We start from the raw sequence: 70,497 nt of genomic DNA on the forward strand, positions 1-70,497 counted from the left end.
ATGACTCAATGACTGAATGTCTGGATGACTCAATGTCTGGATGACTCAATGTCTGGATGACTCAATGTCTGAATGACTCAATGTCTGAATGACTCAATGACTGAATGACTGAATGACTCAATGTCTGAATGACTCAATGTCTGAATGACTCAATGACTGAATGACTCAATGTCTGAATGACTGAATGACTGAATGACTCAATGTCTGAATGACTGAATGACTCAATGTCTGAATGACTCAATGTCTGAATGACTCAATGACTGAATGACTCAATGTCTGGATGACTCAATGACTGAATGATTCAATGTCTGAATGACTGAATGACTCAATGTCTGAATGACTCAATGTCTGAATGACTCAATGTCTGGATGACTCAATGACTGAATGATTCAATGTCTGAATGACTGAATGACTCAATGACTGAATGACTCAATGTCTGGATGACTCAATGACTGAATGACTGAATGATTCAATGTCTGAATGACTCAATGACTGAATGACTCAATGACTGAATGACTCAATGACTGAATAACTCAATGACTGCATGACTGAATGACTCAATGTCTGGATGACTCAATGACTCAATGTCTGGATGACTCAATGTCTGGATGACTCAATGACTGAATGACTCAATGACTGAATGACTCAATGACTGAATGAGTCATGACTGAATGACTCAATGTCTGAATGACTCAATGACTGAATGACTCAATGAGTGAATGACTGAATGACTCAATGACTGAATGACTCGATGACTGAATGACTCAATGACTGAATGAATGATTGACTAAATGACTGAATGACTCAATGACTCAATGACTGAATGACTGAATGACTCAATGACTCAATGACTGAATGACTCAATGACTGAATGACTCAATGACTCAATGAATGAATGACTCAATGACTGAATGAATGATTCCAACAACCAGTCGTCTCAGTTCCTCATCGCCGACATGGATCAGTAATGTAAAACCGTGAGATATTAAAACCTTAGTGTAAATAAATTATTCTCTGTGGATCCAGCCCTAGTTTAAAAGGGGGGGGGGGGTTAGCATGTTAGCATGTTAGCGTGTAAACCTGGTGTTTTTATTGATCGGGTCTGACCAGGTTTCTATTGATCAGGTCTGACCAGGTTCTTTTGATCAGGTTTGACCAGGTCTGACCATGTTCTATTGATCAGGTCTGACCAGGTTTCTATTGAACAGGTTTGACCCGGTCTGACCAGGTTTCTATTGATCAGGTCTGACCAGGTTTCTATTGAACTGGTTTGACCAGGTTTCTATTGATCAGGTCTGACCAGGTTCTATTGATCAGGTCTGACCAGGTTTCTATTGAACAGGTTTGACCAGGTCTGACCAGGTTTCTATTGATCAGGTCTGACCAGGTTTCTATTGAACAGGTTTGACAAGGTCTGACCAGGTTTCTATTGATCAGGTCTGACCAGGTTTCTATTGAATAGGTTTGACAAGGTCTGACCAGGTTTCTATTGATCAGGTCTGACCATGTTTCTATTGATCAGGTCTGACCAGGTTTCTATTGAACAGGTTTGACCAGGTCTGACCAGGTTTCTATTGATCAGGTCTGATCAGGTTTCTATTGATCAGGTCTGACCAGATGAGACATGGAGGCTGTTTATTCTCATGAAGTTATTATGCTGAAATATTTAATGTCCATTAGATCATGGAAATGTACAGAATGAAAAATGAAGGTTAAACCTGAATCCTTGGTTTATATGTTTGTGTCCAAAGTCTTTTTTATTTGAGTGCTTTTACTCTTTTATAATGCGTTTACAGAGCTGGAGTGTGTACTGTATAAACTGTAAAGTTGTGATTTATTCTCTGTTATAAATCAGCTGGATCAAACTATGATGTCTTTATTTCCCCGTACACTTTCACTAAATAATATATTCTTAAAATTCACATGTTTTTCTTACTTTGGATAATGTATGTATTTTGATTTTATGACATTTTAAAATCTTTAATTGAGTTCAGAAAAAGGATTTAACACTAGTACACAAATAGTCATAATTACATTAAAATAGCCGATGTGCTTTTTATATTTATTGAAGGGTATTTTTAGCAACGTCTGAAAGCTTTATTTATTTCACAGGATGATAAGGGTCATTTTATAGTTTCAGTTCTATATCTCTAAAAGAAACACGTTTCCTGACCTCATCACAACGCACAGAGTAACCGGCCCATATCTGCTCTCTGCAGCTCTGTGGGGGGTCTAACCCGGGCGTAGTGATACGTGCAGCAACCACACAATGGGTAGGGTTTATCATTTACTCAAAAGTCTGTCCGAGTATCAAGTCAGAGGTGGACAGAAATCATTACAGAGCAATTAGACTCACTCATCACCGCAGAATCAGGAGAACCAATGAAACGAGGAGAGATTAGTTATGTCTCACCGATTGGATAAGAGTTCAGGGAGAAGATATCAAGAGAGAGTTACTAATAATCCCTCACTCTATTTAGTTACTCCTGCTGAAAGTAACTAGTTACTCTGCTAGTTACTTTAGAGAAAGGTGATCCCTCTCTGCTCTGAGTTCCTCCTGCTGAAAGTAACTAGTTACTCTGCTAGTTACTTTCGAGAAAGGTGATCCCTCTCTGCGCTGAGTTCCTCCTGCTGAAAGTAACTAGTTACTCTGCTAGTTACTTTAGAGAAAGGTGATCCCTCTCTGCTCTGAGTTCCTCCTGCTGAAAGTAACTAGTTACTCTGCTAGTTACTTTAGAGAAAGGTGATCCCTCACTGCGCTGAGTTCCTCCTGCTGAAAGTAACTAGTTACTCTGCTAGTTACTTTAGAGAAAGGTGATCCCTCTCTGCGCTGAGTTCCTCCTGCTGAAAGTAACTAGTTACTCTGCTAGTTACTCTAGAGAAAGGTGATCCCTCTCTGCGCTGAGTTCCTCCTGCTGAAAGTAACTAGTTACTCTGCTAGTTACTTTAGAGAAAGGTGATCCCTCTCTGCTCTGAGTTCCTCCTGCTGAAAGTAACTAGTTACTCTGCTAGTTACTTTAGAGAAAGGTGATCCCTCTCTGCTCTGAGTTCCTCCTGCTGAAAGTAACTAGTTACTCTGTTAGTTACTTTAGAGAAAGGTGATCCCTCACTGCTCTGAGTTCCTCCTGCTGAAAAGTAACTAGTTACTCTGCTAGTTACTTAGAGAAAGGTGATCCCTCACCTGCTCTGAGTTCCTCCTGCTGAAAGTAACTAGTTACTCTGCTAGTTACTTAGGATGTGAGGTCTAGGCATCCTGCTGAACAGGCTCTGATAGGACGTAGAAGAAGAAGAAGAAGAAGAAGAAGAAGAAGAAGAAGAAGAAGAAGAAGAAGAAGAAGAAGAAGAAGAAGAAGAAGAAGAAGAAGAAGAAGAAGAAGGGTCCAGGGAGGGAATATATATATATATTTCCTTTATTTAACCAGGTAAAAAACTCATTGAGATTAAAATCTCTTTTCCAAGAGTGACCTGGCCAAGAAGGGCAGTATGTACAAAGTTACAACATATAAAACACAGACATGAAAGGCAGACAAATACAGCTGTAAAACACAAATAAAATGGCACATTAGCCAGTCAATATGCGAAGTAAAACAAACTGGAGGTCATTCCAGATGAAGGGTTCTGGCCGCGCGCACAGCAGAGCCGCGTATGGACCCCTGCACGCTCCTCCAATGCAACAGATCATAGGAAATGAGATCAACAACGGCAGGTGCAAAGGGCTTGATTTCATATCGCTTTTATTTGATTTTGAATGTGAGGAAATATCAGTCGTGATGTGACACACTCCATCTCAGTAGGGGGCAGCATGCACCCTACTCCTACCAATATAAGAAGAAAAAGAAGAAGAATAAGTCATACATCAGAAGAAGACGAAGGAGAAGGAGACGTGTTCTGGAGCTGTTTGAGGAGAGGGACCAGAACCAGAACCAGAACCAGAACAGAACCAGAACCAGGAGTACCACACACCCAGAGCTGTCTCACCCTCACCCTGTTTGTAGAGCTGCTGCTAACGGCTAGCTGCTGCTAACGGCTAGCTGCTGTCAGGAGGATCAGCTGTTTCTCCTTCAGACTCAGACAGGTGAGTCTCTCAGGTACACTCAGAAAGTGTAACTGTGTGATACACTGCTACACACTGCTACACACAGCTACACACTGCTCCCTCACTCTGTCTGCTGATGCTAACAGGCTGAACCGGGGCGGTGTCCACTGTTAGCATCAGGAGCTAACCGGATAATGACAACAACACTGAGGAAAAATAAACACAGCAGTAAAGTAACGAAGTACATGTACTTTTGTAGTACATGTACTTAAAGACAATACTAAAGTAGCCTACATGTAAAGCACATTTAGTACATACATATATTACGTTTTATTGACTAAATCTAGGTTATGTAATTCTATTTGTTTAAAAAGGGTAGCAGTGGTTTCTTAAACATAATAATTATATTTGTATTCCCATTTAAACGTTTTTGAGACGTTAAACTTGAGAGTTTATTTCTGTCGCTGGCCTCCTTATAACAACAACAACAAAAACAACAATACTATTTCAGTTCATTTTAATAATTTAACTGATCACGTAATTCAATTTGATTAATGACACCACAAACATACACTGAACAAAAATATAAATGCAACACTTTTGTTTTTGTTCCCATTTGTCATGAGATGAACTCAAAGATCTGAAACATTTTCTATTTGCCATTATTATATTGATGATGCACGGGAGGGCTACTCCCCATACGCTATGCTTCATCCCTCCCGCTTCTACTAATTTTGTTCATTTGTGTGTATGAATTATACGTTTTTGTTTTTGTATGATTTTAGCAGAATAAATAAAATAAAAAATATATATACACAAAACAACCATTTCGCTCAAATATTGTTCACAAATTTGAAAGAAATGTGTGATAGTGAGCACTTCTCCTTTGCCGAGATAGAACGAGTGGACCAACATTCCACAGGCCACAATCACCAACCTGATCAACTCTATGCCACGGAGATGTGTTGCACTGCGTGAGGCAAATGGTGGTCACACCAGATACTGACTGGTTTCCAGACCCCCCCAGACCCCCCAATAAAGCAAAACTGCACGTTTCAGAGTGGCCTTTTATTGTGGCCAGCCTAAGGCACACCTGTGCAATAACCATGCTGTCTAATCAGCATCTTGATATGCCACACCTGGGAGGTGGGATGGATTGTCTCGGCAAAGGAGAAGTGCTCACTGTCACAGATTGTTTCAGATTTGTGAACAATATTTGAGAGAAATGGTTATTTTGTGTTTTTAGAAAATGTTTTAGATCTTTGAGTTCATCTCATGAAAGATGGGAGCAAAAACAAAAGTGTTGCGTTTATATTTTTGTTCAGTGTATATAGAGATAAGATAAGAAGTACTTTATTGATCTCAATGTGGGAAATGATTGCGTTGCACCACACAAATTAAAATAAATAAAGGTATATATGACAGATGGAATATTAAATATAGAACCGATGATATGAATGTAAAATGTACAGTGTGGTTTTATTCCAAGCTGGGGGGCAGAGAGTCTGCTGAACAGAGTCATTGCAGCAGGGCAGAAATGACTTCCTGTATCGATGTGTATTGTATGTATTGGGGCGGTGGTGGCGAAGTCGATAGGGACTTGGCTTGGCAATTGGAAGGTCACCAGTTCAAGTCCCGGCAAGACCAAGTGCTACCGAGGTGTCCCTGAGCAAGGCACCGTTCCCTACACTGCTCCCCGGGCGCTGTTCAAAATGGCTGCCCACTGCTCCTAACACTAGGATGGGTCAAATGCAGAGAAACAATTTCCCCACGGGGATTAATAAAGTATATCAAAATATATACATATTTGTGTGTGTATATTGTCATGGTGGTGTTCACTGCTCCCGCAGTAGAAGAAGAAGAAGATGACGAGTGGAGGACTGAACAGCATCGAGGCCGTGAAGAAGAAGATCAAAGTCCTGCAGGAGCAGGCAGAGGAGGCGGACGATCGAGCAGCTAAACTACAGAAAGAGGGGGAGAGAGAGAGGAGGAGCAGGGAGGAGGTACACACACACACACACACACACACACACACACCAGGGTTGCCCCTAGGATTTTTTCTTACCGGACAAATGTGAAACTTAGCGGTCATGTTTCAATAATAATAATGGTGCAGCAGAGTTCCGTCAGCAGCTCATCAGCGACTCTGAGCGGCTGATGTTTGAAACTCAGACAGAAGGGTTCCAGATGAACTGTCAGGGTCCAGGTCTGACAGAAGGGTTCCAGATGAACTGTCAGGGTCCAGGTCTGACAGAAGGGTTCCAGATGAACTGTCAGGGCCCAGGTCTGACAGAAGGGTTCCAGATGAACTGTCAGGGCCCAGGTCAGACAGAAGGGTTCCAGATGAACTGTCAGGGCCCCAGGTCTGACAGAAGGGTTCCAGATGAACTGTCAGGGTCCCAGGTCTGACAGAAGGGTTCCAGATGAACTGTCGGGCCCAGGTCTGACAGAAGGGTTCCAGATGAACTGTCAGGGGCCCAGGTCTGACAGAAGGGTTCCAGATGAACTGTCAGGGGCCCAGGTCTGACAGAAGGGTTCCAGATGAACTGTCAGGGCCCAGGTCTGACAGAAGGGTTCCAGATGAACTGTCAGGGGCCCAGGTCTGACAGAAGGGTTCCAGATGAACTGTCAGGGGCCCAGGTCTGACAGAAGGGTTCCAGATGAACTGTCAGGGCCCAGGTCTGACAGAAGGGTTCCAGATGAACTGTCGGGCCCAGGTCTGACAGAAGGGTTCCAGATGAACTGTCAGGGGCCCAGGTCTGACAGAAGGGTTCCAGATGAACTGTCAGGGCCCAGGTCTGACAGAAGGGTTCCAGATGAACTGTCAGGGCCCAGGTCTGACAGAAGGGTTCCAGATGAACTGTCAGGGCCCAGGTCTGACAGAAGGGTTCCAGATGAACTGTCAGGGCCCAGGTCTGACAGAAGGGTTCCAGATGAACTGTCAGGGGCCCAGGTCTGACAGAAGGGTTCCAGATGAACTGTCAGGGTCCCAGGTCTGACAGAAGGGTTCCAGATGAACTGTCAGGGCCCAGGTCTGACAGAAGGGTTCCAGATGAACTGTCAGGGTCCAGGTCTGACAGAAGGGTTCCAGATGAACTGTCAGGGCCCAGGTCTGACAGAAGGGTTCCAGATGAACTGTCAGGGCCCAGGTCTGACAGAAGGGTTCCAGATGAACTGTCAGGGTCCAGGTCTGACAGAAGGGTTCCAGATGAACTGTCAGGGCCCAGGTCTGACAGAAGGGTTCCAGATGAACTGTCAGGGCCCAGGTCTGACAGAAGGGTTCCAGATGAACTGTCAGGGCCCAGGTCTGACAGAAGGGTTCCAGATGAACTGTCAGGGGCCCAGGTCTGACAGAAGGGTTCCAGATGAACTGTCAGGGCCCAGGTCTGACAGAAGGGTTCCAGATGAACTGTCAGGGCCCAGGTCTGACAGAAGGGTTCCAGATGAACTGTCAGGGCCCAGGTCTGACAGAAGGGTTCCAGATGAACTGTCGGGGCCCAGGTCTGACAGAAGGGTTCCAGATGAACTGTCAGGGCCCAGGTCTGACAGAAGGGTTCCAGATGAACTGTCCGGGGCCCAGGTCTGACAGAAGGGTTCCAGATGAACTGTCCGGGCCCAGGTCTGACAGAAGGGTTCCAGATGAACTGTCAGGGCCCAGGTCTGACAGAAGGGTTCCAGATGAACTGTCAGGGCCCAGGTCTGACAGAAGGGTTCCAGATGAACTGTCAGGGCCCAGGTCTGACAGAAGGGTTCCAGATGAACTGTCAGGGGCCCAGGTCTGACAGAAGGGTTCCAGATGAACTGTCAGGGCCCAGGTCTGACAGAAGGGTTCCAGATGAAGCTGTCAGGGCCAGGTCTGACAGGATGGGTTCCAGATGAACTGTCAGGGCCCAGGTCTGACAGAAGGGTTCCAGATGAACTGTCGGGGCCCAGGTCTGACAGAAGGGTTCCAGATGAACTGTCGGGGCCCAGGTCTGACAGAAGGGTTCCAGATGAACTGTCAGGGCCCAGGTCTGACAGAAGGGTTCCAGATGAACTGTCAGGGCCCAGGTCTGACAGAAGGGTTCCAGATGAACTGTCAGGGCCCAGGTCTGACAGAAGGGTTCCAGATGAACTGTCAGGGCCCAGGTCTGACAGAAGGGTTCCAGATGAACTGTCCGGGCCCAGGTCTGACAGAAGGGTTCCAGATGAACTGTCAGGGCCCAGGTCTGACAGAAGGGTTCCAGATGAACTGTCCGGGCCCAGGTCTGACAGAAGGGTTCCAGATGAACTGTCAGGGCCCAGGTCTGACAGAAGGGTTCCAGATGAACTGTCAGGGCCCAGGTCTGACAGAAGGGTTCCAGATGAACTGTCAGGGCCCAGGTCTGACAGAAGGGTTCCAGATGAACTGTCAGGGCCCAGGTCTGACAGAAGGGTTCCAGATGAACTGTCGGGGCCCAGGTCTGACAGAAGGGTTCCAGATGAACTGTCGGGGCCCAGGTCTGACTTAACAGTTTCAGACGATTATAGAACAATATATGTATCTCTCTCTCCTCTCTTCTTCTGTGTTTCTCTCTCTGTATCTCTCTCTCCTCTCTTCTTCTGTGTTTCTCTCTCTGTATCTCTCTCTCCTCTCTTCTTCTGTGTTTCTCTCTCTATCTCTCTCTCCTCTCTTCTTCTGTGTTTCTCTCTCTGTATCTCTCTCTCTCCTCTCTTCTTCTGTGTTTCTCTCTCTCGCCTCTCTTCTTCTGTGTTTCTCTCCCTGTATCTCTCTCTCCTCTCTTCTTCTGTGTTTCTCTCTCTCCTCTCTTCTTCTGTGTTTCTCTCTCTGTATCTCTCTCTCCTCTCTTCTTCTGTGTTTCTCTCTCTGTATCTCTCTCTCCTCTCTTCTTCTGTGTTTCTCTCTCTCTATCTCTCTCTCCTCTCTTCTTCTGTGTTTCTCTATCTCTCTCGCCTCTCTTCTTCTGTGTTTCTCTCCTTGTATTGCTCACTCCTCTCTTCTTCTGTGTTTCTCTCTCTCCTCTCTTCTTCTGTGTTTCTCTCTCTGTTTCTCTCTCTCCTCTCTTCTTCTGTGTTTCTCTCTCTGTATCTCTCTCTCCTCTCTTCTTCTGTGTTTCTCTCTCTGTATTGCTCACTCCTCTCTTCTTCTGTGTTTCTCTCCCTGTATCTCTCTCTCCTCTCTTCTTCTGTGTTTCTCTCCCTGTTATTGCTCACTCCTCTCTTTCGCCCCCTGTCGGCGGCGGTTAAAATAGAATCGCCCCGTCAAAATTGAAATCCCCTATTAATGTATAGATTATAGACCGCGGTCCGCCTGTTGCCGACCCCTGGTCTAAAGGTTCTGGTTGTCTTTAACGACTGATTCTAGATTGTGTAGTTTGTTGAAGAGATCATTCTGGGCTGAATTCAGTGTCAGGCACTGTTCAGGGTTTCAAAGTGTGTTTTCCAAAAGTCCCCATTTTGAATAGCCAGTTCTTCCTTGTGTGGTTTGCTGAAAGAGGGCCATTTGTTCCAGGGTGCAGCTCCCAACACACACACACACTCACACTCACACTCACACTCTCACACACTAAAGTCGAGCAGCTCAGGTAACGTATGTGTGTGTGTAGTTCCAGGAGGAGGTGTCCTCCCTCAGCAGGAAGCTGGTTCTGGGAGAGGAGGACCTGGAGAGAGTTCAGGAGAGACTGGAGACGACTCTGAGGAAACTTGAGGAGACGGAGAAGACCGCTGACGAGAGCGAGAGGTGAGACACCTGTCTGTCTCTCTGTACCTGTCTGTCTCTCTGTAGCTGTCTGTCTCTCTCACCTGTCTGTCCCTCACCTATCTGTCTCTCTGTACCTGTCTGTCTCTCACCTGTCTCTCTCTCTGTACCTGTCTGTCCCTCACATGTCTGTCTCTCTGTATCTGTCTGTCTCTCTCTCTCTGTACCTGTCTGTCTCTCACCTGTCTCTCTCTCTCTGTACCTGTCCGTCTCTCACCTGTCTCTCTCTCACCTGTCTCTCTCTGTACCTGTCCGTCTCTCACCTGTCCGTCTCTCACCTGTCCCTCACCTGTCTGTCTCTCTGTACCTGTCTGTCTCTCACCTGTCCCTCACCTGTCTGTCTCTCTGTACCTGTCTGTCTCTCACCTGTCCCTCACCTGTCTCTCTCTCTGTACCTGTCTGTCCCTCACATATCTGTCTCTCTGTACCTGTCTGTCTCTCTCTCTGTACCTGTCTGTCTCTCACCTGTCTCTCTCTCTGTACCTGTCCGTCTCTCACCTGTCTCTCTCTCACCTGTCTGTCTCTGAACCTGTCCGTCTCTCACCTGTCCGTCTCTCTGTACCTGTCTGTCTCTCACCTGTCCCTCACCTGTCTGTCTCTCTATACCTGTCTGTCTCTCTTCAGAGGGATGAAGGTGATAGAGAACCGGGCTCTGAAGGATGAGGAGAAGATGGAGTTTCTGGAGGTTCAGCTGAGAGAAGCTAAACAGATCGCTGAGGAGGCGGACCGCAAGTACGAGGAGGTACTAATACACACACATACTAATGCACACCAGAAATACAAGTACGAGGAGGTACTAATACACACCAGAAATACAAGTACGAGGAGGTACTAATACACACCAGAAATACAAGTACGAGGAGGTACTAATACACACCAGAAATACAAGTACGAGGAAGTACTAATACACACATATATATATATATATATACAAGTACGAGGAGGTACTAATACACACATACTAATTTACATTACATCACATTTAGCTGAGGCTTTTATCCAGAGCGACTCACAATAAGTGCGTTCCACCAGGAAGACACAGCCTTGAAGAAAACAGAATCATAAAGTACATCAGGTTTCATAGAGCCAAATATTTCAAGTGCTGCTCAGCTGGCTTTAGAGGAGCCAGTCCTTTGTTAGTATATAAGTGCTTTGTTAGTAGTTCTATCCTCGAGGTGGAGTCGAGAGAGATGAGTTTCAGTCTGGAAGGTGTGTGAGCTTTCTGCTGTCCTGATGTCAATGGGAGCTCGTTCCACCATCTTGGAGCCAGGACAGCAAACCCACGTGTTCCTGCTGATGGAACTTGGGTCCCCCTCGCAGCGAGGGTGCAGCGAGTCGTCTGGCTGATGCAGAGCGGAGTGCACGTGCTGGGGTGCACGGTTTAACCATGTCCTGGATGTAGGAAGGGCCAGATCCATTCGCAGCATGGTACGCAAGCACCAGGGTCTTGAAGTGGATTCTAGCAGTTACCGGAAGCCAGTGGAGGGAGCGGAGGAGCGGCGTGGTGTGGGAACATTCAGGAAGGTTGAAGACCAGACGAGCCGCTGCATTCTGGGTGAGAGAGGTCGGATGGCACATGCAGGCAGACCAGCCAGGAGGGGGTGCAGTAGTCTAGTGAGGTGACGAGAGCCTGGACCAGAACCTGCGTGGCTCTCTGGGTCAGCTGGGGACGCGTCCTCCTGATGGTGGAGAGCGTGTATCTGCAGCAGCGGGTTGGAGCAGCGATGTTTGCAGTGAAGGACAGGTTGTTATCTAGGATCACACCCAAGCGGCAAACTCTGGGCCACTTCCGGGGTGCGAATCAGGAAGTGCCTCAAACTGCAGTTCATCTAGTGGCCAGTAGGAGCAGTCTGCAGAAGGGAGACATTTCCATAGACCCCAATGTTAAAATGCCCAAATTTACAGTAGAAATAAACATGTTTACATCGTGGTTTCAAAACATTTTATTCTCAGTATAGTTAGATTCCCCCTTCCTGTCTATGGATCCTGGAGTGAATTTTTTCTCAACTCATCTGTTTAATTAATATTCAGTCTTAAAGTTATGCATAAATTAGGGCGTGGTCACTTTGAGTGACAGGTACGAACCTCACTGTCGGCTAACAGCAATTTGTCAGCTCTGTAGGCTTTGCTAGTTGTATTTACCGAACCTGACCCAACGGACGTGTCCGTGGATTCCGTTAAGTATAAGACAATTAAAATGTCTTGTGCGGTTGATTGTACTAACCGACATTCCAAGAAGTCTCTTTTGCACTTTTTTCGGTGAGTATAATTGTAATATTTTATATATATATATGTAACACTCCTATGTACTAGGTTGCTTTCAATGAGGAGTAGAAGATTATATAAATAGAAAAAACTATTTCAAATTAATATAGCCGACATTTTATTAAACATTCATACAACACTTTCACAAACCCCTCATCCACCCCAGTGAAACCCAATCTGTCTGCTATCATGGACACAACAACAATAATCGAACCCGGGTAGTCTGTAGTTTCTCTCTCTCTCTCTCTGGTAATCCAATGACCATCAGTCCTTTTTTCTGGTGAGTAGAATCCTTTTTCTGGTGAGTAGAATCCTTTAGAATCCTTTTTCTGGTGAGTAGAATCCTTTAGAATCCTTTTTCTGGTGAGTAGAATCCTTTAGAATCCTTTTTCTGGTGAGTAGAATCCTTTAGAATCCTTTTTCTGGTGAGTAGAATCCTTTAGAATCCTTTTTCTGGTGAGTAGAATCCTTTTTCTGGTGAGTAGAATCCTTTAGAATCCTTTTTCTGGTGAGTAGAATCCTTTAGAATCCTTTTTCTGGTGAGTAGAATCCTTTAGAATCCTTTTTCTGGTGAGTAGAATCCTTTTAGAATCCTTTTTCTGGTGAGTAGAATCCTTTAGAATCCTTTTTCTGGTGAGTATAGTCCTTTAGAATCCTTTTTCTGGTGAGTATAGTCCTTTTTCTGGTGAGTATAGTCCTTTAAAATCCTTTTTCTGGTGAGTAGAATCCTTTAGAATCATTTTTCTGGTGAGTAGAATCCTTTAGAATCATTTTTCTGGTGAGTAGAATCCTTTAGAATCCTTTTTCTGGTGAGTAGAATCCTTTAGAATCCTTTTTCTGGTGAGTAGAATCCTTTAGAATCCTTTTTCTGGTGAGTAGAATCCTTTTTCTGGTGAGTAGAATCCTTTAGAATCCTTTTTCTGGTGAGTAGAATCCTTTAGAATCCTTTTTCTGGTGAGTAGAATCCTTTAGAATCCTTTTTCTGGTGAGTAGAATCCTTTTTCTGGTGAGTAGAATCCTTTAGAATCCTTTTTCTGGTGAGTAGAATCCTTTAGAATCCTTTTTCTGGTGAGTATAGTCCTTTAAAATCCTTTTTCTGGTGAGGAAAAGACAAAAACTGCAGCTCCAAAAACTTCCGTCAGTTCTGCTAGTTCCTGGTTCCCCGCAGCATCAAAAAAGCACATCATCAAACAATTTGAACACTGCCCACACTCTTACACACTCAGCTGCCACTCTTTGAGCCTCATTAACAACCACACCTGGCCTGCTCTTCCTCTCCTCCCTCATATGCAGACTCTGCTGCCCCAGCACTGCCCAAGTGGGAGCTGCTGTTTATTACAGGGTCTAAAACTCACTGCATTATTTGAGTGGGTTACATATATATATGTCCAACCCGTTAGCATTGATTAGCAGCTGTATTTGTCTATCTTGGCTCGTTAAACAGCGAATTAGCCGCGGTCGGTAGAGCTATGGCTCCGGCAGTCGGTAGAGCTATGGCTTCGGTGGCCGTTATAGCTCCGGCAGTCGGTAGGTCTACTGACTGCCGGAGCCATAGCTCTACCAACCGCGGCTAATTCGCTGTTTAACAAGCTAAGCTAAAACATGCACCTGCTAATCATGCTAACGGGTTGGACAGAGCTCCGGCCGGGAGAGCTATAGGTCTTCGGAGCTATAACTGCGGCGGGCTGTTCGCAGGGAGGTAATGTGGTAGTGGCAGCCAAAGGAATTATGTACGCCACAATTGTTCTTATATGTTTGTGTACCAATTAGATGTTATTTACGGGTGCAAACCATATACTGTATAACCTGTTCATATGTTAAGTAGGGGATAGTGTGCAGCAAGTCATTATTGAAGAAAGCCCGACACTGGCTTCAGAATATGCCTGGAACGAGTAGCAGTGACTGCAAGCTGGGTTGTTAGCTTAATACTGGGAGCATATTAGCTTAGCTTCTTGCCTGAGCTAGGTCTGGAATTTCATGTCCGTTGTCAGCAAGTCCTGCCCTGTCCTGCCTCAGCTCCGCCTCTTTGCCCTTATTTGGAGCAGGCTGGAGTTAAAATCGGCGTCACTGTCGAGCTGTTAGTGGCCGACTCCGCCTACTAAGGGCTTCTCGGCAACTCTGCAGAATCCTATGGGTGACGTCACGGACCCTACATCCATTTATATATACAGTCTATGGTCACACCCAGATTCCTTGCAGTCTGAGTCGGGGAAACAACAGAGGTGCCGATGTTGATTGTTAGGTCAAGAGAGGGACAATCTTTTCCCGGAAGGAAAAGCACTTCAGTCTTGTCAAGGTTGAGCTTGAGGGGATGTCAGCTAGACGAGCAGAGATGCGTGCGACGACCTGGGTCTCTGAGCGGGGGAAGGACAGGATTCGTTGGGTGTCGTCAGCGTAGCAGTGGTATGAAAAACCATGCGGGCTAATGACAGATCCGAGCGAGTTTGTGTACAGGGAGAAGAGGAGGGGACCAAGAACAGAGCCCTGAGGGACCCCTGTAGTTAATTGACAAGGGTCGGACTCGGACCCTCTCCAAGTGACCCTGTAGGTGCGGTCTTTGAGGTATGAGGTGAGGAGGGAAAGTGCAGAGCCTGAAACTCCAAGTTCTTGGAGAGCGAAGGAGGATCTGATGGTTCACCGTGTCGAATGCAGCAGACAGGTCCAACAGGATGAGGACAGAGGAGAGGGAGGCTGCTTTAGCCGTGTGCAGTTCCTCAGAGACGGCAAGGAGGGCAGTTTCTGTGGAGTGACCTGCCTTGAAACCAGACTGGTGCGGATCCAGAAGGTTGTTCTGATGGAGAGAGCAGGAGAGGTGTCTAAAGACAGGAACGGGAGGAGAGAGACAGGCCTGTAGTTTATAACATCAGACGATACAGGAGGTACTAATACACACATACTAATACACACATATATACAAGTACCAGGAGGTACTAATGCACACATACTAATACACACATATATACAAGTACCAGGAGGTACTAATGCACACATACTAATACACACATATATACAAGTACCAGGAGGTACTAATACACACATACTAATACACACATATATATATATACAAGTACCAGGAGGTACTAATACACACATACTAATACACACACCAGATATACAAGTACCAGGAGGTACTAATACACATATACTAATACACACCATATATACAAGTACAAGAAGGTACTAATACACACATACTAATACACACCAGATATACAAGTACAAGAAGGTACTAATACACACATACTAATACACACCATATATACAAGTACAAGAAGGTACTAATACACACACTGTAGTGTGTGACATTGGGTGTGTCTCACTGTCGAGTAAAGCTGCTCCAGAGCCACTATTTCAAGCATGCTACGTCATCGAGTGCCGCCGAAGGACTGTTCCAATGTCCATCATACTTGGAATTCTACCGAGCCCGGCGTACTTCGTTTGGAGAAATTTCGAGGCTGCACATGTGTAGACTCTGCGGTCTTAAAATTCCCACAATGCTTTGCGCACGGACCATTTTCCCCAAATCTGTGGCGGAAGATGTAAGAGGGGCCTCTCAGGTGACGCACACCTGCACACTTGCTCGCCTGTTCCACTCTTCGTTTCCGAATACCAGGAAGGATTCTTGCCTCGCTTCTGAAGCAAGACGCTCGGAAGACATGTGCTACCAAGCAAGCGTACTCCACATTGAGAAACTCCCATTGTGTTTGATTGACAGGTGTATACTGTAGTGTGTGTGACGTTGTGTTTGATTGACAGGTGTATACTGTAGTGTGTGACGTTGTGTTTGATTGACAGGTGTATACTGTAGTGTGTGACGTTGTTTGATTGACAGGTGTATACTGTAGTGTGTGACGTTGTGTTTGATTGACAGGTGTATACGGTAGTGTGTGTGACGTTGTGTTTGATTGACAGGTGTATACTGTAGTGTGTGACGTTGTTTGATTGACAGGTGTATACTGTAGTGTGTGACGTTGTGTTTGATTGACAGGTGTATACTGTAGTGTGTGACGTTGTGTTTGATTGACAGGTGTATACTGTAGTGTGTGACGTTGTGTTTGATTGATAGGTGTATACTGTAGTGTGTGACGTTGTGTTTGATTGACAGGTGTATACTGTAGTGTGTGACGTTGTGTTTGATTGACAGGTGTATACTGTAGTGTGTGACGTTGTGTTTGATTGACAGGTGTATACTGTAGTGTGTGTGACGTTGTGTTTGATTGACAGGTGTATACTGTAGTGTGTGACGTTGTGTTTGATTGACAGGTGTATACTGTAGTGTGTGACGTTGTGTTTGATTGACAGGTGTATACTGTAGTGTGTGACGTTGTGTTTGATTGACAGGTGTATACTGTAGTGTGTGACGTTGTGTTTGATTGACAGGTGTATACTGTAGTGTGTGACGTTGTGTTTGATTGACAGGTGTATACTGTAGTGTGTGTGACGTTGTGTTTGATTGACAGGTGTATACTGTAGTGTGTGACGTTGTGTTTGATTGACAGGTGTATACTGTAGTGTGTGACGTTGTGTTTGATTGACAGGTGTATACTGTAGTGTGTGTGACGTTGTGTTTGATTGACAGGTGTATACTGTAGTGTGTGTGACGTTGTGTTTGATTGACAGGTGTATACTGTAGTGTGTGACGTTGTGTTTGATTGACAGGTGTATACTGTAGTGTGTGTGATGTTGTGTTTGATTGACAGGTGTATACTGTAGTGTGTGACGTTGTGTTTGATTGACAGGTGTATACTGTAGTGTGTGACGTTGTGTTTGATTGACAGGTGTATACTGTAGTGTGTGTGATGTTGTGTTTGATTGACAGGTGTATACTGTAGTGTGTGACGTTGTGTTTGATTGACAGGTGTATACTGTAGTGTGTGTGACGTTGTGTTTGATTGACAGGTGTATACTGTAGTGTGTGACGTTGTGTTTGATTAACAGGTGTATACTGTAGTGTGTGTGACGTTGTGTTTGATTGACAGGTGTATACTGTAGTGTGTGACGTTGTGTTTGATTGACAGGTGTATACTGTAGTGTGTGCCGTTGTGTTTGATTGACAGGTGTATACTGTAGTGTGTGCCGTTGTGTTTGATTGACAGGTGTTCCGTAAACTGGGGATGGTGGAAGGAGATCTGGAGCGAGCTGAGTACCGAGCTGAGCAGGGAGAGAGGTAAAAGTACACAATATATATATACACACACATATATATATATATACACCTGTGTGTTTGTGTGTATATATATATATATATATATATATATACACACACAGTGGGGCAAAAAAGTATTTAGTCAGCCACCAGTTGTGCAAGTTCTCCCACTTAAAAAGACGAGAGAGGCCTGTAATGTTCATCCATGTACACTTCAACTCTGAGACAGGATGGGGGAAAAGAATCCAGGAAGTCACTTTGTAGGATTTGTAATGAATGAATTGGTAAAATAAGTATTTGGTCTCCTCCAAACAAACAAGATGTCTGGCTCTCACAGACCTGTACCTTCTCCTCTCAGAGCCTCCTCTGTCCTCCACTCGTTAACTGTACTAATGGCACCTGTTTGAACTCGTTATCAGTAGAAAAGACACCTGTCCACGACCTCAAACAGTCACACTCCAAACTCCACTATGGCCGAGACCAGAGAGCTGTCAAAGGACACCAGAAACAACACGGTAGACCTGCACCAGGCTGGGAAGACTGCATCTGCAATAGGTAAGCAGCTCGGTGTGAAGAAATCAACTGTGGGAGCAATTATTAGAAAATGGAAGACATTCAAGACCCCTGATAATCTCCCTCGATCTGGGGCTCCACGCAAGATCTCACCCCGTGGGGTCAAAGTGATCACAAGACCGGTGAGCAGAGATCCAGAACCACACGGGGGACCGAGTCCATGACCTGCAGAGAGCTGGGACCAAAGTAACAAAGGCTACCATCAGTAACACACTACGCCGCCAGGGACTCAAACCCTGCAGTGCCAGACGTGTCCCCTGCTTCAGCCAGTACATGTCCAGGCCCGTCTGAAGTCTGCTAGAGCATTTAGAGGATCCAGAAGAGGATTGGGAGAAGGTCAGATGAAACCACAATAGAACCTTTTGGTAAAAACTCAACGAGACGTGTTTGGAGGAGAAAGAATGCTGAGTCCAAAGAACACCTGCTGTGAAACATGGGGGTGGGACCATCATGCTGTGGGGCTTTCTGCAAAGGGACCAGGACGACTGATTCGTGTGAAGGAAAGGATGAATGGGGCCATGGATCGAGAGATTGAGTGACAACCTCCTTCCATCAGCAAGGGCATTGAAGATGAAACGTGGCTTCTGATTTCCTGGATTCTTTCCCCGTCCTGTCTCTCATAGTTGAAGTGAACCTAGGATGAAAATTACAGGCCTCATCTTTTTAAGTGGGAGAACTTGCACAATTGGTGGCTGACTAAATACTTTTTTGCCCCACTATATATATAATTATATGTGTGTGTATATATATATATATATATATATATATACATAATTATATGTGTGTGTATATATTTATGTGTGTGTGTGTGTGTATATATTTATGTGCATGTGTGTGTGCCCTGCAGTAAGAGTCGGCACCTGGAGGAGGAGCTGAAGACCGTCTGCAGCTCCTCAAAGTCTCTGGAGGCCCAGGCTGAGAAGGTAGAGTCTGAACTGTCCTCTGATTGGCTAAAGCCAAACGGGTATGAACTGTCTTCTGATTGGCTCTCTCTCCTTCAGTATTCTCTGAAGGAGGACCGGTACGAGGAGGAGATCAGAAACCTGAGCAACAAACTCAAGGAGGTGAGACCTCGGCTGCGTCTCAGGTCGGTTATTTTCATTTCCTCGCTCCTCGGTCTCACCGGAAGTTGATTTGTCTGCGCCATCTTGAGTAGCGTCCCATGGCGCTTATTTCTGCCGGAGGACCGAGGAGCTATAATCGAGGAACCACCAGACCATCCTCCGATGAAATCCTCAGACACTCGCCCCGCCCCCTTACTGTGTATCGCTCACTGATTGGACGAGGCAGTGCATGATCTCATGCTTCTTGCCATGAGAGCAGTTTCCCAGCGGAGTGAAGAAAACACATGAACCTCACGGGACTCGCTCCTCAGTTCATACCGTGTTCTGTTTCAATTAAAGTTTCATTTAGTTTCAAACATGAGATTTATCTGAACAACAACGAGGACACAATCATTTTATTCATTTGAAACATTTTCATGATCGCTTTTTTCGTTTATACATTTTAAGAATGGCGTTTATCTTTTTTGAGAATGAGTTCTTATTTTATTTATTTGGGTCTACAACAGACGATACAAATGTTAGTGTCAGTAAATGTGTGCTAACAGAGGGGGTGTTTGTGGAAACAACGGGGACAGAGCTGCTGTCAGACGATCAGCTGTGCGGCGTCATCACAAACGGACGTCGCTTCACGTGACGCTCCGGAGGAAAGTCGTCCCATTGCTCTTAGAACTCATTTCCTGCTTCTCGTGGTTTCCTTGCGTCTCTCCTTGCTTCCCTGGTGGGAGGGACGCAAGTGAGGGATGCAAGGAATCCATTTAACCAAAGTGAGACGCAGCCCTCAACACACTTCCTTCTCACCTGACTTCCTGTTCACCTGACCTCCTGTTTACCTGACTTCCTGTTCACCTGACTTCCTGTTTACCTGACTTCCTGTTTACCTGACTTCCTGTTTACCTGACTTCCTGTTTACCTGACTTCCTGTTTACCTTTGACCTCCTGTTTACCTGACTTCCTGTTTACCTTTGACCTCCTGTTCACCTGACTTCCTGTTTACCTTTGACCTCCTGCAGGCAGAGAGCAGAGCGGAGGCTGGAGAGCGAACGGTTTCCAGACTGGAACGAACCATCGACAGCCAGGAGGGTGAGACAGTTTCTCCTGGGTCGTGTGTGTGTGTGTGTGTGTGTGTGTGTGTGTGTGTGTGTGTGTGTGTGTGTGTGTGTGTGTGTGTGTGTGTGTGTGTGTGTGTGTGGTGTGTGTGTGTGTGTGTGTGTGTGTGTGTGTGTGTGTGTGTGTGTGTGTGTGTGTGTGTGTGTGTGTGTGTGTGTGTGTGTGTGTGTGTGTGTGTGTGTGTCACACTCACTCACACTGGTGTGAGAGTGTGTTATGTATTAATACTGGTGTGTGTGGTTTTGTTTCAGGCTCTTTGACTGCAGCCAGGAACGCCAACATGGAGCTGCAGGCGACACTGGACCAGACCATGGAGGAGCTCAACTCATGCTGAACCCTAACCCCCCCCCCTCGTAATGATGCCTGCTTCCTCACATTCCTGAAGCCCCCCTCCCCTCGTAATGATTCATGCTTGCTCACATTCCTGAAGCCCCCCCCCTCGTAATGATTCCTGCTTCCTCACATTCCTGAAGCCCCCCCTCCCCTCGTAATGATTCCTGCTTCCTCACATTCCTGAAGCCCCCCCTCCCCTCGTAATGATTCCTGCTTCCTTACATTCCTGAAGCCCCCCCTCCCCACGTAATGATTCCTGCTTCCTCACATTCCTGAAGCCCCCCCCCCCCTCTCGTAATGATTCCTGCTTCCTCACATTCCTGAAGCCCCCCCCCCCACTAACAGAGCCCCCCCCAGACGAGGAGGAGCTTTGTGTCTATAAGGGAGTTGATTAACAGTGACCTCGTTAAGAATGAATTAATTGTTATTTTATTTTGCCACACTAACGAATGAATGCTTGTTGTTTGAGCTGCCTTCCTGTCAGCCGATGGTTTATTATTTTGTGTCAGGTAGCCAATCACTGCCATGATCGGTAGTCCGGGGGCCAATCAGAGACCTGATGAACAAAGGGCAGGAAGTGATGTCACAGCTCATTGTAATAAATCACGACAGGATTTTCTAAAATAAAAGCACTGGTCTGTCAAAGAGCCTCGATTTTATTACGTCTTTGTTACACCATCAGGAAGGTTCCCTACAGAACCCATAAACATCTGTTACACCATCAGGAAGGTTCCCTACAGAACCCATAAACATCTGTCACACCATCAGGAAGGTTCCCTACAGAACCCATACACATCTGTTACACCATCAGGAAGGTTCCCTACAGACCCCATAAACATCTGTTACACCATCAGGAAGGTTCCCTACAGACCCCATAAACATCTGTTACACCATCAGGAAGGTTCCCTACAGACCCCATAAACATCTGTTACACCATCAGGAAGGTTCCCTACAGACCCCATAAACATCTGTTACACCATCAGGAAGGTTCCCTACAGACCCCATAAACATCTGTCACACCATCAGGAAGGTTCCCTACAGACCCCATAAACATCTGTTACACCATCAGGAAGGTTCCCTACAGAACCCATAAACATCTGTTACACCATCAGGAAGGTTCCCTACAGAACCCATAAACATCTGTCACACCATCAGGAAGGTTCCCTACAGAACCCATAAACATCTGTCACACCATCAGGAAGGTTCCCTACAGACCCCATAAACATCTGTTACACCATCAGGAAGGTTCCCTACAGAACCCATAAACATCTGTCACACCATCAGGAAGGTTCCCTACAGACCCCATAAACATCTGTTACACCATCAGGAAGGTTCCCTACAGAACCCATAAACATCTGTCACACCATCAGGAAGGTTCCCTACAGAACCCATAAACATCTGTCACACCATCAGGAAGGTTCCCTACAGAACCCATAAACATCTGTTACACCATCAGGAAGGTTCCCTACAGAACCCATAAACATCTGTTACACCATCAGGAAGGTTCCCTACAGAACCCATAAACATCTGTTACACCATCAGGAAGGTTCCCTACAGAACCCATAAACATCTGTTACACCATCAGGAAGGTTCCCTACAGAACACATAAACATCTGTTACACCATCAGGAAGGTTCCCTACAGAACCATAAACATCTGTTACACCATCAGGAAGGTTCCCTACAGAACCCATAAACATCTGTTACACCATCAGGAAGGTTGCCTACAGAACCCATAAACATCTGTCACACCATCAGGAAGGTTGCCTACAGAACCCATACACATCTGTTACACCATCAGGAAGGTTCCCTACAGAACCCATAAACATCTGTCACACCATCAGGAAGGTTGCCTACAGACCCCATAAACATCTGTCACACCATCAGGAAGGTTCCCTACAGACCCCATAAACATCTGTTACACCATCAGGAAGGTTCCCTACAGACCCCATAAACATCTGTTACACCATCAGGAAGGTTCCCTACAGACCCCATAAACATCTGTTACACCATCAGGAAGGTTCCCTACAGACCCCATAAACATCTGTTACACCATCAGGAAGGTTCCCTACAGACCCCATAAACATCTGTTACACCATCAGGAAGGTTCCCTACAGACCCCATAAACATCTGTCACACCATCAGGAAGGTTCCCTACAGAACCCATAAACATCTGTCACACCATCAGGAAGGTTCCCTACAGAACCCATAAACATCTGTTACACCATCAGGAAGGTTCCCTACAGACCCCATAAACATCTGTCACACCATCAGGAAGGTTCCCTACAGAACCCATAAACATCTGTTACACCATCAGGAAGGTTCCCTACAGAACCCATACACATCTGTCACACCATCAGGAAGGTTCCCTACAGACCCCATAAACATCTGTCACACCATCAGGAAGGTTCCCTACAGACCCCATAAACATCTGTTACACCATCAGGAAGGTTCCCTACAGAACCCATAAACATCTGTTACACCATCAGGAAGGTTCCCTACAGACCCCATAAACATCTGTTACACCATCAGGAAGGTTCCCTACAGAACCCATACACATCTGTTACACCATCAGGAAGGTTCCCTACAGAACCCATAAACATCTGTCACACCATCAGGAAGGTTCCCTACAGAACCCATAAACATCTGTTACACCATCAGGAAGGTTCCCTACAGACCCCATAAACATCTGTCACACCATCAGGAAGGTTCCCTACAGACCCCATAAACATCTGTCACACCATCAGGAAGGTTCCCTACAGAACCCATAAACATCTGTTACACCATCAGGAAGGTTCCCTACAGACCCTATAAACATCTGTTACACCATCAGGAAGGTTCCCTACAGACCCCATAAACATCTGTTACACCATCAGGAAGGTTCCCTACAGACCCCATAAACATCTGTCACACCATCAGGAAGGTTCCCTACAGACCCCATAAACATCTGTTACACCATCAGGAAGGTTCCCTACAGAACCCATAAACATCTGTACACCATCAGGAAGGTTCCCTACAGAACCCATAAACATCTGTCACACCATCAGGAAGGTTCCCTACAGAACCCATAAACATCTGTTACCACATCAGGAAGGTTCCCTACAGACCCCATAAACATCTGTACAACCATCAGGAAGGTTCCCTACAGAACCCATAAACATCTGTCACCACCATCAGGAAGGTTCCCCTACAGACCCCATAAACATCGTTACACCATCAGGAAGGTTCCCTACAGAACCCATAAACATCTGTTACACCATCAGGAAGGTTCCCTACAGAACCCATAAACATCTGTTACACCATCAGGAAGGTTCCCTACAGACCCCATAAACATCTGTCACACCATCAGGAAGGTTCCCTACAGAACCCATACACATCTGTTACACCATCAGGAAGGTTCCCTACAGAACCCATAAACATCTGTTACACCATCAGGAAGGTTCCCTACAGAACCCATAAACATCTGTTACACCATCAGGAAGGTTCCCTACAGAACCCATAAACATCTGTTACACCATCAGGAAGGTTCCCTACAGAACCCATAAACATCTGTTACACCATCAGGAAGGTTCCCTACAGAACCCATAAACATCTGTTACACCATCAGGAAGGTTCCCTACAGAACCCATAAACATCTGTTACACCATCAGGAAGGTTCCCTACAGAACCCATAAACATCTGTTACACCATCAGGAAGGTTCCCTACAGAACCCATAAACATCTGTTACACCATCAGGAAGGTTCCCTACAGACCCCATAAACATCTGTCACACCATCAGGAAGGTTCCCTACAGAACCCATAAACATCTGTTACACCATCAGGAAGGTTCCCTACAGAACCCATAACATCTGTTACACCATCAGGAAGGTTCCCTACAGAACCCATAAACATCTGTCACACCATCAGGAAGGTTCCCTACAGAACCCATAAACATCTGTTACACCATCAGGAAGGTTCCCTACAGAACCCATAAACATCTGTTACACCATCAGGAAGGTTCCCTACAGGAACCCATAAACATCTGTTACACATCAGGAAGGTTCCCTACAGAACCCATAAAATCTGTCACACCACAGGAAGGTTCCCTACAGACCCCATAAACATCTGTCACACCATCAGGAAGGTTCCCTACAGAACCCATAAACATCTGTCACACCATCAGGAAGGTTCCCTACAGACCCCATAAACATCTGTCACACCATCAGGAAGGTTCCCTACAGCAGTGGTTCCCTAACTGTTTGTGCCCAAGGCGCCAAAGGACAAGTAAAAATCTCAAGGCACACCTATTGTGCAAAATAGCCCTTATAACACGTGTTATCACTGATATCATGTAAAATATCTGTACATGTGCATAATTATTACTAATGCCAAATAAAATGTGACAAAGACAACTATATTACTCATGAAATATTTATTAACGAAATATTCAGAAATTAATTGAAACGTTATCAAATTAGGCTTCATCAAAGCAGCAACACACTCATTTAAACCAGACAGGTCACAACATTAAACATGAGACAAAGGAAATTCAGCACAGAGAACTGTCAATGCAAGGAAGCTGCACGGTCCATGGTCCTGAACTACAAATTATAAATGTAACATTTCAGCAGAGATGGGGTCGTTACTAAAAAAAAAGTAATATATTACATATTACTTTAAAAAAAAAAGTAATATATTACACTACTTCGTTACACTCTACATAAAGTAACTCGTTACTTTACTCGTTACTTTACTCGCAGGGCCGGCCCGCCCCTCCCTGCAGGCAGATCACGCAGACTGCTAAAGTTTCAAATGTTCTCTTTAGTTCAGTTTCCATTGTCGCATAAGACTGATCCAGATCCTGAATGTTTTCCTATCTGACCGTGGCTGTCCTCTGTCTCCTGCTATCTGACCGTGGCTGTCCTCTGTCTCCTGCTATCTGACCGTGGCTGTCCTCTGTCTCCTGCTATCTGACCATGGCTGTTCTCTGTCTCCTGCTATCTGTATATTTTGCGCAGTCTATCTCTGCTCACGCTATTGCGTCGGCGTGTTCTCCTGCGTGTTGGCCATGTGTTGCACTGGAGCCAGACACCGCAAAGACTTCAGCCGAGCACGTACAATAACTCTCCTTACCAGCAGGCGGCGGGAGTGTGTATTCGTCATTCAAAACAGGCAACAACCGGAAGACACAGAAGAAGAACAGACCACTACGTGATATAAACAAACAACAAATGGCGTGTGCGGTAGCTCCACCTTAGCATGTGTTCTTTGCAGGTGTGTGTTGAGGTGTGACGTGGTGTTTCCAGCAGTGGATAACAGCTTCTGGCCCGGACACAGTTTGCACCTCACCGTCACATTCCTGTCTATTCTTCGGATGAACTCAAAATAATGGGCAGACCTCCACCCCTCGAGAGTTATCGCTGACTCAGCCATGTGTATGCAGCACTGCACGCGGAGATGTGGACCCGCAAGTCGCGCAGATTACGTACATATAAACCTACAAAGTACTGATATAGTAAATTAAAAAATAATTATTTTTGTGTAGTTGTATATTGCAATAATAACGTATGGTTGTCACAAAATCCCACGGCACACCCGGACTTGCCTCACGGCACACCAGTGTGCCGCGGCACGCCGTTTGGGAACCACTGCCCTACAGAACCAGTACAGGGTCATCTGGAGGTCTGCTACGGGATGATGTCACCGCCTCCTCAGCCAGCTTCAGGATTGGCTGCAGCTGCTCATCTAACGAGGGGGCGTCGGCCTCGTTAGTGATGATCCAATCAAATTCAACTCCACTGTCCAACCCGCATTCTGACTCTGCATCATCCACACCTGAGAGACAGACAGATACACACAGACAGTTAGACACACAGACAGACAGACAGGTAAGCAGACAGAGAGATGCACGGTCAGGTGGTCTTACCTGTGCTGAAGCTCCACCCCCTCTGTTTCCGTGTTTTTTCTGAACTTTGAACTCGGACACTTTGAGTCTGCCGAGGAAACTCCGAGCAGAAAAACTGAAGATCAGTCTGACGGCGGGCATCACTCACCACCTGACCAATCAGAGAGCAGAGAGGGTCAACTGACCAATCAGAGAGCAGAGAGGGTCAACTGACCAATCAGAGAGCAGAGAGGATCAACTGACCAACCAGAGAGCAGAGAGGGTCAACTGACCAACCAGAGAGCAGAGAGGGTCAACTGACCAGAGCGTTAACACAACAAATAATTGAGTGACATCACAGGGACGTACCCAGACAGGTTGGCAAGCTTCTCTGGTTGCTAGGCGACAGAAGAACCCGGGGTCGTCATGGCGCCGAGTTTCTCCCCAGCGAATCATATCGGCCCGATACTGCTCCTTGTAAGGACCCGGGCCCAGCAGCTGCTGCAGGTCCAGACCATGTTCCTGCAGAACCATCAGAACCATCAGAACCAGCCTGACTCAGCAGAACCATCAGAACCAGCCTGACTCAGAACCAGTCTGACTCAGCAGAACCATCAGAACCAGCCTGACTCAGCAGAACCATCAGAACCAGCCTGACTCAGCAGAACCAGCCTGACTCAGCAGAACCATCAGAACCAGTCTGACTTAGCAGAACCATCAGAACCAGCCTGACTCAGAAGGTTATCAGCTGTCTCACCTCAGCGTACTGCTGCTTGAGCGGTCCAGAGAGACGCAGGATGCAGCAAACATCGGATCCTAAACTAAAGGAAGAACGGGACAGATTAGAATCCAGACAATACATTGGGAAGTACTGCAGTAATGTAGGTGTGTGTGTGTTGTACAGTGTGTGTAGTTGTGTGTGTGGTACAGTGTGTGTGTGTGTAGCCGGTTATTGTCTCATTATAACCAGTGTTTCCTCTTGAGACATTGCCACTGTACGTACTGGCAGGGCCGATTTTTGGCATAGGCGCCAGATCTGGGGGGCTGGCAGCTCTGGGAGGGGAAAAACATTTTGACCGTTGGCGCTCATCCTAATTTTCGGCCTTGATGTAACAACATTCATAATTGAGTAAATGTAACACCCTTTTCACCCCGGTTACACTTTCCATCTGCCCTGTACGATGGGCGCTGCAAGTGATGAAATGGGGGATGTTGGCTTATCAGGCGCCCGCAGCTCACAGCCAGCGTGGGAGCGAGAGAGAGGGCGCACCTGTACCGGCGCTGTTGTTATTAGCATCTAGTGCTAGCTGCGCTAACGGATATAAGAAGTAGATGTTTCTACAACCAGGGTGGAGGAGAGCTCTCCTGTCAGACTGAGAGGCTCAGTGAGGATAAGGACTCTGAGTGTTTAGATAGTAGGGGTGTAATGGTATACGTAACCGTACCGAATCATTTCGGTACGGGCCCTTCACTTCGGTACACGTGTGTAGGGTTAACCCAGCATTTCGATGAACTGAAATAATCTGTATTTGAACTGTACTGTACCTGAGCAGCCAGTTTGACATCAGGACTTGCTTGTCATTGTATTTTCATGTTTTTTTAAAGAAAGATGAACTTGTCCACATTGCTTGCTGAAAGGGCAGATCAGCTGACACTAGCAACGTCTCCTGCTGTGGAGAACACCCTCTCTAGGGACAGAGGTAGCAGACACAGCCAGGTAGCGCTTTGCTAACATGGCAACCTAAGGATACTTGGCGTTTGTAAAAGCTTTGGCTCGGTCTGAACTCTCTGCGAGTGGTGGAGGCTTACATGCTAGCGGGAGTTGGGTTTGCACTTCAGTCTTTTGGTACCGGTGATATTCACGTTCGGGTGATGCCTTTTCAAGAGTGTGCAAGTTTGATGTATGGCCAGCCGCGTAACCAATGTTAGTTGAACAATGCCGACAAACAGCTTTGGGTCGGTCCACCTGTCTTTGTCCGTCATCCTTGTTCGTAACTGCGAAATCAAAATGTTCCCAAACTGGAGACTTCAATGATGCTGGAGGATTTTCTAGCTCAATTTGATCTGCGTTCGCCATTTCGACAGTTCCTCAAATTACTGACTACATTTGAACGCATCCCTCTGACCAGCTCGTCCAATGAAATGACTTGCTCGCTCCATGATGCGTTGAACACAATGGGAGCAAATTACTCTGAATGCTGCGACGCAGCACCTGAGATTACTTCCAAGAAGTTGTTCACGTTCTCAATTTTTTACGTTTAACGTTATATTCGTTCGGTACACTTCGGTACACACGTGTACCGAACCGAAGGGCCACGGGTACGTGTACCGTTACACCCCTATAGAATAATGATGATGATGAATGCATTTTTTTACCACTGAAATACAGCAACACATCTTTGATTCATGTCGTTTATAACTGGAATATGACAATTATTATTAACTCTGTCTGTACAAAATAGCCTGTCCAGGAAATATGCCCAAATCAACAAAAACTGCGAGCCGGCAGGCAAGACGCTTCGCTTCTGAAACGCGCCCGGTAGGGAATGACGCTGGAGGAGGCCAGACCAAAACCGCAGCGCAGCGGTGACGCGACGCAGACGGACCCGGTGGAATCGAGGGGTAAAGGACCTGACACAGGGCCGTTTCTAGCTGTTTGGGGGCCCTAGTTTTTACAGTTTTTTTAACTACAATGGGGGGATTCCCGAAGCCTTTAAGTTGATCAGGCTAATTTCACGAAAACCAAGCAATTGCAACTTACAACAAATGATATTAAAAAGGTAAACAATGAGGCTCCTCTACGTCAATAAATGCAAGAGATGCAGAAAAAACGATGTATAATTTACATGTTTCATCTTCCTCAGACGTCGCTCATTGGCTGACAGCCCAACGATGATTTGGACTTTATTTCCCCACAAACAGAAGCCTCAGCTTTGCAGTTTAGTTGTGTTTATATCCTACATTAGATTTAAGCATATAATGCTTCACCGAACACAGGAGGGGGCTTGGCTGTCTACAAATAAAGACGGATAATTTTAATTCTCCCCAAATATATTGAGGCTGAACCTGAACTTTCAGCTTGGGGGCCCCCTAGTGGCTGCGGGGGCCCTATGCATCGGCATAGTCCGCCCATAGGAAGAAATGGCCCTGCCCTGACACACCAATCTGACACCAAAGAACACGTCCCGACGGACCCGACTGTTGTGTCGCCTCACGTCTCTGCGTCTTGGCCATGTGTCGCACTGGAACACACCACAAAGACTTCAGCCGACGGCCAAGTAGCACGTACGAACTGCGCATGCGTGAGTGGCAATAACTCTCCTTACCAGCAGGCGGCGGTAGTGTGTATTCGTCATACAAAAGAGGCAACAACCGGAAGACAGACTGCGTGATAACCGAGAGAAGAAGAACAGACTGCGTGATAACCGAGAGAAGAAGAACAGACTGCGTGATAACTAAGAGAAGAAGAACAGACTGCGTGATATAAACAAACAACAAATAGCGTGTGTTCCATTTTCACTCTCGTCCATCACAGACGGTTTCACATAACGACTTATCGAAAACATGTTTAGTGCGGTACTGGAAAATGAAAATAATAGCCGTCTGTGTGTGCCTTCTTCACTTCCATTTCGCTTCTCATGCACTGATTCGCTAAGCTGAACAGCCAATCAGAGTGATTTATTTGGCAGACAGCCTCGGGAGCGAAAGGTGTCGGCACGGCCGAAAAGACACACCGATCTGAGTAGGGCGACAGGACGCTCATCGACGGCCAGACATCAATCGACGGACGAACTTGGCTCGGTGTGTCCGGGCCTTAAGACGCAAGGATATGATTCGAGGATAGGAGTCGAGGATAGGAGTCGAGGAGGGGAAATTAGAGAATTTGGAAACCTTCACAGTCACAAGTTACCGGTCTTGGATCAGGTCCGTCACGTAATCCTTCCCGGACTTCCGTTTCCCGCTGAAGACCAGAACCAGTCTGGGCTCAGAGACCTCCATCCGTCTGCTGGAAGGATATACATCATCATCTTCTTCATCATCATCATCATCATCATCATCATCATCATCATCATCATCATCATCATCATCATCATCATCATCATCATCATCGATAATAATAACCTGAAATATGAGGTCAACTGTGAAACTAAACAGCAACAAACACAGAGCAGTTATTAAGAGCAGAAATGATTGATGACGTCAGAGGAGATGGATGAGAGGAATAACCCTGATCTGATCTCTCTCTCTCTCTCTCTCTCTCTCTCTCTCTCTCTCTCGGCTGTGGGACCTCCGGTTAGTGTCAGGAGAGCGTTAATATAAAGTAATAACAGATCAACTCATGGCCGTATCCACCATTGAGGTCACCGAGGTCCGGACCTCGGTAATATTTTCCGAGCTGTGTATAACAAAACTTGTGAAATAATTGCACTAAACGGGGTTCTTTGTTGTACTTCCATTTACTGACCATGGGGGTAACCCTAACCCTAACCCGAAAATCTGCCACTTCCTTATAGAGCCCCTCCTCCAACACACACGAACGCGCACATGACCAATGAGGGCACGAGATCAGTTTGTGCCCCGATGGCAGGCTGACAGGCAGGTAGGCCAGGTTGTACTTTTTACAGTATTACGGCTTCTACAGATGACATTTTTTATGGATTTTTTGTCAAAGCACTTCAGATATTCATTGCTATCGGGATGTTAAGAGCATTCCATGGAATATAACAAAAAGTGTATCTCGAGCCGGTTTCTGAAACTTACCTACCCCACCTTTAAGAGTAACAATCAACTGATTCTTATATCACACTTTACAAATAATTGATGCTGACATTGTCAGCCCACTGACATGGTTTGAAATCGATATATTATCCATTTTGTGACCCCCCACAGGACTTAAAAAGCACCTAACTAGATAATGTAAATCCCAAAAATCTCGGGGGTATCCCGCGAACCCCCCTAACATGTGTGGACCTCGGTATTTAGGAAATCCTGGATACGGCCCTGACTCCGGTTCGTGTCAGGAGAGCGTTAAAATAAAGTAAAAACAGATACACTCACTCCCTCTCGGCTGCGGGACCTCCGGTTCGTGTCAGGAGAGCGTTAATATAAAGTAAACACAGATCAACTCCTCCGGTTCGTGTCAGGAGAGCGTTAATATAAAGTAAAAACAGATACACTCACTCCCTCTCGGCTGCGGGACCTCCGGTTCGTGTCAGGAGAGCGTTAATATAAAGAATAACAGATAAACTCCTCCGGTTAGTGTCAGGAGAGCGTTAATATAAAGAATAACAGATACACTCCTCCGGTTCGTGTCAGGAGAGCGTTAATATAAAGAATAACAGATCAACTCTCTCTCGGCTGTCGGACCACCGGTCGGTACCGTAATGTCGGGATAAACAGGAAGACTTCACAGTGAGTCTGACGGTTCATGGAGAAACACGGTAAAGTCTCCTACTTTTTACCGTCATTACGGTAACACGTGATCCTAGGCACATTCTGGACTGAACCACTGCAGCTCAGAGGAAGGGGAGAAACCTGTTTCAGTGCAGAGGATCACGTGTTACCGTCATTACCCCCCCCCCCTCTTCTCCCTGTTATTATGATCCGGGACAAAGGTCGCGCACTCAGAAACAACATGGCGGCCTCGACGTTTCTGAGGGGGAAACTTTTCAGATCCTTCAAAACTCAGAGGGTAAATATATCTTTATCTTTAATAATGTATAATATAACAACGAGAGGATGAATATATCTTTATCTTTAATGTATAATATAACAATATAAACCATAAAATATGTATTAAATCTAATAAACATGAATAAATTACCCTGACCCTAGAAGGCTGTGATGGTGGGCTGTATGGATAAAGTTTGGTTGAAGTGTGACGTCATCGTGGTGGGCTGGATGGATAAAGTTTGATTGAAGTGTGATGTCATCGTGGTGGGCTGTATGGATAAAGTTTGATTGAAGTGTGACGTCATCGTGGTGGGCTGGATGGATAAAGTTTGATTGAAGTGTGATGTCATCGTGGTGGGCTGTATGGATAAAGTTTGGTTGAAGTGTGACGTCATCGTGGTGGGCTGTATGGATAAAGTTTGATTGAAGTGTGACGTCATCGTGGTGGGCTGTATGGATAAAGTTTGATTGAAGTGTGATGTCATCGTGGTGGGCTGTATGGATAAAGTTTGATTGAAGTGTGACGTCATCGTGGTGGGCTGTATGGATAAAGTTTGATTTGAAGTGTGATGTCATCGTGGTGGGCTGTATGGATAAAGTTTGATTGAAGTGTGACGTCATCGTGGTGGGCTGTATGGATAAAGTTTGATTGAAGTGTGATGTCATCGTGGTGCACAGAGAGAAGTCTCATGTATTTGGCCTCATCTGATTGGCTCTCCTGATCGGCCTTTATAGAGAGCACCAATCAAACTATTAAGAGTGAATATCGGGCGATAATGATCGGCGGCTGATCGATCGGAACATCCCTAATTATTACCGGACATTTTGACCGGCAGGTTTTGAAATTACCGGTCTTTAATACATTTTACAAGCTAAAAACCGGTAATTACCGGCTAACGGGAACCCTGCTGTTCAGGTGTATTTCTGACCTCCTGTGTTCTTCTGGTTTCTTCCAGTCATGGATCCACAGCTCGGGGGTCCTTCCCCAGGCCGCCCCCCCCCCCCAGGCTCGGTTCTTTCCTCCGGCTGAAGGCCCCATGCTGCCCACAGGAAGTTTCACCAACCGGGTGGCCTTCATCACGGGGGGGGGGCACAGGGCTGGGCCGCGCCATGACTACAACGCTGTCCCAGCTGGGGGCGACGTGCATCATCGCCAGCAGGTTCTACTCATCTCTATTAGGGTTTTAACTAGGGATGGGAACAATTAATCGAATATTCGAAATTATTCAGGTATTCGAATATGAGTTATTAATTTTTTTATTAATTTTTTTTTTTGGGAGTGATGCCTAAGTTGATTACATATTATCAAATTGAATAATTCAATGTATATATATACGACTCTGCCATAGCTAAATGTGTTAGGTGACGTCTAAAGGTGTGTTTTGCTCCGCTCACCGGCCCCTCACAGCGGGCAGAGCGGCAGGTGCTGATCTCTCTCTCTCTCTCTCGTGTCCGGTTATACTTCACTCGCGTTTATGTCTAAATCCATCAGATCTAGCTAGTTCTAGCCAATGATACGGCTGCTGCCCCTCCCTACACGCAGATCACGCAGACTCAAACCTCATCTTAGGCCCAAATGTGGCGCAAATGCGCTCCGCAGCCGTTGCGAGGTTCCGGCGCTAACAGTTGAGCGTGCTCCCCCGCCCCCTGTCAACACTCGCGACACATGAGTGGCCAGCCTAAACAACAATAAGCGCTGCTTGGCAACCGTGTGTGGCGGCAAAGTACATGGACATTTTGACTGGAGAGATTTAGTTTTGCCGGTATTCAACATATTGTACCAGTCATAGTCCGGTAATTATTTACACTCCAAGAAGAGTCCTACACAACAGACATGGAGGAAAAGGAGTAGTGTGTGGAAATATTTCGACCAGGTTAGTGAGTGCGGTGTAGAGGTCAAACTATGCCAAATTAAACTTATATACATGCTATACCTTGCTATACCCGCAACCTCCGTTCCAGCTGAGAGGGTCTTCTCTACAGCTGGCCTGATTGTGAATCGCCTCCGCACATGAAAGCTGTAGGCCTATAGCTGTCAAACTGTTCAATACATTTGACAAATTCGACTTGTTTCTACACTTATTTGAACATGTATGTATTTCTAAAAAATTATTGAAAAACAATTGGGTAAAAAAAATAATTCTGAAACATTTTTTGAAAAAATATTTTTTACCCAATTTTTTTTTTATAGGATATGTACATTTCGGTTAACCGGTTAACCGTTTTTTGGGGGGTCGAATATTCGAATATACTATTGCTTTCAAATTCCCATCCCTAGTTTTAACTAGGGCTGTCAAGTTAATTAACGCGTTAATAACGCGTTAACGCAAAAAAAATTAACGCCACTAATTATTTTAACGCGATTAACGCATGTGTATATTTTTTCCTCGGCCGCCCCGTAGTTTCAGAGCGCATCGACTTTAAAATACCGTCTACAAGCTGATGCTGACAGCCCCGCTCCTGCCGCCCGCTTGTGGCAGACCACACTTCCACGCTCACCGGCAGGCACCGCCTGGCCATCGGGAGGACCGGGAGGGTGTGTGTGTGTGTGTGTGTGTATGTGTGGCATGAGCGAGAGAGAGAGAGACCTTACGTGCATTGTTGTTGTTGTTTGCATCTGGTGCTAGCTAGCTGCGCTAACGGATATAAGGAGCTGTTTAAATGAAAACAGAGGAGCGACATTTCGCCACAACTGCGCCGAGCTCTTGACTTGATGCAGGAAGCAGACAGCGGGACGTTGGAGGAGAAGTCAGCACACTCAGCTCGGAGAGTGCAACATGACTGCAGCGTCCAGGCAGCTCCCGTTCGAGCATATGCCTTGAGTTGCACATAGCTCCAACGATCCATCACACACATACACACACACACACACACACACACACACACCATTTGTATTGTATTATTGTACGAGAGGTTCCAGGTTGTTGTGTTTAATATTCATGAGAATATTTGTAATGTTCAAACGATAATAAACATCAGCATAAAGCATATGTGTCCACTCATGTGTTGATAAGAGTATTACAAACTTGAAAATATTCCTCTAAGGTTCATTTAGAACAGATAAAAAATGTGCGATTAATCGCGATTAACTATTTTAATCGACTGACAGCCCTAGTTTTAACCTGTTAAGCCCCATTCCCTTGCGGGCGGGGGAGAAACCACAACATCTGCAAGCAACAGTGTCTGAGGGCTTCTTAATATTTAATAAGTTATGAGTGTTTCATATCCATGTAACGGGAAGAAACTCAGCTAACTGATGATATGAACCTCTTTTAGCAAACAAAAACACAATACTAACGCTGAGCCTATGAATTAGCCCTGAACGAAAAAATGCTAATGCCGTTAGCACAGAACTCACGGTATAAAACCCTTATTACTTATTGTAAATGCACATCCAACCCATCCATTAGCATCGTGAGAGGGTTAGGGTTAGGTATCTGTATCATCACTCCATGATCAAAACTCGCGACATGAGAAACAAAAACAGGCATCACAACACGTGGCATTAACTAACTAACTAACTAACCTAACCAAGGCAAATTTCTTACCTTAGGTGTTATTCTGATCAAAAGTTGTTTTCAATGGCATTAAAACGGTTCAAAAGAGATGTCAATCATCAAAATCGACCAATGGGTTCCAGAGAAACAGCAAAAATGCCCATTTCCACCCAAATGACCCCAGAGGTGGTTTTTTTTCTTCTAAACCTCTCTAAAAAGGTCAAATGTCTTTTGTTTTGCATCGATCTTGATACAGGGTACTTATTATATGTTGTACTTTGGATTCCTAAAGCTTTTAGTCTACTAACCCATCATCCAAGGGTGGTTTTCACTATAAGTAATGTTCTTTTTCTTTACTATGTTCAATCTGAATTTTCTTTAAAATAAAAAACATCTATAGTGCTTCTGATTCTTCTACATCCAACTCACAGGTTTATCATTACTTTGAGAAAAAAGATGATTAATTTACCCCTTTTAGAATGGAAGTTATTGTCATTTGTTGTGGGAATGTCATTTTCGAGACCTGAAAAACAGGCTTGGGGCTAAACAGGTGAATGGGTGTTTGTTAGGGTTTTAATTGATGTGTATTAATGTTTTTAACTGATGCTCTCAGAACTCTTCAGAGAAACGATCTTCGTCACCATGATGAAAATATATCTTTCATGTTTCAGGAAGTTAGACGTTCTGAAGCAAACAGCCGAGGAGATCAGCAGCCAGACCGGGAACAAGGTGAGAACCAGAACATTCACCTGAACCAGAACCAGAAGTAGAACATTAACCAGAACATTAACCAGAACCTTAAAGGTAGTGTAGGTAAGTTTGAGAAACCGGTTCGAGATAAACTTTTTGTTATATTCCATGGAATGCTCTTAACATCCCGATAGCAATGAATATCTGAAGTGCTTTGACAAAAAATCCATAAAAAAATGTCATCTGTGGAAGCCGTGGTACTGTAAAAAGCACGACCAATCATCTGAGCCGGCCCGGCTAAAATAACTGGATGGCCTACCTGCCTGTCAGCCTTCCATCAGTGCACACACTTATCTCGTGCCCTCATTGGTCATGTGCGCGTTCGTGTGTGTTGGAGGACGGGCTCTGAGAGGAAGTGGCAGATTTTCTCCGGTCATGTATTTTCAAATTCTAGCGATCTTGAGCCGGTTTCTCAAACTTACATACCCTACCTTTAACAAGAACCTTAACCAGAGCATTAACCAGAACATTAACCAGAACATTAACCAGAACCTTAACCAGAACCTTAACCAGAACCTTAACCAGAACATTAACCAGAACCTTAACCAGAACCTTAACCAGAACATTAACCAGAACCTTAACCAGAACATTAACCAGAACATTAACCAGAACCTTAACCAGAACATTAACCAGAACCTTAACCAGAACCTTAACCAGAACCTTAACCAGAACATTAACCAGAACCTTAACCAGAGCATTAACCAGAACATTAACCAGAACCTTAACCAGAACATTAACCAGAACATTAACCAGAACCTTAACCAGAACATTAACCAGAACCTTAACCAGAACCTTAACCAGAACCTTAACCAGAACATTAACCAGAACCTTAACCAGAACCTTAACCAGAACATTAACCAGAACCTTAACCAGAACCTTAACCAGAACATTAACCAGAACATTAACCAGAACCTTAACCAGAACATTAACCAGAACCTTAACCAGAACATTAACCAGAACATTAACCAGAACCTTAACCAGAACCTTAACCAGAACATTAACCAGAACCTTAACCAGAACATTAACCAGAACCTTAACCAGAACCTTAACCAGAACATTAACCAGAACCTTAACCAGAACCTTAACCAGAACCTTAACCAGAACATTAACCAGAACCTTAACCAGAACCTTAACCAGAACCTTAACCAGAACATTAACCAGAACCTTAACCAGAACCTTAACCAGAACATTAACCAGAACATTAACCAGAATCATAACCCTAATCAGAACTAGTCTGAAGTGGACTAATTCCCCCCCACAGAGAAACACACCTCAGCTGTTCCCACTTCCTGCCCCCCCCCCCACAGAGAAACACACCTCAGCTGTTCCCACTTCCTGCCTACCCCCCCCCACAGAGAAACACACCTCAGCTGTTCCCACTTCCTGCCCCCCCCCCCCCCCCCCCACAGAGAAACACACCTCAGCTGTTCCCACTTCCTGCCCCCCCCCCCCCCACAGAGAAACACACCTCAGCTGTTCCCACTTCCTGCCCCCCCCCCCCCCACAGAGAAACACACCTCAGCTGTTCCCACTTCCGGCCCCCCCCCACAGAGAAACACACCTCAGCTGTTCCCACTTCCTGCCCCCCCCCACAGGGAAACACACCTCAGCTGTTCCCACTTCCTGCCCCCCCCACAGAGAAACACACCTCAGCTGTTCCCACTTCCGGCCCCCCCCCCACAGAGAAACACACCTCAGCTGTTCCCACTTCCTGCCCCCCCCACAGAGAAACACACCTCAGCTGTTCCCACTTCCGGCCCCCCCCCACAGAGAAACACACCTCAGCTGTTCCCACTTCCTGCCCCCCCCCACAGAGAAACACACCTCAGCTGTTCCCACTTCCTGCCCCCCCCCACAGAGAAACACACCTCAGCTGTTCCCACTTCCTGCCCCCCCCACAGAGAAACACTCCTCAGATGTTCCCACTTCTTGCGCCCCCACCCCTCAGGTCCATGCGGTGCAGTGTGACGTCAAAGACCCGGAGGCCGTGTCTCGATGTGTCGACCAGGTCGAGGCTCTGACGGGACTTCCTGATGTAAGACCACACACACACGCACGCACGCACACACACACACACACACACAGGACCCTCAGTCCCTGTCGATGACATCACAGTGATCCTGTGTCCTGATTGGCCCACAGGTGGTAATCAACAACGCAGCAGGAAACTTTGTATGTCCGTCAGAACGTCTGACGCCTAACGGCTGGAAGAGCATCACTGACATCGTTCTGAACGGAACCGCCTTCGTGACCCTGGAGCTGGGTCGCAGGCTGATCCAGAACCAGAAGGGCGCCTCTTTCCTGGCCATCACCACCATCTACGCAGAGTCCGGATCCGGCTTCGTGGCTCCCAGCGCCTCGGCCAAGGCGGGAGTCGAGGCGCTCTACAAGTCAGTTTGACCTTTAACCTTCCGGCTGATCATTCCTGACGTGTTGCCATGGTAACGTTGTTGTTATGTGTGTCAGGTCTTTGGCGGCGGAGTGGGGTCGCTATGGCCACCGGTTCAACATCATTCAGCCCGGACCAATCAGAACCAAGGTACCCCTCTGTCTCTGTTGTTTACCGGCTATGTCTGTTGTTTGTTGTTTACCAGCTGTGTCCGTTTGCTGTTATCAGGGGGCCTTCAGCCGCCTGGACCCCACCGGAGCCTTCGAGAAGGCAATGATCGGTCGGATCCCCACGGGTCGCCTCGGGATGCCTGGAGAGATCGCTAACCTGGCGGCGTACATGAGCAGCGAGTTCGCCACCTGGATGTCCGGAGCTGTGAGTTCCACTCATCCCTGATCACAGTTTAGACTCATCCCTAATCACGGTTTAGACTCATCCCTGATCACAGTTTAGACTCATCCCTAATCACGGTTTAGACTCATCCCTGATCACGGTTTAGACTCATCCCTGATCACAGTTTAGACTCATCCCTGATCACGGTTTAGACTCATCCCTGAACACAGTTTAGACTCATCCCTAATCACGGTTTAGACTCATCCCTGATCACGGTTTAGACTCATCCCTGATCACAGTTTAGACTCATCCCTGATCACAGTTTAGACTCATCCCTGATCACAGTTTAGACTCATCCCTGATCACGGTTTAGACTCATCCCTGATCACGGTTGATCACAGTTTAGACTCATCCCTGATCACGGTTTAGACTCATCCCTGATCACGGTTTAGACTCATCCCTGATCACAGTTTAGACTCATCCCTGATCACGGTTTAGACTCATCCCTAATCACGGTTTAGACTCATCCCTGATCACAGTTTAGACTCATCCCTGATCACGGTTTAGACTCATCCCTAAACACGGTTTAGACTCATCCCTAATCACGGTTTAGACTCATCCCTAATCACGGTTTAGACTCATCCCTAATCACGGTTTAGACTCATCCCTAAACACGGTTTAGACTCATCCCTAAACACAGTTTAGACTCATCCCTAATCACGGTTTAGACTCATCCCTGATCACGGTTTAGACTCATCCCTGATCACGGTTTAGACCAGGGGTGCCCAACCAGTCGACAACAATATACTGTTTTATCGTTAACGTCCTATAACATAATCTTCCCGTGCAGGAATAATGCACTTGAACGCATCAAAGCTTTGTGATTGGCCGGCGTGACCCCATGTGTCGGGCGTGGCTGGTGGGCACGAGGAGTGACAGTCCGCACACACACAAGACCGCAATTATGGCAGAAGCCAAAAATACCAAAATATATAATGTTTACTCCGAGTGGGAGGATGATCATTTCTGTATCTATTCCAATTCAAAGTCCATCTGTCGCTCGTCTCTCGTCTCTCGTCTGCACTGCGAGCGTGGCTTCATCGAAGAAGGGTCATTTAGAGCGGCATTTCAAAACAGTGCACGAACGCTGCGAGACGGAACTCCCTCCTAATTCTGCCCTCCGCTCCAAAAGGGGAGGGGCCTGAGAGGACAGCTAAAGGGGAGGGGCCTGAAAGGATATGGCGTTATATGTGTGCCTCTATCCTGAGCACGCAATGAAACATGTTCGCTCGACCTCGCTCTCGCTCGACCTCGCTCTCGCTCGACCTCGCTCTCGCTCGACCTCGCTCTCTCTCCCTCGCTCGCTCGACCTCGCTCTCTCTCCCTCGCTCTCTCTCGCTCGCTCGCTCTCTCTCGATCGCTCGACCTCGCTCTCTCTCCCTCGCTCGCTCGACCTCGCTCTCTCTCCCTCGCTCGACCTCTCCAGCCTGTGCGCGCTCAGCTTTGCCTGCGCTCGCTCAAGTTGTCACAGCGTTACAAATGTGCCACAAAACCAACCAATCGGAGAACTCGTGTGAACAGCTATCTTATCTGTTAACATACATGTTAGGCAGACGTTGCCTTGGTTACAGAGCCTGTTGCTGTTGTTTATTGCTTTGAATTCTTTAAAACAAATATTATCTTCTTAACCCTCCGCTTTCATTCGATTGGACTACGCAAATTAGTCATGCAAAAGACTTTCATAAAAACATTATATTAAAAGGTTTTTTTCACAACTTTTTTGGGTTCAATCTTTAAAGCAACTTCCGCCCTAATAGAAAATACTAAAAATGTAATCAGGATTTTAACCCTTTAAATGACATTTTGAATTCATGAAACCGCTGTTTTTTTCATGATGAAAACAGAGAAAATTAGTTATTTTCCAAAAAATACATATCTGGGGACTGGCTCTTTGTTTTTATAACAGTCTTGGATATGGCAAAGATTAGCATTAACATTTATTTTTTTTGCATTATTAGTTTTTGCACAAAATCAGATTGAACAAAAAAGTTACACATTAGTCCAGGAGTGGCCAACCCGCGGCTCCTCAGTTCACAAAGGGTTAACAACACACGTTCCAGCCCAATCGTTACACAGAGTTTTCAACAAAGACGTGCTTTAGCCAATCAGAATGCAGATCCTGCAGTACTGGAGGCGGGCTGCTTATGATCGGCAGAAATATAACTCAGATAAAACCGTAATAACTCAATATGATGTCGTCAAATCAAAACGGTAACTGTGTGTGTGTGTGTGTGTGTGTGTGTGTGTGTGTGTGTGTGTGTGTGTGTGTGTGTGTGTGTGTGTGTGTGTGTGTGTGTGTGTGTGTGTGTGTGTGTGTGTGTGTGTGTGTGTGTGTGTGTGTGTGTGTGTGTGTGTGTGTGTGTGTGTGTGTGTGTGTGTGTGTGTGTGTGTGTGTGTGTGTGTGTGTGTGTGTGTGTGTGTGTGTGTGTGTGTGTGTGTGTGTGTGTGTGTGTGTGTGTGTGTGTGTGTGTGTGTGTGTGTGAAGCTGGCACAGAAGGACTCCCGAAGTTGGTGATTTGCGGTAAAGAAATAAACGAGAGAGAAAGTGCATCTCTGTCAGCAGAGCTCCTGTCAGTCAGAGGGTTGGGTCCAAGTCGAGATGTCACGTCTGTCAGTCAGAGGGTTGGGTCCAAGTCGAGATGTCACGTCTGTCAGTCAGAGGGTTGGGTCCAAGTCGAGATGTCACGTCTGTCAGTCAGAGGGTTGGGTCCAAGTCGAGATGTCACGTCTGTCAGTCAGAGGGTTGGGTCCAAGTCGAGATGTCACGTCTGTCAGTCAGAGGGTCGAGAAGTCACGTGAGGAGAATTAACTAAAACACTTCATGTATTTGTAAATGACGGTCATGAATGTGTGAGAGACAGACAGAAAAAAGCCAGGCATATCGTTATTCAATGATGTGCCCTTTCATGCATTTGAGCCCCTTCCACATCCTCTGCACGTTTCAAAGAAGAAGCAGCATGCAGAAAGATAACTACTTTTTGAAATGTTTTGAACTGAGAATTTGTGTGAGACACAATATTAATGATTGACAATAACTGGCCTCTGGACTTAATACTGGTCGGAGAGGTTTAAGTCCATTGTCAATATCATGGACTGTGACATTTATAGGAAGTGTGTGTGTGTGTGTGTGTGTGTGTGTGTGTGTGTGTGTGTGTGTGTGTGTGTGTGTGTGTGTGTGTGTGTGTGTGTGTGTGTGTGTGTGTGTGTGTGTGTGTGTGTGTGTGTGTGTGTGTGTGTGTGTGTGTGTGTGTGTGTGTGTGTGTGTGTGTGTGTGTGTGTGTGTGTGTGTGTGTGTGTGTGTGTGTGTGTGTGTGTGTGTGTGTTGATTTTTAGATGTTAATGTTGTGTGTGTGAGAGATAGAGAGGGGCACACAGAACGGCTGAGAGCAAAAGAGAGAAGGAGCGAGAGGTCGGGGACAGACACCCAGCATGTGTGTCTGATGTGGCTCTTTGCAGTAACTCAGTAAATTGATTGGCTCTTTACCTCTGATTGGTTGGCCACCCCTGCATCAGAGTCCTGCATCGGGTCGGGTACCCGCGGTTACCCGACGGGTGACCCGCAAAAAAGGTGATACGCGGGTGGTAGTTTTTCAAACGCTTTTTTCCGGGTTCGGTTCTGGGTAAAACAAAGATGATGCGAGTCGGGTCGCGGGTATTGCATAATAAATATATTAAAATAATAATAAATTAGTTTAACGTTTAAAATCCTCAGACTTCTCCCCCGTGGGACCGTGCATAATCATAACCTCTGCAGCGCATCAATCTGCTGCTGAGCGCCACATTCGAAATGGCTGAGCTGAAGCTCTCTAGCGGAGAATACAGCATTTTCAATAACACTTCCTCAACAGAGAGTTTAGATGCAGAAAGTAAGGTAAGTACTCTCTATTTCCTAGAAGCTATTATCTGGTCTTAACATTTGTGTTCTGACTTGGTCGCTTGTTTGTTAGCAGCAGCCGCTTGGCTAACACCTTGCTGTTGAGCTTAACTATTAACTCAGGGCAGTGCTCCCGCTCCCTGTAGCATAGGGTTTGATTGCAGTAGCGCTAGTTCGTTGTATTACTGCTCCTAGTACTAGACTCCTAGCACTAGGATGATCTGCAGAGAACATCTTCACGGCGGGTGCTGTGTGCTCGGCATGTGCGGTTACTACTGTAACCAGACACGGTTCTATGCGGGCTGTTCTCTTTCTTAGAAGCTAATTATCTGGTCTTAACATTGTGTTCTGACTGGTTGCTTGATTGTTAGCAGCAGCCGCTTGGCTAACACCTTGCATGTACGGTTAAGCTTCATTATTTAACTCAGCCGGTGAGGGCAGTGCTCTCGCTGCTGCTCCCGGTAAACGCATGGTGTGGTTGCAGTAGCGCTATATCGTGGTATTTACTGCTCCTAGTACTAGACTCCTAGCACTAGGATGATATGCAGAGAACAATCTTCACTGTGTGTGCCGTGTGCTCTGCATGTATGGCCATTAAGGAGGATTTCATCCTCCCAATATTATATTTTCTATTGGGCAGCCGTTGGCTGACACTTTTAGGCACCGGCCACAGTTACTATTGTAACTAAGGTTCTAAGCCGGAATTACTGGCCATAATTACTACTGTAACTACGGTTCCAAGCTGTGTAAGTACTGGCCATAGTTAATACTGTAACTACGGGGTTAAGCCGTAAGTACTGGCCGTAGTTACTACTGTAACTACGGTTCCAAGCCGTGCACGTACTGGCCATAGGCAATACCGTAACTACGGCTCTATGCCGTGTAAGTACTGGCCATAGTTACTACTGTAACTACGGTTCTAAACCATGCAAGTACTGGCCAGAGTTACTACTGTAACTACGGCTCTATGCCGTGTAAGTACTGGCCATAGTTACTACTGTAACTACGGTTCTAAACCATGCAAGTACTGGCCAGAGTTACTACTGTAACTACGGCTCTATGCTGTGTAAGTATCCAAGCCGTGCAAGTACTGGCCAGAGTTACGACTGTAACTACGGTTCTAAGCCGTGTAAGTACTGGCCATAGTTACTACTGTAACTACGGTTAGATGCCGTGTGAGCCCTGGCCATGGTTACTGCTGTAACTACGGCTCTGTGCTATTCTATTCTTTAGAAGCTAGTTATCTGGTCTTAAACATGTGTGTTATTTGACTTGATCTCGCTTGATCGTTAGCAGCAGCCGCTCGGCTAACGTCTTGCGTATACTGTTAGCTTCTTTATTTTACCCAGCTAGGTGAAGGCAGTGCTCTCGCTCCCGCTCCCTCTACCGGTAATGCGGATGTAGCTACATCCCTTTTTCTGTTCGGCGAGTAGTAGCACCGCTCTACTCTTCCCGTTCAGCAGGTAGCCGGTGAAGGCTGTGTTCCCGCACCCGCTCCCGGTTACACTGCATCTGGCGTTCGACTCTAACTTAACCAGTGAAGGCAGTTCTCGCCCCCACTCCTGGTAGACGCCAAACCGCCTTGTTTTTTCCATTAAGCAGGTAGCTGGTGAAGGCTGTGTTCCCGCACCTGCTCCCGGTTACGCTGCATCTGGCATTCGTCTCTAACTCAACCAGTGAAGGCAGTGTTTTCGCCCCCGCTTCCTGGTAGACGCCAAACCGCCTTGTTTTTTCTGTTAAGCAGGTAGCTGGTGAAGGCTGTGTTCCCGCACCCGCTCCCGGTTACACTGCATCTGGCATTCGTCTCTAACTCAACCAGTGAAGGCAGTTCTCGCCCCCACTCCTGGTAGACGCCAAACTGCCTTGTTTTTCTGTTCAGCAGGTAGCTGGTGAAGGCTGTGTTCCCGCACCCGCTCCCTGTTACGCTGCATCTGGCATTCGTCTCTAACTCAACCAGTGAAGGCAGTGTTCTCGCCCCCGCTCCTGGTAGACGCTAAACTGCCTTGTTTATTCTGTTAAGTAGGTAGCTGGTGAAGGCTGTGTTCCCGCACCCGCTCCCGGTTACGCTGCATCTGGCATTCGTCTTAATTTAACCAGTGAAGGCAGTGTTCTCGCCCCCGCTCCTGGTAGACGCTAAACTGCCTGGTTCCGTTAAGCAGGTAGCTGGTGAAGGCTGTGTTCCCGCACCCGCTCCCAGTTATGCTGCATCTGGCACTCGCCTCTAGTTCAGCCAGTGAAGGCAGTGTTTTCGCCCCCGCTCTTGGTAAACTGCCTTATTTACTAATCCAGCTAGGTGAAGGCAGTGATCTCGCTCCCGCTCCCTCTGCCGTAACGTGGGTGTAATTACATCCCTCTTTCTGTTCGGCGAGTAGCAGCAACGCTCTACTCTTTCCGTTAAGCAGGTAGCTGGTGAAGGCTGTGTTCCCGCACCCGCTCCTGGCTACGCTGCATCTGGCTACCTACAGAATGGCTCATTCATGTAGCGCCTGTAGGGTTTCTCTTGAGCCCGAGGACGGCCACGACCGCTGCCCCTCCTGCCTCGGCCGCTTCTGGCGGTCAGTGGGGACGAAATTCGAGCATCTGAGGGAGGTTCTCACGGTAAACGCCTGCATGAGCTGTAGCTGCATGCCTCGGGTGCTCAGAGTGGCTCGAATCACTGAGGTGGAACGTCTGGCAGCAGCCAACAGACACCTCTCCTTGTCACGTACTCCTCCAGATCAATTCGGCCGTTCCCGGCGACTTGAGGGAGCGATGGCTTTGTGTTCCCCCCCAATAGAAGGACTAGAAATAGGCTGTCCTCTAAAGTGGATCGGCTAGCTGCCGATAGGGGCATGATGAAGTCGCCTCTTGGCCCTTCAGCCTGGGCCCGGTGTAGGGGCTGCTAGCGCCCCTCCTTCGGTTGGCACCCCTCCTTCGGCTGACGCACCTCCTCCGGTTGACGGAGAGTCCTCCGTCGCGTACCAGTCGAGCCAGGGGAGCTGTTTAGATCAGCTGCCCTGGAGGCACTGGAGTGTGCCGCCCAAGCTAGGCAGACCAGGCAGCAGCACTCGGGTCCTCGCAGACCTGTGCCCACTCCCAGCAGGCCCAGGGGCCGCTCTAGCAGCCGCACTCAGCCGCTGGATTACAGGGGTGGTCTGCAGAGGTCTTAGCGGCCCACTCAACCGCCTCCCAATGACTTTCGTGCCCCATGTCACCCGCCTTCCAGGCAGCCTCGTGCCCCAGAGCCTTACCGGAACCCCCCCAAGAGGCTCCAGGGTCCGGGGGGCTGGGCTCTGAAATCCCGGGGGTGGTCGGCGGCTGCTTTCCCAGCAGCAGCTCAGTTTCTGGGCAGTCTGTACTTCCGTCCCTTGGGTGGTTTTCACCTTAACCCAGGGGTACGGACCGCAGCTCCGGCCCCTAGCCTTCGGCTGGGTCTAATTGACAGTCGTCAGCGATCCGGCAGGGGCCCTACCTCTGGGCCAAGAGTTGTCCGTCCTTTTGTCCAAGGACGCAATCAACCCAGTAAGACCCTCTGCTTAGCCAGGGGGTTCTACTCGGCATACTTTCTCGTGAGCAAGAAAGTCGGCGGATTTCGCCCGATCTTGGACCTCAGAGGAATCAACAGATTCCTGAAGGTGCTGCCATTCTATATGCTGACTACTGCATACGCACAGGTGGAGTGGTTCCCAACCGAGGGATGCCTACTTCCACGTGGGCCGGGCAAGAGGGTGCCTTATATTCAGTTCCTCCGGCCCTTGGGCAGACTGGCAGCTGCCTCGGCCGCTGGGCCCTCAGGCCCGCTGTCGTTGTGCCCCATGCAGATGTGTCTGAACAGCCTTCACTTGGACGCCAAGTGGCACAGGCACAGTGAAGTCAGGGTGTCGCAGCATTGCTCCACTCTCCGTCACGCTGGAGGGGCAAGGCCTATCTCTGGTAGGCGTGCCCATGGGCGCCATCCCATCCCGCCAGGAGACCATCACCATAGGTGCATGTCTCTCAGGGTGGGGTGCAGTGCGGCAGGGCAGGACCGTTCAGGGTCAGTGGTCTGCCCAGCAGAGTGCGCGCCGGGTCAACGTGCTAGAGCTTCGGGCCGTGCAGCTTGCACTCACGCACTTTCTACCCCAACTGGGGGGCAAGCAGGTGCGTGTTCCTTGGGGACAGCATGTACATTGTTGCTTAGACAACAGTCCCTTCTAGACAGTGGACGTTCTCACTCCACTCTGAATTTATGTGGCTGCGATTCTGCCCAACATGTTCGGGTCTACGGCGCCACGGCGGGGTGCCACAGGTCAGTGTCCCTCTTTATGAGAGGGGCTTTACGGCAGCGTCCCCCTTGCACCCCGAGGGCTCCGGCTTGGGACCTGCCCTTGCTGCCGGATGCCCTATCACCCCCTCCCTTCGAGCCCCTGGCCCAGGTGGGGCTTAGGTGGCTGCCCACAAAGGCAGCATTTCTGCTTGCCATAGCCTCAGGGAAGCGAGTCGGGGAGGTGCATGTCCTCTCCATAAACAATACATGCCCGAGGTGAGACTCTCATGCGTTGCCCTTTGGGCAAATGTGGCATTCCCGCCCAGGGTCCTTCCACAAACTCACTTCAATCAGCCTGCCCAGCTGGCACGCTTTGACATTCAGGAGTACGGCACATCGAAGTTGCTGTGCCCGGGGGGGTGCCCAAAGGGCGTATATCAAGGCTACTGCCTGTATACGGCAGGAGGAGCAACTCTTGTGTTTGCCCTGGCGGCACTAAAGGAGGTTAGGCCCTCTAACCAGTGGCTTCCCCACTGGGTTGTCGATACCATCTCACAGGCTTACGGGGCCAGTGGCCGCCCCCTGCCACCAGGCTGAGATGCCACTCTACAAGGAGCATCTCAACATATTGGGCTGCCCTGAGAGGGGTGCCCCTGGAGACCATCTGCGCCGCGGCGTCGTGGGCGTCTTCTGGCACATTCTCCAGTTGTCATCAGGTCAATGTCGCCACTCCCCATTCTTTGGGCGTGGTCCTTTTGCCGAGCTCCGCTGCTTCCAGTGGTGAGCAAGGGCTTGGATTCTTCATGACATTGTTGGTATAGGTCATCCAGTGCTAAAGCACCGCCTCTGGCGGTCAGTAGGGACGAAATAGAACGATAGTTACGGCTGTAACTACGGTCTATGAGTCCCGGATGACCGCCAGAGTTCCCTGTCCGGCATGTGACACCGGCGGATATAGCCGGTGTCACATGGGTCACAGGTGACTTTGTTGTTATTGGTACTCGGGGTGCGCATGCGCGCGATGGACATATCCAGTGCTAAAGCACCGCCTCTGGCGGTCATCCGGGACTCATAGAACCGTAGTTACAGCCGTAACTATCGTTCCTAGATGGAGAAAATAACCAACATCCCACACTTTGAGACAAATATGCTACTGCATGTGTTAATAATTGCACGTTTTCACTGCTCATATATATGCGGGTTCTGGTCGGGTTGCGGATCTTGTGCCGACGGGACGGGTCGGGTCGGGTCGGGTTGGGTTGGGTTGCGGAACTAATTGGCAATATGTGCGGGTAGCAGGGCGGTTCGGTATTGCACGTCGCGGGTGCGGGCGGGAGGGGGTCTTGCAAATCAGACCCGTGCAGGACTCTGCCCTGCATTAGTCATTCGGGACAAAAATGTCCTCTTCCAAAACAGATTAATATTTTTTAAAGCTTTTTGGGGTTAAATCTTTCAATCAACTTCAGTCCTGATCAAAAATACCAAATGTTAAATTATGTTCAGGATTTTAACCCTTGACAGGGTGTCCGCGGGGTCTTAAAAAGTATTAAAAGTTGATAAATCAATTTAGCGAAAATTGAGGCTATTAAAAAGTATTAAACGGCATTTTCCAAGGTATTAAGAAAGTCCACAGCAACGACAACATGAAACACCCTTTAATTTACTGAAACAACATGTCGGGAAAACCCCTCAAGGTGGCCCCATGCATAGCGTGCCATAAAATGCTGCTTCTTATTTTAAGTTTCGTTGCCTTGCTCCGCTCTGTGGGGGGGGGGGGGGGGGTGATCTGCTGGTGGACTACCTGAGAGATATACAGCAGGAGAACACGCCGTCCACCGCGGAGAATAAACAGAAGGGCAACCATGCTCCAGGGTCTTCTTCGCTGCTGTTGGTGTATTTTGTGGCGGCAGCAGCGCCACTTACAGGCCTGGCATATGTACTACAGCGTGTCCAGCATTTCCAGCGGTCTAGTGTGAACGGACACGTTAATGAATCGAATGCGCTTGAACGGAAGACTTTTTTGCGTTTGCGTTTTACTGTCTGCGTCCTCGTGGGGCCGGGGTCTAAGCCAAACTATATCCGGTCACAGAGATCTGCTATTTTAAAGTAAGGTCAACACATATCGACCCTAAATATAGTCTATATTAATAAACGAGAAAAGTCTTAACATATATATCGTTTTTTGTAAACATATGACAAATGTGTGAGGGCGATGACGTCAGAGCATCGTCCTATGAGCCGGGCCTAGCCCCGGACAGCCCCAGCCCAACCCCTGGGTATTTGTGAGGGAGCTCCTATATGGCATTACCCCGCTGAAGCTGAATGGTCAAATACTGGTTTCTACTGGTTTCTACTGGTTTCTACTAGTTTCTAATGGTTTCTGAGGAGTTTTACTGGAATGAAAGAGCACAGAGTCCAGAAGCAACAAAGCAGCATACTGCATTAAACCTGACCTTCACAGAGAGGTGGAAGTTCATGTGGAGAGGAGGCTTCAGTAGTCTGTCTGCACTCTGTTTAGTTGTGCTATCTTACAATCAATATAGTCAATGTGAGGTAAAGTGTGTCGCCAAGGTAACCGGTTAGAACTCGAAGTTGCGATGAGGTCTTAAATGGTCTGGAAAGGGTCTTAAAAAAGGTCTTAAAAGGTATTACATTTGACTTCAGGATTCCTGCATATACCCTGCTCGAACTGCCAGTTTGAAAACATGAATTTGCGTTTTCTATGAAAAACATGCACAAAAAGGCAGTTATTTTCCATATAATAAATGTTGGGGGGGGTCGGCTTTTTTTTTATCACAGTCTTGGATATGTCAAAGATTAGCAACAACATTGATTTTGGTGGATTATTAGTTTTTGCACAGAATCAGATTAAACAAAAAAGTCACACATTAGCCACTTGCGGACAAAAATGTCCCATCCACTCCCATTACAACCACATCTTTTGATCTCTCCGCCATACCGGTATAAAATCATGCATTTTGTAATGTCAGCGTTTTATATTGGAGCAAAATAGTTAAATGTGTCTTTTGACTGTATATGACCATATGTGACATTTTACCATTGAATTCATGTATTCAAAATGGCATTTAAAGGGTTAAAATCCTGAAAATTATTACATCTTTGGTATTTTCTATTAGGGCGGAAGTTGCTTTAAAGATTGAACCCAAAAAAGTTGTGAAAAAAAGCTTTTAATATAATGTTTTTATCAAAGTTTTTTGCAGTGGACATTTTTGTCTCGAATGACTAATTTGCGTAGTCCAATCGAATGATACCGGAGGGTTAAATGAAATACATAATATTTAACATCAAAAGAAACAACAGTGTTTTAACAAATCGTATTAAGTAATCTGATGACAGACCTGTGAACAGAATAGCTGAAACTTTAACAAAATAAATAACTCAGTTTCCTCTAATCTTTAACCCATGTTTGTATCATTGAGTTAACTCCGTGTGTTGCTGCTAGCATACAGAACACCTGACGGGGAGACGTTCCTCTGGATGGAGCTACAGAGCTGCTAGCATACAGAACACCTGACGTGGAGACGTTCCTCTGGATGGAGCTACAGAGCTGCTAGCACACAGAACACCTGACGGGGAGACGTTCCTCTGGATGGAGCTACAGAGCTGCTAGCATACAGAACACCTGACGGGGAGACGTTCCTCTGGATGGAGCTACAGAGCTGCTAGCATACAGAACACCTGACGTGGAGACGTTCCTCTGGATGGAGCTACAGAGCTGCTAGCACACAGAACACCTGACGGGGAGACGTTCCTCTGGATGGAGCTACAGAGCTGCTAGCATACAGAACACCTGACGTGGAGACGTTCCTCTGGATGGAGCTACAGAGCTGCTAGCACACAGAACACCTGACGGGGAGACGTTCCTCTGGATGGAGCTACAGAGCTGCTAGCATACAGAACACCTGACGGGGAGACGTTCCTCTGGATGGAGCTACAGAGCTGCTAGCACACAGAACACCTGACGTGGAGACGTTCCTCTGGATGGAGCTACAGAGCTGCTAGCATACAGAACACCTGACGGGGAGACGTTCCTCTGGATGGAGCTACAGAGCTGCTAGCATACAGAACACCTGACGGGGAGACGTTCCTCTGGATGGAGCTACAGAGCTGCTAGCATACAGAACACCTGACGTGGAGACGTTCCTCTGGATGGAGCTACAGAGCTGCTAGCACACAGAACACCTGACGTGGAGACGTTCCTCTGGATGGAGCTACAGAGCTGCTAGCACACAGAACACCTGACGGGGAGACGTTCCTCTGGATGGAGCTACAGAGCTGCTAGCACACAGAACACCTGACGTGGAGACGTTCCTCTGGATGGAGCTACAGAGCTGCTAGCATACAGAACACCTGACGTGGAGACGTTCCTCTGGATGGAGCTACAGAGCTGCTAGCATACAGAACACCTGACGTGGAGACGTTCCTCTGGATGGAGCTACAGAGCTGCTAGCATACAGAACACCTGACGGGGAGACGTTCCTCTGGATGGAGCTACAGAGCTGCTAGCATACAGAACACCTGACGTGGAGACGTTCCTCTGGACGGGGTAACAGCGCTGCTAGCAAGACAGTGGAACCCGGTGCATTCCTCCGTCTGGATCTGGAGCACTTTTGATAAATGTTAGACAAACTGCTCGTGTTGCCGCCCTCACATGCTAAACTCTTATTGTGCTTTAGGCAACGAGCATCGTCTCGTAAAGTTTAACCACCTCGGAGCGAGCTCTCTCCGCCATCTCCTCCGTGTGTGTGTGTGTGTGTGTGTGTGTGTGTGTGTGTGTGTGTGTGTGTGTGTGTGTGTGTGTGTGTGTGTGTGTGTGTGTGTGTGTGTGTGTGTGTGTGTGTGTGTGTGTGTGTGTGTGTGTGTGTGTGTGTGTGTGTGTGTGTGTGTGTGTGTGTGTGTGTGTGTGTGTGTGTGTGTGTGTGTGTGTGTGTGTGTGTGTGTGTGTGTGTGTGTGTGTGTGTGTGTGTGTGTGTGTGTGTGTGTGTGTGTGTGTGTGTGTGTGTGTGTGTGTGTGTGTGTGTGTGTGTGTGTGTGTGTGTGTGTGTGTGTGTGTGTGTGTGTTGCATGCAGCAGCCGCATGTGTGTAAACTGCCCCGCCCCCTCGCAAGCAGGCGGGGGAGAGAGATCGAAAACACAAGAAATAGTCATAGAAGCATTCTGCAGTCTTCTTGCATGTTAGAGACGGAGCTGGCGACACTAAGACTGCAATATAATGTTTGTGTAGCAATAACACACGTGACATATGTTTTCACATGTCTCCAGTACCGATAAAAAGACCGATAACGTCGGAGCTTTACGTTACCACAGTCTTCAATAATTCAGCCCCGGGGCCCGTTTAATACCGGGGCTCGGTACCCATCCCTATTCCTGAGTAGCTTCAGATCTGAGTCGTCTTATTAGGAAGCCTCATTTATACTTTTGTAGCAACACTGTTTTTATATAATGGCAAAGAAAGGGTTCAGAGTCTCTTCTTTGTTCACATGTGGCAGCCCGGTTCAATGCTTCTTAAACATTACCCACTGTAGTGACGTGTGGATACACTCCAACTCTGTATCAACACACTGCTGTGTAACTTCAGTTAAATACTTGTGTGTGTGTAGACTAGAAAGAGGAAAGATAAAGGATCTGCAGTATTTTATGAAGTATTAATCGTACAAAGGTCAGTTTTATACAAGTAGAAGTGTGTATTTACCGGGTAGTAGGCTGTCAGTAACTACGCCTCTCTATTTGGACTGGTAGATCTCGGCAGACTGGGAACTTTAAAAGTATCTCTCGGTTCAGAAAGGTTGGGCACCCCCGAGTTCGACTGATCCCAATCACAGTTCATGCTGATCGCGGATCAGAGTCGATCCAGCTCTTAAACATTAAGGAGTTTCACCTCTTCCTCAGGTGGTCCGGCTGGACGGGGGGGAGTACGTGTCGATGGCCGGAGAGTTCAACGAGCTGCGGCGGGTCGGTGTTTCAGAATTATATTATATTATTATATATATAATAACATGTACATATATAATAATAATAATGATTATTATTAGGAAGTAATGAATGTTAATGAGGACTGTTTGTGTGTCAGGTGACCCCGGAGCAGTGGAAGACGATGGAGGCGATGATCAGAGGCACCAAAGGATCCTAAACACAGCGACCAGTCAGAGCGCAGAGTTCCTTCTGATGTCATCATTATGAGACGATGTTGATGTTTTGATACGATTGATCTCTTAGCTTGTAGCAGTCTTACTGCACATGCTCAGTGTGAACAAATAAAACTCTTGCGTTTATTTGGGTTTAGATTTGTTTTGCAGTGTATATAATGCCACACACACACACACACACACACACACACACTAGTTCACTTACCATTACTAACATCTGTGCTATTGTAATTCATCTGCCGCTTGTAAATCGCAGCTGTCTGAATTTTATTAAAATGCTTCTGCAGTTTTTCTATTATTCATTTTTTGCCATTGTTGTGGAAATTCCACAAAGAACCACTGTGTGTGTGTGTGTGTGTGTGTGTGTGTGTGTGTGTGTGTGTGTGTGTGTGTGTGTGTGTGTGTGTGTGTGTGTGTGTGTGTGTGTGTGTGTGTGTGTGTGTGTGTGTGTGTGTGTGTGTGTGTGTGTGTGTGTGTGTGTGTGTGTGTGTGTGTGTGTGTTGTGTGTGTGTGTGTGTGTGTGTGTGTGTGTGTGTGTGTGTGTGTGTGTGTGTGTGCGCACACTCAGACAGTTGTGCAAATACTTGAACAGTTTATGTGGGATTCTGGTTTTTGTTGTGGAGACCAGTTGAGAAGATGAGCGCATCAGCTGGTGGTGAAGCGGGGAATCCGGCAGATTTGGAGGATGTGTTTGGATTCGGCTGTTGTGCAGCCATCTAGCTGGTGGAGGGGACGTACTGGGGGCTGAGGGTGGGCTTCATGTTGTTGCCGATGATCTCCCCACGTAGTGCTTGGAGATGGGCTATAGATGTAAATGGTGTGGCCGGGGGCAACGGGTCGGGCTGGAGGAGGGGGTGGGTATCTGCTGGGTGGAGGTGGGACAAGAGGAATAGCTGAGTATTCTAGTGTAGGGTGAGGGAATGCTCCGGTTTTGGGACAGCATGAACATGGGATCACTCGGTCATTGTACGTACTTCGTCTCACTGGAATATTAACGGTCAGATTGAAAACAACATCGACCCAATTTCTCCGGTCAATGACGGGAGAGTTTTGAAAGTGACAAAACACTGTTTCACACATTTAAAAACACTTAAACAATGTTTACCCAGGATTCAGGCACCTTCCCTGGCTTGTAAAGTGATGTTATTATTATGTTTATTATGCATATTGTGTATACTGTTTTTGTAAAAATAACGTGGATCATGAACCGTGACGGGGCCTATTGCTGTGGTCCTGCTCGAAGCCCATCGTAACGTCTTTGGAGTAAAGAAACCTTCTGACACCATCAAGGATCCTTCATTTTCATGTAAGTGAACTTTGTCATTATTATTGTCTTTGCAGGAATTGCAGTGTTTTTTTTCTCCAAAAAGTTTATGTTTAATTGGTTTAAACGCACTTTTTGAAGCATTGAACGTGGTTGTTATGGGGTTGTTTGTGAACGTGGTTGCGTTTGAGATGGTGTAGGCCAGGGGTGGGGAACTTCCGGCCCCCGGGCCGTATACGGCCCGCGAGACAATTTGGTACGGCCCTCGAGGTAATTTATAAACACACGCAAAAAAGATAAGAAATCTAGACCGCAAAAAAATTAAACAAGCGAGTGCCTGTTTTTCCTGGTCACGGTCAGGGTCCATGAACACAACACGAGCCTAACGTGTCATCACGTGGTATATGTCTCGTCTGACAGGGGTGTAGTTCTGACGGAGAGCACCAGAACGTGGCTCGGCACTTCAGATAAGGAGCCGTACACATGCCGCAGTTTTTGCGTGGCTGTGTCTTTAGTTGAAAGCCCAGTGGCGATCTGTTCATCTGTCATACTGATCATACAGTCAATAACTTTGTTGTTATTAGCATCTGGTTAGCTAGCTATGCTAACGAATATAAGAAGCTTTTTCTCCAACCAGTGAGGTAAAGGCACATCTTTATATGACCATTATAGTTATAAAAAAATAAGAGAATAAAGTAAACGGGTATAAAATACTATATGACAGTAAAAAAAAGTTCTTATTAATAAACAAGAATACAGTTTGAAAGGGGAGTGATTTGTAAAATATCCATAAAGAAAAAGTAAATATGCTTACAGTTCTGTTTCATATGGGTGTTGAGAGATTATCCATAGATCTCTTAATGTTGCTCTCAAAGTGCATCAGATTGATGCTTTTAACTTCAACATTTAAAAAAAAATCTTCCCGGGAGGAGGTTAGGTCCCCCCCCCCCCCACTTAAATCATGTCCACATGGATAGGAAACTAAATTCATTTGCACATCTTTCTGTTTTGGTGGTCATGCCACAACCGTGCACGTGCATGCATACGTGAGTCATGGTAAGATATCTGGATTAAGAGGTTGCTTTTTCTTTGCACAGCATGAAAGAAAGAAGAAATAAATGGGCTGTGATTTTAGTTTTTTAAGCAGAGGTCAATAATTTGTACGGCCCTCGGAGGATGTTGAAAAAATGTAAATGGCCCTTGAGAGGAAAAAGGTTCCCCACCCCTGGTGTAGGCGTTGTGTTTGAGGTGGTGAACACCGTTGTTTTGGCGGTCGTTTGAGGTGGTGGTTTTGGCAGTCTGAGGGGGCGAAGGCAGTTTTGGTGCTGGTTTGATGTGGAATCTTCTGTTAGTACACAGTGTTCAACTTGTTTTAACACTGGTCTCTGTCCCCTTTACAGCTTTAGCTCGGGCTGACATTGGACCAGCCCCTAGTTTATGCTCCTATAGGCTTAGACTTCCTCTCTATGTATACATTTATTAATGCATATCACTAACTCAACCCCCGGGGCATCACTCCCCAGAGTTTTTGTGTCCCTCCTCTTGCAGGTTTTTTGCAGTATTACAGGATTGGTCTGGATCATGAACCGTGACTAGGCCTGTTGCCGTGGTCCTGCTCGAAGCCCATCAAGACCCCGAGATACTTGAACTCCTTCACTTGGGGTAAGGACTCAATTCTTACTTTTAGTGGACAGTCCATCGGTTTCCTGCTGAGAATTCAATTATCAAAGGAAAAATATTACAAACCGCATCAATGTACACAATATAAAACCACCCCTGCCTCCATCCTGCTAATTAATTTCACTCGGACCGATAAAACAGGGTTCGCCGTTTCCCTGGGGACTCTTTACTGTGACGGACCCTGGGAACTATGACGAGAGAACAGGAAGAGGTGAGTTATGATAACTACTGCAGGGATGATATGACAAATAAATAACGCTTAGTCTAAACAGCTTATAAATTACTAGAATTGCTAATTACGCTTTTTTCATCCCCATAGGTTGGCGTGCCAATCCAGCCCCCCGACATTTAGGATTAATGTGTTTCTCATACTGTCGTCAACCATTCAATAAACGGGTTTGAACGCCACACAAGCTCTTGTCATCTTTTATAAATCAAATGCTTCCTGTGCAATGCTTTACCGTGGAACAAATGAATATGCTTCGCCAATAGTGAAGCTATATAATATGGAATCAAATTACATTACATTGCATTTAGCTGACGCTTTTATCCAAAGCGTCTTACAATAAGTATATTCGACTAGGAAGACACAACCTTGAAGAAAACGGAATCATATAAATAGAGGAGGTTTCATAGAGCCAAGCATTTCAAGTGCTGCTCAACTGGCTTTAGATAAGCCAGTCCTTTATTAGTATATAAGTGCTCTGTTAGCAGTTCTTCGTTCGTAATTCTATCGCTCGAGGTGGAGTCGAAAGAGATGAGTTTTCAGTCTGCGCCAGAAGATGTGCAGGCGTTCTGCTGTCCTGATATCAATGGGGAGCTCATTCCACCATTTTAGAGCCAAATCAAGTTTTATTTATATAGCACATTTATAAACAATTTTTAGTCGAGCCATAGTGCTGTACATATAATAAAAATAGCCTACAGTAGAGACACTTTACAGCAAATACAACAGCACAGATTGTTCAGAATATCAGCATGAGAATAACGACACCCTCTATACTTAGACCCTCACATCGTACTGTAACAACCGGTGTTTATGTGACCGGTAGTCACTTACGGTAACGCCCACCCAGCCAGTGATTCGCTGTTGGTTGGCGCCTCCATTTCCTTTCCCCCTATTTAGTTAGACGGAGCAGGAAGGAAAAGGTGTGTGTGCAGCAAGAGGGATCGGCGGAGCAACACGCTCATCAGTTAGCAACCAGCAGTTAGGTCGTTTAAAGTCCGTACCGTTTGTCTGATCCACCGTCCACCGTCATCCGTCATCATGCCCTTCTGTTGCTTCACGTTCCTGGATTATTGTGTACAAAACTGAAAGGAGCCGCTCATCTCCCAAACCAGGACTGGATTTTCAAAACTGACTGGATTGCTAAAACTGACTGACATTCTCACGCGGTAATCGACAGTTTTATTTATTTTGAAGGAAACCCGAAGTGGAACGTTTTGGATTTAACCTTGAACTGTGGGAAGACGAATTGTTTGGGGGGGGGGGGGGGGTATTCAAAAATACACTTGCTATTTGTGATTATGATTTTGAGTTGTGTCTTATATTTTATAATGTCATTCAATGTTGGGTGTTTACAGTGAGATGTATACACCTTTGTGCAGATTTACTAAACCTGACTACAGATGTAGCACTCCAGATCAGACTCAAATGGGTGTGTCCCAGTCAAAAGCCCAGCGGATGCCAGTGGCTGGGGGTGTTGCCAAATTGCTAGAGGGCGTTGCCCAATTTCCCCATTTGTTCAATTACAGGATTTAACCATGAGATGGCGCTTCATTCACAAAATACACAATTGGTGTTGTAGAAACATCAATATTTTAGATCAAATAAAGTATATAGTTTGCTTTATGCAGTCTATTTCCTGTAATATTGTACAGTAGATTGAAGTAAATCAACTTATACATTAAGATAAGATAAAATGGACCTTTATTAATCCCGTGGGGAAATTCAGTAGTTCAAACAGCAACAGGGTGAGAGTGAAAAACAGGACAGCACAGATTCACACAGATTAATAAAATCAAAAATAAGATGAGCGATAAAAAATAATAATAATGAGAAACTATGAAATAAGAAATGAATAAAACTAAAATGTAATTATCATATCATATATTATAATGTATTGTATTAAGTAATATCATACATTAACCCCATTATAGCAGATGCCACATTGAATGGATGAACATATGTATGCATCAATAATTACAACAGAGTATTTCTAAATACAAGTTGTAAAAATACTTATTTAATATTAACCCTTTGGAGTCGACCGTCACGCCGGCGTGATCAGATCACATGACCTGTTCAAGCCAGTGCCGCATAAAAACAACAGTCTGGACAACATTGCCGTTTGTTTCTGTCGAAAGTACTGGCTTGAAACGACTGTATATCCCAGTCTTTGATTCATACAAAAAGACCCAGTAAACACGGAGATACGGTGATATAAAGTTAATACATTTCAAAAGTATGAAATATGGAAGCACATATTTGAATATCTCCGCCATATTTGATCATTTTACGAAATGGAAAATACTGGAAACTGTAGATCCTGCTCAACAGGATGTATTTACCAGGAAGGGGTGAGGTAAACGGAGTGATACGAAACGAGACGAAGAGGGACGGCGGGAACCGAAGAGAGACGGCGGGAGACTGCGATTGAAGTAAAGTGACAAACAAACATTGAAAATGTAGATATAGTTAGATATATTTAGAGTTTTGAAGACTGAACTATGATGAAGAGAACTCTGAACGGGAGGGTGAGGGTTAGGGTTAGGTTAAGGGTCTATTTACCACCACCCGTGGGGTTAGGGTTAGGTAAAACATTTTTGATCTGACTGCTAGGGTTAGGGTTAGGTTTGGGTTAGGGTTAGGGTTAAGGGTTAGGGTTAGGGTTAGGTAAAACATTTTTGATCTGACTGCTGTAAGCAGAAGGATCGATGCTCTCGCCATCATTGGCACGCCTCCAGGTGTGGTCCTCTCTCATTCAGGCTCCTTTCGTAACTATATCACGTCTAAAAAATTATATCAGAAGACACATCACGTTTGTGCTTTAAGTATCTACCATATTGAAAAATTGACACGTCTTCAGTAGAAAACCTAGGAATCATCGATTGTTTCTGCCTATTACGTCTATACAATCTCATCCTAGGAGTGGCCCTGCTAGGGAGATCAGATCCAGCAGTGTGTCTCATAAAAATTCTGCAGCTGTATGAACAGACTTAAGACTGCAGGAGGAGCAGGCAACAGGCCAGAGTGTGCCAGATAAGGCCTCAACACTATCTTTATATAGGATCAGGTAAGTATTATTAAGAGAAGGTTATGTTTAGAGGACAAATGATCCTTCCAGAGTGAGCCTGAGACAGCATATGCCCTCCTATTTATAGGGGCAGGGGTTGTTGTTGCGTGTTTTCCCGTGAAAAGTGGAGTTCTAGTGTGTAGGGTTAGGGTTAGGGTTAGGGTTAGGTTTGTGTAATGGCCACCGGATCTCCCCATGTCGCCCGACGGCTCCACGGTTAATAGAGATCCAAGGAAAGGCACGCGCACTAGATGACGTGTCGGCTCATGCCCTAGCTTAGAATCATGACTGAATCATAAGTGTGTACAGGTGAAGTAGACAGAGTAATTAAGCTTGAGGACAGACACCGTGGAGGTTAGTTGGTGGTTACCAACGGATGTCTCCCCATGGCCGCAAGGACCGTATCTGTTTATGGCCCGTTTCCTTACGTTACACCCCGAGGGGCCTCGCCCAGAAAGGGTTTGAAAGAAAGGTCAGAGTGAAAAAGTGGGGAGATAATGTGGTTTAGATTTAGGCAAAGAGCCAGACTGTTCAAGGTTAAAGGTCAGATTAAGGGTAACCTGGTCCTCTTGGGGAACAAAGTAGTCCGCAGTTAGACTGAAGATGGTCTAATATGATATTTATTTACGAGTGTACCATAAGTTAATTTTAGTGGTTTTAATTAAGAGTCAGATAGTCATTTGTGGAGATGTATTTTAGGGAAAATAAATGAAAGGCCTCCTAGTGCCAGTCACGAATCGCACCAATCCAGACAGGGCCTCACCAAGCCGGGAGAACCGGGCTCAACAAACATTAGCTGCACCAGGACACCGCTCAATTCGGGCAGAACCAACTCCCCCACCCCGCCAAGGTCGACCCGGAACCGACTGAGGGAATTACCCTTCCAGTCCAAATAAAGTCCCCAAGGTCGGGGGGGGGCGCGGTCCACACAAGCCTTGCTGTGTCAAAGTACCGCCTGTTTAAAAAGAACCACACCTCTCCTTATCAGTCATGGTAGGCCGAGGTCTGACTGAGGAAACAACTAAATTATATTTCCAAATTCAATTTGGATTTAGAGAAAAGTGTATCATAAGTTGATTTATAATTATTTGAATTGAAAGTCAAATAACTTTTTATGGAGAAGTACTTTAGGCAAGGAGACAGAGTGGTTAGGTTTAGAGTTTAAATTAAGAATATGATGGTCTATTAATTGAAGAGTATTAACTTAAGTTTAGGCATAAGGTCTGAATGGTTAAGTTTAGGAGTAAGATTAAGGATTAAGTGCTACATTTATTGTTGAACATAAGATGATGCACTATTTGATGCATACTAACTTAAGTTTAGGTATTAGGTCTGAGTGGTTAAGTTTAGGAGTAAGATTAAGGATTAAGTGCTACATTTATTGTTGAACATAAGATGGTGCACTAACTTAAGTTTAGGGTTAGGGTTAGGGTTAGGGTTAGGTAAAACATTTTTGATCTGACTGCTGTAAGCAGAAGGATCGATGCTCTCGCCATCATTGGCACGCCTCCAGGTGTGGTTCTCTCTCATTCAGGCTCCTTTCGTGACTATATCACGTCTAAAAAATTATATCAGAAGACACATCACGTTTGTGCTTTAAGTGTCTTCTATATTCAAAAATTGACACCTCTTCAGTAGAAAACCTAGGAATCATCGATTGTTTCTGCCCATTACGTCTATACAATCTCATCCTAGGAGTGGCCCTGCTAGGGAGATCAGATCCAGCAGTGTGTCTCATAAAAATTCTGCAGCTGTATGAACAGACTTAAGACTGCAGGAGGAGCAGGCAACAGGCCAGAGTGTGCCAGATAAGGCCTCAACACTCTTTTTATATAGGATCAGGTGAGTATTATTAAGAGAAGGTTATGTTTAGAGGACAAATGATCCTTCATCAAAATGAATCTATCTTGTGATAACTAAATAATGTAAGGTTAGGGTTAGGGTTAGGGTTAGGGTTAGGGTTAGGGTTAGGGTTAGGGTTAGGTTTTGTGTAGGGGTAGGGTTTAGGATTCTCGGTTGAGAATGGGTGCACGGGCCTGAGGATCTGTGGATGGGTGTATGCAAATGTTTATTCGACATAGGGTCAAATAAGGTTTTTTAAGGAGTTTGGACAAATGCTGGAAAATGTGTATGTTGTTTATAGGTAGAGGGGATCATGGGGGTTTGGTTTTCTAGATAGTCAGCCGAAATCAAGGATTCTGATTCCCACTCAGATTCATTACTGGAGCCAGACCTAGGTTCCGGGGGTGAGCTGGTCCTGGTAGGGGGAAGCACAGGGGGAACCAGGGGATAGCTTGTATGCTTATGACTGTTTGGTTGAGGGGATCCTGGGGGAATGTCATTTCGACAGCCATGATTTTGTGGCGTGCTGAGTCCCGGAGAGGGCCCGCCGGGCAACGGGAGCCCAACAGAGGAATCCAGGGAGGGGTCAGATTGGGTTTTTGGGTGGTTCAGAGTGACCATTTTAGTCCCTTTCATCATGGACCCTCCCGGATTTTGGGTTTGGTCTGAGGGGACCCGCTGACCGGCCGAGCCCGACCGGAGACCAGCATCGCCTGTAGAGGGGAGACACAGAGGAGAGGTGATGTTATGAAAGTATTTCCTACCAGTCAGCTGGGGAGGGGGGGATGGGAATGGAGGGGAGGGGAGGGAAAGCTCCGGGGTGGCAGCAGTCAGGGGGAAGGGCCTAGGTTTGGGGTTGGGGAGGAGGGGAGGCCTCCAAAGGAACTGTTGGGGAGACCTGGATGTCTTGAGTTTAGGACGGTGGAGAGATGAGGGAGGGGGTGGAGAGGGGAAGGGGGGAGGAGGAAACTCCTGGATGGGAGTGCTGGGGGAGGGGGGGCCCTTAGGTTTAGGGCTGGGAGAAAGGGGAGGGCTCCAGAAGGACTGTGGAGGAGACCCGGGTCCCTTAGGTTTAGGATAGGGGGGAGGGGAAGGCTCTCTCAGTCGTAGTTGAGAGGCCTGGAGGGGTTTGGGGTTGAGGGCTGGGTTGGAGTAGGCACCCTGAGTAGGGTGGGGTGACTTATGGTCAGGGTAGGGGGTGAGGTTGTAGTAGGTGCCCCGGATGGGGTGGGGGGTCCTAGGGTATGGGGAAGGGATGGGGAGGTGGGGGTGGGAAGAGGGGTTTAAAGAGGTGTGTACAGTGGTTAATGTTAGGGTGGTCAGTCTGGGTCCATACCGTTTTCTAGCCCACCCTGTGGCAATCTGGAAGGCTAAGGGGTTGAAGGGGGAGGATGTGGGTGTATGTAATGTGTTTGAGTAATGTTGTTGTAAAATGAGCATGTTCGTGTGCATCCAGTTTATTGTGTTTGCATGTATCTGTGTATGTGTGTATTCAGTGGGGGTGGATGGTTTAATAAAAGCAGAGAGTCTGGTGACTTGCCTCAGCATACCTGGGGGGAATGTGTGTGTGGAAATGGCTTGGTCTGTAGTGAACTTATGGTGAGTGGCCTGAATGAGTGTGAGGTAATATTTTGTAGTTTTTCTGGTGGCTGCGTCTAATGGTGTGTAGGGTGTTTGTGTGTGGCTGGGATATGAGTCAGTGTGTGTGGGCTGTGCATGCTCTCCACCTCCACTCAACCGCACGTACTGAGCTCTGGGTCTGAACATCTCAAAATGTTGTGTGGGCTCTTACCTGGAATGGTTGCAGTGGGGCCTGCTGCAGAAGTCTTTGTTTGTTTTCTTTTGTGCAGGTCCGAGTGGGATAGTTATATATCTCTCCTCTTGGTTCCAGGTGGCGGAGAGGAAGTGTCCGTTTGGTTCAAGACAGATAAAGTTCTTCCAAAAATGGGACAGAGCCCAACCCAACAGTTAAAAGTTCAAACTTTATTTTAGCACAAATTAGGAAGGTTTTTAAAAAAAATAGCTTGCATTTAAAAGCACTTGGTAAATTTAAAAACAGAGTACCGTTCGGTGGAGGTGAGTGAACAGGCTCCTCGACGTTTCGATACGGTGTACCTTCTTCAGGAGGAAAGTGGAGAGCAGCACAGCTGTGGAGGCTTATAAGAAATCAAGAGGCTTGAGTAGGCCTATGACAGAGAGGTAAATAGTATCAGGTGATTGGGCGGGGGGTAGGGCCCATGTTCTTGGCGGGAAAACGGTATGTCATGATCTGATTGGATCTGGCCGGGGATAAGTAGGACTGGGTAAAGGAAAGGGGGTAAGTCAGTAAGGGAGTTTGTAAGCTCCTGACTAGGAAGGATGGCTGAAGGGATATGCCACCGCTCCCACACCTGGGAGACCCGGGTTCGAATCCGGCTGGGGACACAACCAACTAGATAATGTCTGGCTCAGAATGTTGGTGTAATCATGATGGGAAACGACTGTATATTTACCGTGGTAGTGTTATATATGATATGTATGTGGAAAGTTTGAGTGGGACAATGTATTTCATGTAAGTTAAATAGTGTAGGGTGTACTTTCTGTGGTGTGTGTGGTGTAAGTCAATCCAGATCAGCGGCACTGGCAGGGTTAGGTTTTGTGTAGGGGTAGGGTTTAGGATTCTCGGTTGAGAATGGGTGCACGGGCCTGAGGATCTGTGGATGGGTGTATGCAAATGTTTATTCGACATAGGGTCAAATAAGGTTTTTTAAGGAGTTTGGACAAATGCTGGAAAATGTGTATGTTGTTTATAGGTAGAGGGGATCATGGGGGTTTGGTTTTCTAGATAGTCAGCCGAAATCAAGGATTCTGATTCCCACTCAGATTCATTACTGGAGCCAGACCTAGGTTCCGGGGGTGAGCTGGTCCTGGTAGGGGGAAGCACAGGGGGAACCAGGGGATAGCTTGTATGCTTATGACTGTTTGGTTGAGGGGATCCTGGGGGAATGTCATTTCGACAGCCATGATTTTGTGGCGTGCTGAGTCCCGGAGAGGGCCCGCCGGGCAACGGGAGCCCAACAGAGGAATCCAGGGAGGGGTCAGATTGGGTTTTTGGGTGGTTCAGAGTGACCATTTTAGTCCCTTTCATCATGGACCCTCCCGGATTTTGGGTTTGGTCTGAGGGGACCCGCTGACCGGCCGAGCCCGACCGGAGACCAGCATCGCCTGTAGAGGGGAGACACAGAGGAGAGGTGATGTTATGAAAGTATTTCCTACCAGTCAGCTGGGGAGGGGGGGATGGGAATGGAGGGGAGGGGAGGGAAAGCTCCGGGGTGGCAGCAGTCAGGGGGAAGGGCCTAGGTTTGGGGTTGGGGAGGAGGGGAGGCCTCCAAAGGAACTGTTGGGGAGACCTGGATGTCTTGAGTTTAGGACGGTGGAGAGATGAGGGAGGGGGTGGAGAGGGGAAGGGGGGAGGAGGAAACTCCTGGATGGGAGTGCTGGGGGAGGGGGGGCCCTTAGGTTTAGGGCTGGGAGAAAGGGGAGGGCTCCAGAAGGACTGTGGAGGAGACCCGGGTCCCTTAGGTTTAGGATAGGGGGGGAGGGGAAGGCTCTCTCAGTCGTAGTTGAGAGGCCTGGAGGGGTTTGGGGTTGAGGGCTGGGTTGGAGTAGGCACCCTGAGTAGGGTGGGGTGACTTATGGTCAGGGTAGGGGGTGAGGTTGTAGTAGGTGCCCCGGATGGGGTGGGGGGTCCTAGGGTATGGGGAAGGGATGGGGAGGTGGGGGTGGGAAGAGGGGTTTAAAGAGGTGTGTACAGTGGTTAATGTTAGGGTGGTCAGTCTGGGTCCATACCGTTTTCTAGCCCACCCTGTGGCAATCTGGAAGGCTAAGGGGTTGAAGGGGGAGGATGTGGGTGTATGTAATGTGTTTGAGTAATGTTGTTGTAAAATGAGCATGTTCGTGTGCATCCAGTTTATTGTGTTTGCATGTATCTGTGTATGTGTGTATTCAGTGGGGGTGGATGGTTTAATAAAAGCAGAGAGTCTGGTGACTTGCCTCAGCATACCTGGGGGGAATGTGTGTGTGGAAATGGCTTGGTCTGTAGTGAACTTATGGTGAGTGGCCTGAATGAGTGTGAGGTAATATTTTGTAGTTTTTCTGGTGGCTGCGTCTAATGGTGTGTAGGGTGTTTGTGTGTGGCTGGGATATGAGTCAGTGTGTGTGGGCTGTGCATGCTCTCCACCTCCACTCAACCGCACGTACTGAGCTCTGGGTCTGAACATCTCAAAATGTTGTGTGGGCTCTTACCTGGAATGGTTGCAGTGGGGCCTGCTGCAGAAGTCTTTGTTTGTTTTCTTTTGTGCAGGTCCGAGTGGGATAGTTATATATCTCTCCTCTTGGTTCCAGGTGGCGGAGAGGAAGTGTCCGTTTGGTTCAAGACAGATAAAGTTCTTCCAAAAATGGGACAGAGCCCAACCCAACAGTTAAAAGTTCAAACTTTATTTTAGCACAAATTAGGAAGGTTTTTAAAAAAAATAGCTTGCATTTAAAAGCACTTGGTAAATTTAAAAACAGAGTACCGTTCGGTGGAGGTGAGTGAACAGGCTCCTCGACGTTTCGATACGGTGTACCTTCTTCAGGAGGAAAGTGGAGAGCAGCACAGCTGTGGAGGCTTATAAGAAATCAAGAGGCTTGAGTAGGCCTATGACAGAGAGGTAAATAGTATCAGGTGATTGGGCGGGGGGTAGGGCCCATGTTCTTGGCGGGAAAACGGTATGTCATGATCTGATTGGATCTGGCCGGGGATAAGTAGGACTGGGTAAAGGAAAGGGGGTAAGTCAGTAAGGGAGTTTGTAAGCTCCTGACTAGGAAGGATGGCTGAAGGGATATGCCACCGCTCCCACACCTGGGAGACCCGGGTTCGAATCCGGCTGGGGACACAACCAACTAGATAATGTCTGGCTCAGAATGTTGGTGTAATCATGATGGGAAACGACTGTATATTTACCGTGGTAGTGTTATATATGATATGTATGTGGAAAGTTTGAGTGGGACAATGTATTTCATGTAAGTTAAATAGTGTAGGGTGTACTTTCTGTGGTGTGTGTGGTGTAAGTCAATCCAGATCAGCGGCACTGGCAGGGTTAGGTTTTGTGTAGGGGTAGGGTTTAGGATTCTCGGTTGAGAATGGGTGCACGGGCCTGAGGATCTGTGGATGGGTGTATGCAAATGTTTATTCGACATAGGGTCAAATAAGGTTTTTTAAGGAGTTTGGACAAATGCTGGAAAATGTGTATGTTGTTTATAGGTAGAGGGGATCATGGGGGTTTGGTTTTCTAGATAGTCAGCCGAAATCAAGGATTCTGATTCCCACTCAGATTCATTACTGGAGCCAGACCTAGGTTCCGGGGGTGAGCTGGTCCTGGTAGGGGGAAGCACAGGGGGAACCAGGGGATAGCTTGTATGCTTATGACTGTTTGGTTGAGGGGATCCTGGGGGAATGTCATTTCGACAGCCATGATTTTGTGGCGTGCTGAGTCCCGGAGAGGGCCCGCCGGGCAACGGGAGCCCAACAGAGGAATCCAGGGAGGGGTCAGATTGGGTTTTTGGGTGGTTCAGAGTGACCATTTTAGTCCCTTTCATCATGGACCCTCCCGGATTTTGGGTTTGGTCTGAGGGGACCCGCTGACCGGCCGAGCCCGACCGGAGACCAGCATCGCCTGTAGAGGGGAGACACAGAGGAGAGGTGATGTTATGAAAGTATTTCCTACCAGTCAGCTGGGGAGGGGGGGATGGGAATGGAGGGGAGGGGAGGGAAAGCTCCGGGGTGGCAGCAGTCAGGGGGAAGGGCCTAGGTTTGGGGTGGGGGAGGAGGGGAGGCCTCCAAAGGAACTGTTGGGGAGACCTGGATGTCTTGAGTTTAGGACGGTGGAGAGATGAGGGAGGGGGTGGAGAGGGGAAGGGGGGAGGAGGAAACTCCTGGATGGGAGTGCTGGGGCAGGGGGGGCCCTTAGGTTTAGGGCTGGGAGAAAGGGGAGGGCTCCAGAAGGACTGTGGAGGAGACCCGGGTCCCTTAGGTTTAGGATAGGGGGGAGGGGAAGGCTCTCTCAGTCGTAGTTGAGAGGCCTGGAGGGGTTTGGGGTTGAGGGCTGGGTTGGAGTAGGCACCCTGAGTAGGGTGGGGTGACTTATGGTCAGGGTAGGGGGTGAGGTTGTAGTAGGTGCCCCGGATGGGGTGGGGGGTCCTAGGGTATGGGGAAGGGATGGGGAGGTGGGGGTGGGAAGAGGGGTTTAAAGAGGTGTGTACAGTGGTTAATGTTAGGGTGGTCAGTCTGGGTCCATACCGTTTTCTAGCCCACCCTGTGGCAATCTGGAAGGCTAAGGGGTTGAAGGGGGAGGATGTGGGTGTATGTAATGTGTTTGAGTAATGTTGTTGTAAAATGAGCATGTTCGTGTGCATCCAGTTTATTGTGTTTGCATGTATCTGTGTATGTGTGTATTCAGTGGGGGTGGATGGTTTAATAAAAGCAGAGAGTCTGGTGACTTGCCTCAGCATACCTGGGGGGAATGTGTGTGTGGAAATGGCTTGGTCTGTAGTGAACTTATGGTGAGTGGCCTGAATGAGTGTGAGGTAATATTTTGTAGTTTTTCTGGTGGCTGCGTCTAATGGTGTGTAGGGTGTTTGTGTGTGGCTGGGATATGAGTCAGTGTGTGTGGGCTGTGCATGCTCTCCACCTCCACTCAACCGCACGTACTGAGCTCTGGGTCTGAACATCTCAAAATGTTGTGTGGGCTCTTACCTGGAATGGTTGCAGTGGGGCCTGCTGCAGAAGTCTTTGTTTGTTTTCTTTTGTGCAGGTCCGAGTGGGATAGTTATATATATATATCTCTCCTCTTGGTTCCAGGTGGCGGAGAGGAAGTGTCCGTTTGGTTCAAGACAGATAAAGTTCTTCCAAAAATGGGACAGAGCCCAACCCAACAGTTAAAAGTTCAAACTTTATTTTAGCACAAATTAGGAAGGTTTTTAAAAAAAATAGCTTGCATTTAAAAGCACTTGGTAAATTTAAAAACAGAGTACCGTTCGGTGGAGGTGAGTGAAGAGGCTCCTCGACGTTTCGATACGGTGTACCTTCTTCAGGAGGAAAGTGGAGAGCAGCACAGCTGTGGAGGCTTATAAGAAATCAAGAGGCTTGAGTAGGCCTATGACAGAGAGGTAAATAGTATCAGGTGATTGGGCGGGGGGTAGGGCCCATGTTCTTGGCGGGAAAACGGTATGTCATGATCTGATTGGATAGGGTTAGGGTTAGGGTTAGGGTTAGGGTTAGGGTTAGGGTTAGGTTTTTGTAAGGGCCACCAGATCTCCCCATGTCGCCCAACGACTTCATGGTTATACAGAGATCCAAGGAAAGGCACACGCACTAGAGGCATTGTCGGCTAGGGTTAGGGTTAGGGTTAGGGTTAGGGTTAGGGTTAGGGTTAGGGTTAGGGTTAGGTAAAACATTTTTGATCTGACTGCTGTAAGCAGAAGGATCGATGCTCTCGCCATCATTGGCACGCCTCCAGGTGTGGTCCTCTCTCATTCAGGCTCCTTTCGTGACTATATCACGTCTAAAAAATTATATCAGAAGACACATCACGTTTGTGCTTTAAGTGTCTTCTATATTCAAAAATTGACACGTCTTCAGTAGAAAACCTAGGAATCATCGATTGTTTCTGCCCATTACGTCTATACAATCTCATCCTAGGAGTGGCCCTGCTAGGGAGATCAGATCCAGCAGTGTGTCTCATAAAAATTCTGCAGCTGTATGAACAGACTTAAGACTGCAGGAGGAGCAGGCAACAGGCCAGAGTGTGCCAGATAAGGCCTCAACACTCTTTTTATATAGGATCAGGTGAGTATTATTAAGAGAAGGTTATGTTTAGAGGACAAATGATCCTTCCAGAGTGAGCCTGAGACAGGGTTAGGGTTAGGGGTTAGGGTTAGGGTTAGGGTTAGGGTTAGGGTTAGGGTTAGGGTTAGGGTTAGGGTTAGGGGTTAGGGTTAGGGTTAGGGTTAGGGTTAGGGTTAGGGTTAGGGTTAGGGGTTAGGGTTAGGGTTAGGTTTGAGTTAGAGGTAGGGTTATGTAATCCGGTGTGGGACTAGGTTGCACTGGCCTAGGGGTCTGTGGATGGGTGTTGTGAGGGTGTCTGTCTGTTGGTGTTGGGGTCCATGGGCCAAGGAGGATGAGTGGGTCAGATAATCCCTGGGACTGGTGGGCAGAGGAGAGGGAGGATCCAGAGGAGATTTGTCTTAGGCGTCGTTGAGTCCCCTGGGTGTGGTTGTCCCTAGTTTCTGGATCCATGATGTTTCCGCCCTCTTCCTCTGCCCGATGGTCCACCGGTCATTGGTTTCCAGGCCTGAGATGAGTAGTTGATCTGACGAGTGTAGTTGGAAGTGGGTGACCAGGGGGGTTGGGAGTCGACCTTCCCCAATGTTATATAAATGCTGTTTGAGACGGATGAGTATGGTATGTTTGGTTTCTCCTATGTAGTGTTTTTTACAGGTGTTGCATGTGATGATGTAGACTATGTTGCTGTTATTAAGAGAGAATGAACCAAGGGCAGGGAAGGCTGCTCCACTGTATTGGTTATGTATGTATTTTCTGTTGATGTAGCGGTGACTATGTTGCGTATGTGGTGGGGCTCTGTTGCTGCTAAACTTGGAATGTATGAGTGTGTTGTGTAAACTGGGATTTTTCCTGTAAGCTGAAATAACCCTGTGGTTGGAGAAGTATGGTTGGGACTGGAGGAGGGAAAAGTTATTTTTAACAGTCCGGTGGAATCCTGTGATGGTGTGGGAAAAGGTGGAGACAAATGGAATGAGATGACAGTTGGGGTTGGGGTCCGGTGGGGGATGGTTAGGGTTAGGGTCCGGAGGTGGAGGCTGATTAGTAGATGGGTGGTGCAGACCTTGGACGGGTCCCATGGGGTTGGGATTAGGGTTAGGATCAGGTGGGGGGTGGTTGGGGTTAGGGCTAGGTGGGGTAGGGGTGTCGGTGGGGGATTGGTCCAGGTAGTTTCCACGTTCCAAGGGGTTAGGGTTAGGGAGGAGGGGGGTGGGATGCAGAGCCTGGTTTGGGTGGGGAAAATCAGGGTGGGAGTGTGGGTAAGGAAGAGGATGCAGACCCTGGTTAGGGTGGGGGGAGAGGGAGTCGGGAGTGGAGAGGGTTGTTAGGAGTGGAGACTGGTCCGAGTCCGAGACCTGAGGTGGATTTCCTCCAGGGGAAGGAGGAGGAGAGCGAGTGGGAGCGAGGCTGGCCAAGGTAGTGTTCTTAATATGGCGGAGAAAGCGTTTTGAATAGCCTCTTGT

The 70,497-nt window shown here is 46.9% G+C and overlaps 3 protein-coding genes and 2 long non-coding RNA genes across 9 annotated transcripts in view; 4 read left to right on the forward strand and 1 right to left on the reverse strand.

Annotated features, from left to right (window-relative positions):
• LOC117442602 (uncharacterized) overlaps positions 1 to 1,865 on the forward strand; it is a 3,039-nt gene extending 1,174 nt beyond the window's left edge. Inside the window, exons 1-2 of the long non-coding RNA XR_004551535.2 lie at positions 1 to 1,125; positions 1,184 to 1,865. The exon at positions 1 to 1,125 is cut by the window's left edge and continues 1,174 nt beyond it. This is a non-coding gene — a long non-coding RNA (uncharacterized lncRNA). The remainder of the gene's footprint in view (positions 1,126 to 1,183) is intronic.
• A 1,920-nt stretch (positions 1,866 to 3,785) lies between these two features.
• LOC117442594 (tropomyosin alpha-4 chain-like) lies at positions 3,786 to 20,906 on the forward strand. Of its 2 annotated transcripts, none has more exons than XM_034078566.2 (9): positions 3,786 to 4,075; positions 5,890 to 6,039; positions 9,622 to 9,755; positions 10,398 to 10,515; positions 17,135 to 17,205; positions 18,605 to 18,680; positions 18,759 to 18,821; positions 19,832 to 19,901; positions 20,180 to 20,906. In XM_034078566.2, exons 2-9 carry the CDS (start codon positions 5,902 to 5,904, stop codon positions 20,260 to 20,262), a joined length of 753 nt encoding a protein of 250 aa, XP_033934457.1. In that variant the 5' UTR covers positions 3,786 to 4,075; positions 5,890 to 5,901; the 3' UTR covers positions 20,263 to 20,906. The 2 variants fall into 2 exon arrangements, with proteins under 2 accessions (XP_033934457.1, XP_033934456.1); XM_034078565.2 differs by having other exon boundaries at positions 3,788 to 4,075; positions 5,887 to 6,039.
• A 3,807-nt stretch (positions 20,907 to 24,713) lies between these two features.
• LOC117442600 (phosphomevalonate kinase) lies at positions 24,714 to 31,656 on the reverse strand. 4 transcript variants are annotated; one of them, XM_071202448.1, is made up of 7 exons: positions 31,373 to 31,656; positions 31,305 to 31,322; positions 30,034 to 30,129; positions 26,881 to 26,944; positions 26,493 to 26,645; positions 26,166 to 26,295; positions 24,714 to 26,074 (listed from the first exon to the last, which is right to left on the reverse strand). In XM_071202448.1, the coding sequence occupies exons 3-7, from the start codon at positions 30,120 to 30,122 to the stop codon at positions 25,893 to 25,895; spliced, it is 618 nt and encodes a 205-aa protein (XP_071058549.1). In that variant the 5' UTR covers positions 30,123 to 30,129; positions 31,305 to 31,322; positions 31,373 to 31,656; the 3' UTR covers positions 24,714 to 25,892. The 4 variants fall into 4 exon arrangements, with proteins under 4 accessions (XP_071058549.1, XP_033934466.1, XP_033934467.1 ...); XM_034078575.2 differs by having other exon boundaries at positions 30,034 to 30,126; positions 31,305 to 31,656; XM_034078576.2 differs by lacking the exons at positions 31,305 to 31,322; positions 31,373 to 31,656 and adding an exon at positions 31,182 to 31,298 and having other exon boundaries at positions 30,034 to 30,126.
• Positions 31,657 to 31,708: 52 nt separating this feature from the next.
• Positions 31,709 to 53,382, forward strand: decr1 (2,4-dienoyl CoA reductase 1, mitochondrial). The gene is given in 10 exon segments (XM_034078572.1): positions 31,709 to 31,815; positions 32,753 to 32,878; positions 32,880 to 32,956; positions 35,965 to 36,022; positions 37,992 to 38,078; positions 38,186 to 38,433; positions 38,510 to 38,582; positions 38,661 to 38,807; positions 52,835 to 52,897; positions 53,016 to 53,382. Coding segments are annotated over 10 exon segments (1,032 nt in total). The 5' UTR covers positions 31,709 to 31,722; the 3' UTR covers positions 53,076 to 53,382.
• A 1,030-nt stretch (positions 53,383 to 54,412) lies between these two features.
• Positions 54,413 to 56,432, forward strand: LOC117442601 (uncharacterized). The gene is made up of 3 exons (XR_004551533.2): positions 54,413 to 56,017; positions 56,177 to 56,246; positions 56,355 to 56,432. It is a non-coding gene; the product is annotated as an uncharacterized lncRNA (long non-coding RNA).
• The last annotated feature ends 14,065 nt before the right edge of the window (positions 56,433 to 70,497 follow it).

This window comes from Pseudochaenichthys georgianus, unplaced genomic scaffold (genome assembly GCF_902827115.2).
Source record: "Pseudochaenichthys georgianus unplaced genomic scaffold, fPseGeo1.2 scaffold_445_arrow_ctg1, whole genome shotgun sequence".
Taxonomy (NCBI): Eukaryota; Metazoa; Chordata; class Actinopteri; order Perciformes; family Channichthyidae; genus Pseudochaenichthys; species Pseudochaenichthys georgianus.

Coding starts and splice junctions, on each gene's coding strand:
- LOC117442594 (XM_034078566.2), top strand. CDS start 5,902: ATGACGAGTGGAGGACTGAACAGCATCGAGGCCGTGAAGAAGAAGATC. Junction 17,206..18,604: donor CGAGCTGAGCAGGGAGAGAG/GTAAAAGTACAC, acceptor TGTGCCCTGCAG/TAAGAGTCGGCACCTGGAGG. Junction 19,902..20,179: donor AACCATCGACAGCCAGGAGG/GTGAGACAGTTT, acceptor GTTTTGTTTCAG/GCTCTTTGACTGCAGCCAGG.
- LOC117442600 (XM_071202448.1), bottom strand. CDS start 30,122: ATGGAGGTCTCTGAGCCCAGACTGGTTCTGGTCTTCAGCGGGAAACGG. Junction 26,945..30,033: donor ACGGACCTGATCCAAGACCG/GTAACTTGTGAC, acceptor TTCTTCCTTTAG/TTTAGGATCCGATGTTTGCT. Junction 26,296..26,492: donor AAGCTTGCCAACCTGTCTGG/GTACGTCCCTGT, acceptor CTGATTGGTCAG/GTGGTGAGTGATGCCCGCCG.